This window comes from Gambusia affinis, linkage group LG14 (assembly GCF_019740435.1).
Source record: "Gambusia affinis linkage group LG14, SWU_Gaff_1.0, whole genome shotgun sequence".
NCBI classification, from domain to species: Eukaryota; Metazoa; Chordata; class Actinopteri; order Cyprinodontiformes; family Poeciliidae; genus Gambusia; species Gambusia affinis.
The window spans coordinates 843,489-911,047 of NC_057881.1; the positions used below are offsets into that span (position 1 = coordinate 843,489).

A 67,559-nucleotide genomic window follows, 5' to 3' on the forward strand; every position below is an offset into this window, starting at 1 on the left:
AGGATGTTGGTGGATCTTATCCAGCCTGCATCACAGCACATCAGGAAGCGCCTCACAGTTTCTGCCCAGCATGGAAATATCAGCGGCGTTTGCATGAGCGCCGGTTTCCTAGGAGACCTGAGGGACGTCCGAGTCACGACTGGCAGAAATAAAGACTGGTTTCAGTCTAGGAGCTTTAAATGACTGCTGATTACATCATCATCATCATCATCATCATCATCATCATCATCATCATCATCATCATCATCATCATCATCATCATCATCATCATCATCATCATCATCATCATCAGGCCAGGTTATTATAGGAGGAAGAAAACAAGTCAACATAATAACACGAGTCACATTTACATCATTTAGTTTATAGACTCACATCAGTTTTAAAGTCTTTTAATTTTTATATTACTTAAAGCAATATTTATATGGATTTGGTTGGTTTTATTTATTAATCTGGTTAAAAAAACTGAACTTAACATTTAAATCTCCTGCAGCTGTTTTATGTTATTTGTTATATTTTACTGTTTTATTTGTTTTTAGTGCTTTATAATTAAAATGATTCATTCAGAAAGTGAGCTCCAACCATGCTGGGCTTTTACCCATGCAGCCCGGCCGGGTTCAGCCCAAAGAGGAAACATGGACCCCCCTCCCATGGGCCCACCACCGGTGAGAGGGGCCAACGGGGTCGGGTGCATTGTGTGATGGGTGGCGGCCGAGGGAGGGGGCCTGGCGGTCCGATCCTCGGTTGCAGAAGCTCTTGGGACGTTGAATGTCACCTCTCTGGTGGGGAAGGAGGTGGAGCTAGTGTGTGAGGCTGAGAGGTTCTGGTTAGAAATAGTTGGTAGCCTCCCTCCGCCTACGGGTGGGGGGACGGGTCCTGACTGTCGTTTGTGCTTACGGGCAGAACAACAGTTCAGATTACCCACCCTTTTTGGAGTCCCTAGAGGGGGTACTGGAGAGTGCTCCACCTGGGGACTCCCTTGTTCTGCTGGGGACTTCAACGCTCACGTGGGCAATGACAGTGAGGCCTGGAGGGGCGTGGTTGGGAGGAACGGCCCCCCCGATCTGAACTCGAGTGGGGTTCTGTTGTTGGACTTCTGTGCTGGTCATGGATTGTCCATAACGAACACCATGTTCAAGCATAAGGGTGTCCATATGTGCACTTGGTACCAGGACACCCTAGGCTGCAGTTCGATGATCGACTTTGTCATCGTTTCATCGGATCTGCAGCCGTATGTCTTGGACACTCGGGTGAAGAGAGGTTCTGTCCACTGACCACTACCTGGTGGTGAGTTGGCTCCGCTGGTGGGGGAGGATGCCGGTCAGACCTGGCAGCCCAAACGTGTTGTGAGGGTCTGCTGGGAACGTCTGGCGGAATCCCCTGTGAGACGGAGCTTTAACTCCCATCTCCAGCAGAACTTTGAACACGTCCCGGGGGAGGAACACAGGACTCCCGGAGAACCCCCCACAGGGCTCATGGAGTCTGAGTGGACCGTGTTCCTGCCTCCATTGTCGAGGCGGCTCATCTGAGCTGTGGCCAAAAGGTTGTCGGTGCCTGTCGTGGCGGCAACCCTCGAACCCGTTGGTGGACACCTTCAGTGAGGGAAGCTGTCAGGCTGAAGAAGGAGTCCTATCGGGACAAACAGCAGAAAAAACTGGATGGATGGATAATTACAGATCCTGCCATGAACTCTGTTGAACATTTTAATTCCCATTAGCAATGTTTCTACATTTTTATTAAAAATTATGGGGTTGCTACGATGTTAGTGCTGAAATGGATTCTGTAAAAGTGGATGGTATCTGTTGTGTTTTGGTTTTAAATGTTTCTGTTTAAAATTATTCACAGCATGGAACTAAAGCTCAGATCAGTTCTGAGGATAAACAGCCCATAAAAGACAAGAAAGTGCCATAAAACCAAATGTCAGGCCTGCGATGAGGAAACGCTGAGGTGCATCAGGAGGAAGTGAAAGAGTTCAGCTGAGATTAAAGAGGATTAAATATAAAACAAACGGGAACGTCCAGCATCCAAACACCAAATGAAGCAATAAAATAAACAGATTAAATAGAAATGGCTGCTGCTTCCTCTCTGTTTAGTGTTACCATGGCAACTAAACCAGTGAACCCAGGCGCTGCAGGGCGGACTGGACTCCGTGCGTCCTGCAGCGTTATCTGCGCCGCAGCAGGAAACATGCAGCAGCTGATAAACGCCACAAAGAGCAGCTTGTCTCCCGGAGCAGAACAACCAACTGGCTCTTCTCCTCTCAACCTTTCTGTTTCTGTGACCTCTGACCTTTAGGCGAGGCCCGCGCAGCCTGACCTGGAGCTCCGGCCTGAAACAAACCCTGCAGGTTTAAAATGGTTCCCCAAATAAAGTTCCAGTTTCGCCTCAAATTGGAAAAGAAAAGCCGCTTCAGAAAAACTGAACTCCAATAAACACACAAAGTTACAAAGTTACTCCAGTAAAACCACCAGGATGCCTGTGATATCAGCTCACAGCTGCTGGTTTCTGTGGTTTCCTCCCAGTTTCAGCTGATTTATCGTCTCCTCTGAGACCGATTCCAGCTGGTTCAAACTTTCTCTCAATCTGGGAGAGAAAGTTTGGTGGAGGAAAGACAGTTTACTGTCTGGTCAAATCTTTTCTTTTGACTTTAAAACAAGAAAATGTATTAAAATATATAAAAGTTGTTTTTCTCCTTGTTGGCTTTTTGAAATGACAGACATAAATGTTTTATATGCAATAGAAAAACACCAGTGATAAAAAACATTTCATCAATTTTTTTATTCTCTCTTTCAGGGAAAAAACATATTCCTCAAGAAAACAAAAATTAATATTTCAATCCAGAATGTCTTTTTCTTTAACTTGTTGATATTTAAAGTAAAGAGAAAGAGAAAAAATGTTCAGAGTGGAAACAGAAGAACTGAGAGGAAAAACTGAACACAGCAGAGGAAACATTTCTGATCCATAAATTAAAATATTACATTTCTGATCCATAAATTAAAATATTACATTTCTGATCCATAAATTAAAATATTACATTTCTGATCCATAAATTAAAATATTACATTTCTGATCCATAAACTGAAACATCAGGAAAATAAAACCACAACATTCAGTTAATTTTCCTGCAGTTCCAGATAAACAGGCATCCTAGTTTAACAGTTTAGAAATTCAAACTTTTATTTATTTCAAACATGTAAAAACTAAAAACATGAATAATAATCTAGCCTAATCTGAGTCGCATAATCTGAATTTTTTAATGTTCAATATAGATTTTATGTAAATTTTGGGAAAAGTGATCTGACTCACATTTCCCTTTGAGTCTGATATTTTTATTTCTAATAACTGCACAGAATTCTCTAAAACTAGTGGAGCAGTTGGTAGAACTGCTGCCTTGCAGCAAGAAGGTCCTGGGTTCGATTCCCGGCCCGAGGTCTTTCTGTCTGCATGTTCTCCCTGTGCATGCTGGGATCTCTCCGGTTCTCCGGGTTCCTCCCACAGTCCAGAAACTGTCAGGTTAATTGGTCTCTCTAAATTCTCCCTTGGTGTGTGTCTGTGTTTCCCTGGGAGACTGACCTCTGTCCAGGTGACCCCTGTCCAGGTGACCCCTGTCCAGGTGACCTCTGTCCAGGTGACCTCTGTCCAGGTGACCTCTGTCCAGGTGACCCCGCCTCTCGCCCAGAACATAGTTGGAGAGGCAGCAGCTCCTCCAGACTCCAGGAGGATCAAGGTGTTAGAAAATGGATGGATGGATTATATATTATACCAATAATAGTTATATTACTATTATTATTATTACTATTATTGCTTATCTCATTTTTCATACATTGTTTTTAGGTCATTAAGGACTTTATTGTGTGAATATTAATCCCTGATAATGAGGCTGCATGCATTTCCCCTTTGCAGGAGAGAAAAGGCCATTTCTATTTTATTTTATTTTCTGTTATTTTTTTCATTTCATTTTATTTTATTCATTTTATTTTATTTTATTTTTTAATTTCATTTTATTTTATTTTTTAATTTCATTTTATTTTATTTTATGAGTTTGACAGCAGACGTGTCGGCCTCTTCCTCATCCTGTCGTTTCCAGGAACAACATTTATTATTATTTTGATCTTTTGCAGAACGTTTCTGAACGTTTTTCCTGTGGATCTGGATTTAAGGGGTTCAGAGGTTTCAGCCTTCAGTCTGAACCGGTTCTGTTTCATGAACAGAACCAGCGCTCTGGGTTGTTCCTCCTGCAGGAAGCTGAATCTGTGAGAGCAGAAGTGTTATCAGCCGTTATCGCCGCGCCGCGCCGCTCAGGTATAAAACGGCAGAGCGGGAGGACGGGACAGACAGACAGACGGACGACCCGGCAGGATGGAGAGATCCCAGGTGCTGGTTCTGGTCGTTATGCTCCTGAGCTGCACTCAGGTAAGGAAGCAGAACGGTCATTTGGTTCAGCAGCTTAAGCATGACGACATTCAAATGCAGATTTCCATGCAGCGCCGGCTGCAGCTGCTCCGGGTTTTATGGTTTCAGGTTCTGTCGGGTCGGCCGTGACCGGGTCCGTTAGCCTGGCCAGAGCCCGGTTCTGCTGAGTGTAGCCTGGACGTTAACTGGACCGTCACCGGTAGACCAGAACGGGAATCAGAAAAAACCAGATCCAGTTTGAGTTTATGAAGCTACACTGTAAAAAATTAACAGCAACAATTTTTTTCCTCCCCCCCACCAGGGGGTCTTTTGTGTCCCTTATATAACAGCAGCCTGACAGGAAAGAGGGAAGGAGAGGGGGGAAGACATGCGGCAAATGTCTTCGGGTCCGGGAATCGAACCCGCGACGGCCGCGTCGAGGACTGAGGGCCTCCAAACGTGGGGCGCGCTAACCTCTACGCCACCGGAGCACGCCCCATAAAGCAACAATTTTAATGATTCAGTTTTTATAAGAGAAACAACAAAAGTTCATTTTTCAGAATCAGATTTTAACCATTTGATCCTTTCAGTTTTAAATGTCAATAAATAATTAGTTAAAAAACCTTTAAACTAAATATTTAGTTACAAGCAGTACAGTCAATGGCCGGGTTGGGTCCAGTCAGATTAAAACAGATCCCAGATCCAATCAGGCGGAACCAGTGATCAGAACCAGTAGAACCAGTAGAACCAGTGAACGACCTGGTGGCCTCTGGGAAGGTTCTGCTTCAGCCGGGAAATAAACCCGATCAGATTAGAGATGAAGCTGCAGCTGGTTCTGGTTCTGGTAAGATAACCGTCCAGCAGATTAACATGACCTGGAGCCATGACGGCGTTTCACAGAGGCATCATGGGAAAACGACGGTTTGCTTCAGTTTTACTGGAATAACTGGAACATGAAAGATGAACAGAGACAGTTCAGGGCCTGCAGGGTCAGAGGTCATGTTCAGGCTCAGGTTCTGGTTGATTCTGGATGAGTTTGATCGGATGGGAAACATCAAATCTGAGTGAGGAAGGACTTTTTAATGAATTGATGCTACAGAATATTGAAATCTTCAGGAAGTGAAGAAGCTGCCAGGAAGGTTCTGATAAAAGTTAAAATATCGGCACTAGAAACTACACCAAAGATGACTTGGTTTTTGCAGTGTATAAAATCACACACATCATGAGACAGGTTTAATAGATCACAGAGCCTGCACTGTAAAACAGACGAGTTGGAATAAATCAGAAGGAGCCCTGTGGGGATTTATGTGTTACTTGTTACATTTTGACTGCTGACGAATTGACGAGCTGTAGAGACGCTCCTGCAGGGCAGCAGGAGAAGATCTGGAGGAAAAACACGAAGCAGACGCTGAGATTGAAGCGAACAGGATGACGACTGCAGGAAACGCAAATCAGCCGCATGCAAAGTCCCTTAATGTGTTCATGGAACAGATGATGCTGCTCTTTTGCATACGCAGATACACACACACACACACACACTCACACACACACCCACACGCACACCCACACACACACAACCTGAAGGCTCAGACCGGAAGCTCTGGTTGTTTGTCGGTTCTGATCCGAATCAAGTCGAATTTATTTGTTTAGAACATTTCAGCACAGAACCCGATTATGAGACAGGAGAGAAACATTTGACCAATTCAGTTAATTCCATTATTTAGTCACCAAATTAAAATATTTAGTCAACAGACTAAATATTTATCTATAACTAAATATTGTTTTGGCAGTTTTGCAGTTTTCTGGAAGTTTGTTCCAGATTATTTTAGTTGTCAGGTTCCAGGTTCAGGTTGGTTCTCACTCTGCCTCTCCTCCCCCTGCAGGCTGACAACTCCTCCACCTCCTCCATCCCCTCCACTTCCTCCATCTCCTCCATCCCCTCCACTCCCTCCATCTCCTCCACCTCCTCCACTTCCTCCACCTCCTCCACTTCCTCCATCTCCTCCATCCCCTCCACTCCCTCCACTTCCTCCACTCCCTCCACTTCCTCCACCCCCTCCACTTCCTCCACTTCCTCCACTTCCTCCATCTCCTCCATCCCCTCCACTCCCTCCACTTCCTCCATCCCCTCCAACTCCTCCACCTCCTCCACTTCCTCCACCTCCTCCACTTCCTCCATCTCCTCCATCCCCTCCACTCCCTCCACTTCCTCCACCTCCTCCACTTCCTCCACCCCCTCCAACTCCTCCACCTCCTCCACAGTCGGCACGTCGCCCACCGTGAACTCAACCATCACAGAGAGCACTACGACCCTCGGAGGCGGCAGCACTGGCACTGCCCCCAGCAGCAGCGCCCCCACTAACAGCGGCGGCAGTGTGACGCCCCAGCAGACCCCTGCCCCCCCTGCCCCCCCCACGGCGGGGTCGGGCTGCGTGTCTGCAGGCCGCAGGCTGCAGCTGCTGCTGGCTGCAGCCTGTGTGCTGCTGCAGCGCTCCGCTCAGCCCTGAACCTGGACTCTCTGGGTTCAGGACGACGTGCTGCAGGCGCTGAGCCTCAGAAATGATCAGAACTTTTTTTATGAGTAATAAAATGTTAACCGGTTCTGCTCGTGTTTTTCCTGACTGAAAGTCCAACCGGCCGCTCCGCTCCGCTCTGCCCCGCTCCGCTCCGCTGCAGCTGATGGAAAACTAAACCCGGCTCCTGATTTACATCCTGATTTTAAAAGGAAAACAGCTTTTATTTAAAGAACAACACATGCAAATCCAGCTGGTGTTCTTTGTGCAGAGGACAATGAAACATCCACCAGACATCAGGAATATCCACATTCACACCAAGGGAACGCAGCATTACTAAAGGTCCCCTCAGAAAATCTGTATCTGTAATCTTTGTCTTTAATCCAGAAACATTTCAGATGTTCACTTTAAAACTGAACCTGGTTCAGATTAATCAGGATTCATGTTGTGGGTGTAAAATATTTCCAGTCTGACATCATTCAGCCGCTCAGCCGAATGATCAAACATTCAAATCAGATCTTTCCAGGATTTCACAGCTTCGATTGAGTTTTCCTGATGTGAGTTTAAATCCGTTTTGGTGACCAGTTCCTCCTTTCAGACTGAACTCAGCGACGCTTCGCTCCACAACCTGAGCAAAGATTAAAAACCATCAAACTGTTTCTGTTTATTCATCGAATGTTGAATTTAAAATGTTGCTTATTTTGGTGATAAATTATTTCTAATTAAAATGTTATTGATTAATAAAAAACCCTGAAAGTAGCTGATAAACAAAAGATGAAAAATGTCCTAATTTTTTGTTATATTTTCCTAACTTGTAAAATAAATATTATTATAAATATTTCTCTCACTGTTTGCATTTTCTTGCAGTTGGAATTTCCTTATTTGTAAAATCAATACCAAACTTTGCTCAACTTTACTCCTTTCCATTGTTAACAAGTTTTTGAATAAAAGTTCTCATAAAAAATGTCTTCTTGTGATATTCTGCCTTTAGAATCGTATTTAAAACTAAACTATCTCTTCAGCCCGGCAGTAAAACTGCATGTTGGTTTCTGGGTCTGTCGTTGCACATTTTTATTTTCCAATAAAATATTTTCCTCTAGAGGCGGCGGCTCCAGGTGAGCCCCGGTGTGATGGATTTCATTCGACCCTGCGGGACGTTTTGCATTCGGTGGGGAGGAGACTGACACCTCCCTGAATGGAAACAGGTATCAGGTGAACGCCGCGCCATAAAACGCTGCCGTCGGGAAAATTTCCCCCATTTGTGGCGCGTCGGGCAGGAAGACGGAGCGTTAGCATCGACGGTCAGCATGAAGCTGTGGGAGCTGCTGCCTCTGGCCCTGCTGGGCGCCGGGTTCTTCTGGACGAGATCAGTGCAGGTAAAGCACCGACAGCTTCCACCTGCAGCACAAACACATTCACTGCTGCAGCATCTCACACCGAACCTGCAGGCTGCAGAACGGCGCTTTTTAAAAATGGCTGTTTGGTTTTCCACTCACTAAACAATTCAGTTATGATAGAAAACACAACTAAAAGATTGTTTCTAAAATGTTGCAGCTTTCAACTGTTTTTTAATCTGAGAAAGGAAACTTGGAAATAATTAAATCCTAAATAATGAGCAGAAAATATATTTTTAACCACCTGAGCTTCAGATCAACAAGGTTTCCATCCTGTAGCCAATCAGAGCCATCGATTGTTGCAGCTGGAAGATCTGGGAACATCAGGGAACATGAGAGGAACATCTGGGAACATCAGGGAACATGAGAGGAACATCTGGGAACATCAGGGAACATGAGAGGAACATCTCCACATTTAAGCCTGCGCTTGGGTCAAATGTCTTCACAAGGACACGCCAAGTGCATCTCCTCTGAATTCAGGTCAAAATGGTGTCCTAACTCCGTCTCTGTCCTCCATCAGGAAGCAACTTCTTCAGATGCAACGGTGACAGGAAACGCCACCTCAGCCTGGAGCACCGCCACCTCTGCTGTCACCAGCAAAGATCCCAACGACAACAACAGCAACAACGGCAAAGACAAGCCCACCATCAGCACCACCAACTCCACCAACACCAGCGGCAGCACCAACAGCACCAGCAGCACCAGCAGCACCAACAGCACCAGCAGCACCAACAGCACCAGCAGCACCAACAGCACCAGCAGCACCAGCAGCACCACAACCAAACCACAGAAGGGAAACTCAGCAGGTGGAGGCAGCAGCTTCTCCTCCACTGAGCTGCTGCTTTGCTCCATCATGGTCCAGCTCACCTGGAGCTGCTAGGCTAAATGTTTAGGATGGGCTGGACGATAAAGCTGAAAAATGTATCACTATAGAAGCATTTCATATTAGTCAATATCAATAATTATGTATTTTTTTTAAATATCTAAAATATTGCCAAACTGGTGGCGTGATCTTTCCTGTTTTATCCGGTTTTCACTTAACGCCATTGGTTTTTATTTTTCAGCAGTTATGAAAAACTGTTACAAAACCTGAAACTGCTGCTGCACAAGTTACTCAATAGGTTGTTGCTAGGCAACCGAGGTGAAAGGGATTTGAAAACGCTTCTTATGCGTCGTTGCTAGGTAACCAAAGAATGAGTGAATCAGTTGAAGTAACCTAGCCGTGAGAGGCTGAGCAGCTAAGCCCTTTCCTCTGCCTACATCTCCCAGAATGCCGTGCGGACTTCAGTGAAATTATTGAATATTCTATCAGATGTTACATATGTTGATATTGATGATGTGTCTATCGCGGTATATGAGGTTATTGATTATTGCCCAGCCCTCAGCAGCAGCAGCAGCAGCAGCAGCAGGTGGAGTTCCTCCAGTCACCTCCATCACCTGCTGTTGTTTTATTCTGTAGTTTCTTTTGATTAAAACCATATTTAACTAGTGAAGCTTCGACTCGTTAAACGAGTCACATGGTAGCAGTCAGTGTTGAGTTGTAAGCCTGTTATCTATAAACTGTAATGTGTGAAATCTATATTTATGACATGGATACAATATTTTAAGGTAAAGGTAGAATAAATAAAGGTAAAAAAGAAGAAATCTTTGCCCGATGTTGATTCTGTACCTAACTGTACTGTTATGTGGCAAAGACTAATGAGAAACACTAAGTTCCTACAGCACCTGAACACAACATCAGTCAGAACATGAACTATTTCTGTCCTCCACATCATCATCACATCATTCCTGGTTCTGAACATTAATTAAATGTTTTAATTTAATTGGATTTCAGCTATACGGGAAAAACCTACCTGTTGTTTCAATCAGAGCGACAGCGACCCCTGGTGGCAATACAGCCACAAATAACAATCCTTTGGGTTCATCAGTCTTTCATTAAAGCATGAATAAATAAATAAGTGGAAGTTCATAAACCATCATATTCATTCATTAATAAGTCACAGTTTCAAAATAAAAATTTTCTTCTACACTGAATATTTAGCTAGATTAATATCAACATTTGGTTTCAAGCTAAATATTAAGCTTGCTTCAAACGCTTGAATAAAACTACATATTCTCTTCAAATAAACGCTTAACTTCCTAACTAAATAGTTGGCTTGCTAATTTAATATTTATCTTCAAATTAAATATGTAGCCTGGTCAGTATATATTTAGTTTAGAGTTAAATATTTAGTCTCAAGCTACATATTTAGCTTCAAATGTTTAATAAAAATGAAATATGTAGCATCAAACTATTTATTTAGCTTGCTATATAAATATATAGGTAGCCACATATTTAGCTAGTTTGCTAAATTAGCTATTTAGCTGTATTATAGATGGACTAATGGTAACTTCAGGTAACAGGTGAGGTTAAAGTTACCTGCTGTGCTCTGAACCCGAACGCTGGAAGTGACTGCAGCCTGATTCGGTCCAAACCTGTCCGAACTGGAACCAGTTAACCCCATCAGTCACATTTCCAACAAGCAGGAACCATGAAAGGGCTGCGTACCGTTTAGGTTACGTTCCCGTCAGTCCTGTTTAGTCCGCTTTAACTCCAGTCCGTCTGCCTACAAGGTTCTGTACAACAGTTTCAAACTGTGACATTTATCATTTATAAATTAATGAATAACTTTGTGAAAATATGACTTTGAAACATGAACCTATTTTTTTCTTCTTTGACAAGCTAAATGATTTGATTAATTTTTGACTAACTTTACAAACGGCGCCCAAACTGCCAGAGTGAAAACAGAGAATATATATATTTCTGTTATATTTCTTTATAGTTTTTGTAACTTAAACACAATTAAAGATCAAAATGCTATTTTTTTATTTGAGCTACAGATCATATTAGCAGTAAATGTAAATCTCTCCATATTTCTCATGTCGCATCATTTTATCAGTAAATGTCACATTTATTCTGTGGTTTGGTTATTTTATCTAAAGTGCTACAATTTCTATTATTTATTTATAATATTTATTGAATCTTTGAATCTGTTGGTAGATAAAGTTATTTCTAACCACCAGTTTTCTGTCAGTGACTTTACTTGACCTTTGACCTGCAACAGGAACAGTTCTGTTTTCTGTGAAACAGGAATTTTTCCTCTGCGGTAAAGTTAAATATTGAAGAAGTGAGTTTGTGAAAATCTGAGCAAACATTTAGCTGGCGTGTCTGCAGGAAGCAGCAGGACCTGCTGAGACCCACCGTGAGTCAGCTGCTCAGGTCAACACAGACCCCGCCCCATCAGGTAGGGGTGGGGCCACACCTGAGCGGCCGTCAGCGGTGACAAGATGCGTCACGTTCCTTCAATAACTTTAAATGATCCGGACTGTTCATAGATCTGTTGGAACGCTGTCGCCCCCTGCTGGCAGAGCTACAACACTGACAGGAGGTTGAGTTTCCTTCTGTAGCCCCAGTTATCAGTCAAATTCACTCCTGTTAGCATAATATTTCAATTAAGAAGAGAAATCACAGCAACTGCTGGCCATGAGCAAGCATGTGGCGACAGTGGGAAGGACCAGACCTCCAGGGAAACCAGGACACAGAACCTCATTCAGAGTTTCATGAGGAATAATAAGCGTGTTTATGTAACTCAGGAGTGACTTCCTGGAGGCTCTAAACCGACGTTGAACAGAACATCAATCTCTGAGATTATTCTGGTGGTTCTGGGAGTACCAGATGATACCAGAACCACCAAGCTGGGATTCAGAACCAACGCATCAATCATGGGTTCTCTGACCTTCATTCAAAACGGATCAACTGATAAAAATAATCAGTGATAATCACGGTTCTGGTAGTTTCTGGTTCTGGTAGTATCTGGAGATTTTTGGTCCTGAAGCTGAACCTCAGCACCGGCCCATATTCTACAGAACCGGACATTTGTTCTGTGTGTGTTTGCTAATATTAACAGAGTGTATGTTATGAGCCGTGAAGCCCTCCAGCTGTGGACCACATTTAAAACCCGGTTACATTTTAGACCCAGCAGCTGATTCACTTTTTGAGGAAGTTCATTAGTCTTCAGTTTTCCAGGCGGTCAATGATCCACCTGAAGGAATGAATCACCTCTTTCACCTTCAGGCGCCATCATGCAAACATCATGCCGGATTAACATTAGGATAAACATTTAACTCTTTCTCAATATCACAAGGGGGGCGAATATTTTCAGAAACTATAAACTGATAAAAATGTGCCGTTGACTGAGTTTTATGGAGAAACTCAAGATGAACGTGTTTCTGTTGAACAGTTTCATTGGTCAATAATCTCCTGAAGTCAAATTTTCCCGTCAGCATGCAGAGGTGGAGGTTCTGTTTCAAACAGCTTCCTGGTTCCACATTCAGGTCAGCTGCTCTCCTCCCTCTGAGGTCCCGTCGTATAAAAGCAGAGGTTCCTCTCTTCGTCTCAGTTCAGGTCCCACCGAAGCTTGCAGGTGAACGTCACCATGAAGATGTCGACTCTGGTCTTCTTCTGTCTGCTATTGCAGGTATCTGTTCAATGGAAACGCTTTGGCTTCTTAGCCAGGGAGTTTCCACTTGGTTTGGATGCATTTTCTTTTACTCAATGAATGAATTCATCATTTAAAATCCCTATTCTTTGTAATCAGGTAATCTTTGTTTGTCAATGTGAAATATTTCATCATAATAACAGAACCAGTGTGTAAGGGGGTAAATACCTTTCCACTGCTCTCTCCATGGCAAAATGGTTTTATTCTAAGTGGGAGTGGATGAGGACAAGAGTCTGGAGGAATCAGCTCAGAGCAGGAATCTGACACAATATTCCCAGTCAGTAGAAAGGCTGTTATTCAGAACAGTAGTACCAAGGTCCCAGTCCACACAGAACCCCCGTCCCGAGCCCAGGCGGACCCCCTTCTGCCCAACGGAGGATGTATTTCAAGGCCAGTTCTCCAGATGACCCCCAACTTCACCCAACGTCCTTAACTCATCTTTTCCTTTCAACCCTGTGGGAAACCTGTTCCAGGGTCTCTGATTAGCACATTTCTGAATGGAGCGAAGACCTGGCTCTCGACAGAGACTCTCACCAACGACACTTTCTAATAGATTTTTGTAACAACGGATCACATTATTTTCCATGACCCTTTACTAAACTGTCCATATCTGTGCTGCTGACAAGTTAAAAATAATCCTTTACAGTTTCTAAATTTACAGCATCAATTTGCATCATTGATGCTGCTTTAAATCTGAGGTTACTCCTAATTTGAGGTGTAATTTGTTTGGGGATTAAGTAACTGACTCTTATAGGAATAAATTAGCATCCTTTTAGATGTATCCTTCTTATTGGCCAGTACTTTTTCTACAAAGTCTGTGAAAAAAACAAGCATTTGTTTAATATGCATAGGTTTTTCTTGAGCCTTTGAGTCCAGCAAAAATAAATGTACCTTCTCATATCCTTCTATACCATAACTCTGACTAAAATTTTAGATTTTACTTCATTATATACCTTTACCACAGAATTTAAAGTTCCTCCTCCAGGCCTTGCATATAATTTGTTGTGAGTTTTAAAGCTAAAACATATTAAAGCAGAATTGTACCTGTATTTTTCTGAGTAGAAAAACAGATGTGTGAAGTGAGAGAATACTCATTTTTAATGCAGCAGCAGTGATACAATTCTATGATCATATTTCTAATGTTCCTGCCTGTTTTAATTTATTAAAAACAAAATAAAATCTGTCACAGTTGACAAGAAATCAGCCCAGTGGTTAAAACAGAAATGATTTAAATGTAATGGGAACTTGAAGCAGTTTGCTGTAATGATTTTAATAGATCTTTTGCAACAAATGCTGTGGGTCCAGAGCCTGACTTTGAGCATGTTCAGACGTTGTTTTTGTTCGTTGTGAGAACAAAAATCTGTGAAAGACATTTCCTCTTCTGCTTTGCGGGGGGATTGCTAAGCTGTTTTGTTTTTGTCTTTAGATGTCTTCTGGTAAAGGCACTGAGAGGAAACTCAGTGAGGGCAGCTGATGGAAAAGGGACAAATTCTTTGAGTTTCTGGTTTAATAAACTGGGTAAAGTCACAGATCCATCGATGATGGCAGTTTCTCATTGACATGATCTGAGCTAGCATATCTTAACAAAAATGTACATTTCCTCCAGAATTTGACATTCCCTGCACACAAAATGCAAAGAATTAAATGCTTGTTTAGTGCAACAGAAAATATATTCTTGAACATGCTTTGATTATTGTCTGTAAAACAGTCGACAACCAGAAACAAAAGGTCATTCTATTCTCACAAATGAAAAAAGCAGATTCTGTGATTTCCTTCTTGCTTTAGTCTGTTTACTCTTAACATTATGTCTCTTTATTAGCAGCGGATCAACGACACTTTGGAGAGTAGAAATAAATAGTTCAGTCTTTATAATAAGAAACCAGCACCGTCTAAAATGTCAAAGGAAATGGTATCTATTGCAAACCACTTGCCACCTTTTATTTTCTTCCAAAAGTGTATTAACACTGCATAACTAGATTAACTGACAATATTCAGCAATCTCTTCATTCGTCAGCAATAACTAGTTCCGGTGTTTCCTATAATGTTTTACGTAAGTGCAAACCTGCTCTCCCAAATGCAATTATTGCACTTTTTTTCCTCCCCCAGAATATAGAATGGAGTATTATAAAGCAACTGTTGAATACAATTTTGACAAATATTATAAATACTGTATATTTGAAATGTTTCTGTTCAATCTGATTAATGGTACTAAATAACTCTTTATTCTCGATTTAGTCTTTATATTTTAAGGAGATGTATTTATATGTAGTTTTTCCACTAATTTACATTGTTGCTCTCTGCTGTAATCGTATGATGAAGCAACGCCTCCGGCATGATCAGCAGATGGATTTATTAACTTATGCAAATGTTCTCAAAGAGGGACACAGTTACTTCTGCTCACCCTTGGTGCCTCTCATGAGGAAGATTTACTGTTCTTTGTAACTATATTCTTACTCTGTTGAGCTAAATTTGTTTCTAATTCTTGTGACTTAGTGTAACAGTGTTTAGGTTTAAGTTGTAGAATTCCACTTGTTTTATATTTATTAGTGCAATGGGGAAATAGCGCCCTCTCTCTCTCGGTGTGGCTGGTTACACTGTAATCAGTGCCAGTCTGTGAAAGCTACACGAGAGTGTGCTGAGTGAAGCTGACCCGTTGCACTGATTCGAACCCCTGATATGTTCTTGTTCAGGAAATAAACTGACTGTTCACCCAGAAACTCCTCGTCTTCATTAAAAATCTACACAATGCAGAGTCGAGGGGTTACTTGGGCCGGCCCGGTACAGTGGAGTGAAGCAGAACCCGGTTACATTAGCAGAGCTGTAGATGTACTAGAGTCCAGGGGGTTTGCACTGAAGCTGTTTCTGCTAACAAAACATGTAGCTCAATTATGTATAACAGCAGAAAATAATTATACTAGCTTTCAAACGGGAAGAAAAAGAAAGGCTGTTATTGGCTGGTCTTCAGCTGTTTATCATTTCACCGGACGGCTTTAAAAATGTTCCAGAACTCAGCCAGGTGAGTTTCAGTCTGACCTGAAACCAAACATTGAAGGTTTTTACCTGAAAACCTGACAGCAAGGTGCTCTGTCAGAGAACTGCTTCAGGTCCAGACAGGCTGACGGACAGTTGGTTTGTCTATGACTCCTCTTCTATAATTATTATTTTATTAATATTTATTATCTTCAAAGCAAGCAATCAAAATGTTTCTTACTTCCTCATTGAAGTATTGCTACGGTTCAGTTGAGTCTGTATCTCTGTTTTGAATAATTAACACCTAAACTAGTTTCATCAGAAGAAAGCGAATAAAGCGAAACAGAAGCTTTAAACTTCTCAGGTTCTTATCAGACACTGTAGTCGGTTTGTCAAAGGAGGACAAATCGGATCTTCTTTAGAATCTTGGCCAAGTGGAGCTCCATCTGATAACTTGGACTTTGCTTGAAAAGGAGATGTTGGAATCTGCTGCAATGTCTCCAGAAAAAGTTTCCAACATGTCTGAATTTTAGTTTTGACGACAGCTCAGTCCATCAATGGTGTCAGCTGGACTCATTGGTGACCACTACAAGGAAGTCACCCGACCTTCAAACTCTCCAGAACCTTCAGCAGCACCAACTGATGGGTCTAACTAACTGACATATTTGGGGCTTCATGTTTACCTTTTTTTCTAAATTACTAACATCTGGGTATTCTGCTAGTTCAACATCTGTGTGACATTCACTGACTTCTAACACTGATCAAATCAATTCTCTATGCAGGTGTACCCAACATCTGGAGCAGCAGCTACACAACCAACTTTATCAATAACTTCACCAACAACCCCAACAACCTCTTCACCAACAACCCCAACAACCTCATCCTCCTCTTCACCAACAACCTCATCCTCCTCTTCACCAACAACCCCAACAACCTCATCCTCCTCTTCACCAACAACCCCAACAACCTCATCCACCTCTTCACCAACAACCCCAAGAACCTCATCCTCCTCTTCACCAACAACCCCATCCTCCTCTTCACCAACAACCCCAACAACCTCATCCTCCTCTTCACCAACAACCCCAAGAACCTCATCCTCCTCTTCACCAACAACCTCATCCTCCTCTTCACCAACAACCCCAACAACCTCATCCTCCTCTTCACCAACAACCCCAACAACCCCATCCACCTCTTCACCAACAACCCCAACAACCCCATCCACCTCTTCACCAACAACCCCAACAACCTCATCCTCCTCTTCACCAACAACCTCATCCTCCTCTTCACCAACAACCCCAACAACCTCATCCTCCTCTTCACCAACAACCCCAACAACCTCATCCTCCTCTTCACCAACAACCCCAAGAACCTCATCCACCTCTTCACCAACAACCCCATCCACCTCTTCACCAACAACCTCATCCACCTCTTCACCAACAACCCCATCCACCTCTTCACCAACAACCTCATCCTCCTCTTCACCAACAACCCCAACAACCTCATCCTCCTCTTCACCAACAACCCCAACAACCTCATCCTCCTCTTCACCAACAACCCCAACAACCCCATCCACCTCTTCACCAACAACCCCATCCATGTCTTCGCCATCATCCAGCTCAGCCACCATACCTCCCACCATCAGGTCACCAAGCGGATGTTGTGTCTTCAGAGCTCCCCTGCTGCTTTCTGCAGCTCCTCTCCTGCTCTACTTGTTCTTCCTGTGAATCTCAAACCTCATCAAACCAAATTTTATGAAAAGTCAAAAGAGGAACCACAGAAATGATTTGTTCTTTATCTTCTATAGGGACTTTTGGTTGAAATAAAGATTTAAAGATTTGATTTTTATCATTCTGAATTGATGAGAGTATTTCTGTCAGCTTGTGTTTAAGTGTACATGCTCACATATTAATGCTTGTTCTTATGGTTCTGTTCAGTTTTGAGTAAATAAAAGAAGTAGACGTTGCCAGTCCTGCTCTTTGTTTGCATGTTAAAGTTTTAATGAGTTCTGTCTTCATGTTACACATTAAAACAAAGAACAAAACTATTCCAGCAGCACAAAGTTAATAAGTTACAAATGAAAGTCAGAAACGTCATTAAAATGGAAAGAAGATGTGAAATAGAAATAAACAGGTTCCTAGAGAGACGGTTCAGTTTAATCTTCAGACCGACAGATGGCCTGCAGAGCCAGCAGCTGCTCCCCTTTAAAATGTTCCTGAGGGACAATCAGAGAACAATCAGGTCAGTAAAGGTTGCAGGTGATGCAGTGCAGGTGATGCAGCAACATGAGTCCAACCTGCAGAGTGGAGTAGAGAGACGATCCGCTGAGCCTGAGGAACGCCGCGCGGATCGGCAGCAGGTTCTCCTCGCTGTGGGACACCATGATGCCCTGAACCAGCGACGTCTGCAGAGGCAAAACGTCAGGGATCCATCTGGACAGCAACCTGACTGACTGCAGCAACCTGACTGACTGCAGCAACCTGACTGACTGCAGCAACCTGAGTGACTGTATCAACTTGAGTGACTGTAGCAACCTGACTGACTGCAGCAACCTGAGTGACTGTAGCAACTTGAGTGACTGTAGCAACCTGAGTGACTGCAGCAACCTGAGTGACTGCAGCAACCTGACTGACTGCAGCAACCTGACTGACTGCAGCAACCTGACTGACTGCAGCAACCTGAGTGACTGCAGCAACCTGACTGACTGCAGCAACCTGACTGACTGCAGCAACCTGACGGACTGCAGCAACCTGAGTGACTGCAGCAACCTGACTGACTGCAGCAACCTGACTGACTGCAGCAACCTGAGTGAATGTACCTGAGTGACTGTAGCAACCTGACTGACTGCAGCAACCTGACTGACTGCAGCAACCTGAGTGACTGCAGCAACCTGACTGACTGCAGCAACCTGACTGACTGCAGCAACCTGACTGACTGCAGCAACCTGAGTGAATGTACCTGAGTGACTGTAGCAACCTGACTGACTGCAGCAACCTGACTGACTGCAGCAACCTGAGTGAATGTACCTGAGTGACTGTAGCAACCTGACTGACTGCAGCAACCTGACTGACTGCAGCAACCTGAGTGACTGTAGCAACCTGACTGACTGCAGCAACCTGACTGACTGCAGCAACCTGAGTGAATGTACCTGAGTGACTGTAGCAACCTGACTGACTGTAGCAACCTGACTGACTGCAGCAACCTGAGTGAATGTACCTGAGTGACTGCAGCAACCTGACTGACTGCAGCAACCTGACTGACTGCAGCAACCTGACTGACTGCAGCAACCTGAGTGACTGTAGCAACCTGACTGACTGCAGCAACCTGACTGACTGCAGCAACCTGAGTGAATGTACCTGAGTGACTGCAGCAACCTGACTGACTGTAGCAACCTGACTGACTGTAGCAACCTGACTGACTGCAGCAACCTGACTGACTGCAGCAACCTGACTGACTGCAGCAACCTGAGTGAATGTACCTGAGTGACTGCAGCAACCTGACTGACTGTAGCAACCTGACTGACTGTAGCAACCTGACTGACTGCAGCAACCTGACTGACTGTAGCAACCTGACTGACTGCAGCAACCTGACTGACTGCAGCAAGCTGACTGACTGTAGCAACCTGACTGAGTGTAGCAACCTGACTGACTGCAGCAACCTGAGTGAATGTAGCAACCTGACTGACTGTAGCAACCTGACTGACTGCAGCAACCTGAGTGACTGTAGCAACCTGACTGACTGTAGCAACCTGACTGACTGTAGCAACCTGAGTGACTGCAGCAACCTGAGTGAATGTAGCAACCTGAGTGACTGTAGCAACCTGACTGACTGCAGCAACCTGAGTGACTGTAGCAACCTGAGTGACTGCAGCAACCTGAGTGACTGCAGCAACCTAAGTGACTGTAGCAACCTGACTGACTGCAGCAACCTGACTGACTGCAGCAACCTGACTGACTGCAGCAACCAGACTGACTGCAGCAACCTGAGTGAATGTAGCAACCTGAGTGACTGCAGCAACCTGAGTGACTGCAGCAACCTGAGTGACTGCAGCAACCTGACTGACTGTAGCAACCTGACTGACTGTAGCAACCTGACTGACTGTAGCAACCTGACTGACTGCAGCAACCTGACTGACTGTAGCAACCTGACTGACTGTAGCAACCTGACTGACTGCAGCAACCAGACTGACTGCAGCAACCTGAGTGAATGTAGCAACCTGAGTGACTGCAGCAACCTGAGTGACTGTAGCAACCTGACTGACTGCAGCAACCTGAGTGAATGTAGCAACCTGACTGACTGTAGCAACCTGACTGACTGCAGCAACCTGAGTGACTGTAGCAACCTGACTGACTGTAGCAACCTGACTGACTGTAGCAACCTGAGTGACTGCAGCAACCTGAGTGAATGTAGCAACCTGAGTGACTGTAGCAACCTGACTGACTGCAGCAACCTGAGTGAATGTAGCAACCTGAGTGACTGCAGCAACCTGAGTGACTGCAGCAACCTAAGTGACTGTAGCAACCTGACTGACTGCAGCAACCTGACTGACTGCAGCAACCTGACTGACTGCAGCAACCAGACTGACTGCAGCAACCTGAGTGAATGTAGCAACCTGAGTGACTGCAGCAACCTGAGTGACTGCAGCAACCTGAGTGACTGCAGCAACCTGACTGACTGTAGCAACCTGACTGACTGCAGCAACCTGACTGACTGCAGCAACCTGACTGACTGCAGCAACCTGAGTGACTGTAGCAACCTGAGTGACTGCAGCAACCTGAGTGACTGCAGCAACATGACTGACTGCAGCAACCAGACTGACTGCAGCAACATGATTGCAGCAACCAATCGCTCAGCTTCTGTCTCATTTTAGTTTTATAAAAGATGTGACGAATATGTTAATCAAAACCTGCAGCTGTCAGAGGTTGTACTTACTAAAATAAGAACAAATTACATTTTTAAACAACTGAATCCAGGAACATGAATTAAGGGGTTAATATTTTACCTGCAGTCCGCTGAGATCAGTCTGATTTATAATCATTACAGCAGTAAGTCGCCTCACACACGTCAAGTTTTAATTTACAGAATTGTTGAATCTTCATGGAGCATTTTGGTCCAGCAGAAGCAGCCGCAGTCACTCTGAAATATTCATGTTTCTAAAAATATTACTGCCAGCTGCTGACCTGAAACCATCCGCCTGATTTCTAGAGGTTTAAATGAATCACCAGAATTAGGCCGGGTCATGTTACTGTACCTGACCGGGTCGTGACCCGACCCAGTGCCCACAGGATCAGATAGATTCATCTACACATTTATCCAAGATGTTTTCTTTACATTTCTGTCGTTGTCAGCACTAAAACAAACACAAAAGAATCACAGGCGTTGCATAAACTGGTAATTTGTGGCGCCCGCTAGTGGTCACACACAGTCACCATTTGAGGAGTTTTAAACGTTTTTCAATGCGCTGTCTGTGAATGTTATATGGAAGCAATTTCCATGAAAAAAAAAAAGCCCAACACAAAGTCATAATTACGAAATTTAAAGTCATAATTTTAAGATTCAAAATAACAACTTGAACTTTGAAAGTCAAATTTTGAGACTGAAAGACATAAAAAGCACTTCTTCATTGATTTTATATAACTTAGCTTATAATAACCTGCACTGGAGAGCAGAGGTGCGTAGTAATTGGTTACATTTACTCCGCTACACGTAATTGATGAACTTTTTACAGTAATACACAGTAATTTTTTACTTCTGCTTGAGTAATATTGTTATTATTAGTATCACTAAGATTTCTGAACACTTTTTCTACCTTCTGTTAGCAAATTTTACTGATGGAAAAAACACTGAACCACAAACACCACAAACAGGCACACAGTTTATGTTGAAGTGAGACATCTTGTTTATTTTGTTGTTCTAATTTTATTTTCAGTTTTGCCATGTGCTGACATGAATATATAGAATTTTCACTGGGATATTTTTGACCCTGTTCAAACACAGAAACACGACCTCCTGCAAGTGTTTGTGTCATAAAATTATTATTATTATTACATTTTTCTTCTGCCTGAATAGGGTTAGGGTTAGTATTTTGTAAAAATGTTAGGGTTTAGTATTTAAAATTCCAAAATTTTTACATTATTTTATATTTTTATCTGTCTAACATATTTTTGAAAGATTTATTCAGGTGTTATGGTCAGTTTTTCAGCACTACCTACTTGTGTGAAAATATGTAGAAGTAGTGTTACTCTTTCCTGAGTAAAATCTTTGGTTCCTGGCCGTGGAAGACATTACTTGGGTCTGCGCAGGCGCAAAGAAACGAGTTAGCACGAATAGAAAGAACATCAGTTTTCAGTGGCTCGAACCGGTACCAAAGCGATTCAGATCGGAAAACGGGTCGTTCTGGTCGTCTATGTGTTCGGATGGTCTTTTGTAATACTTTAACCTGGTCGCTGTGCCGTTATGTCGGAACAGTGAACAGCCGAGGCGCTGCTAGCTCACTCCGACCCCCAGCTGAGGACGTCTCCTCTAATGAGCACATCTTCTGGAACATTCATCAGCTCCAGAGGAAGGCAGATATTGGTAGGTTATGTCACTAAATAACAACTAATGGTAGTGTTTAAATAGGGGATTTTGAAAGGAAAAAAATGCAAGTGACCACGGTAACGACCTTGCGTTTTTCGCGGGGTTAAGTGTTAGCTATACATGCTAATGAAGTTTTCCTGATTTTGGCCAAGTTGAAGTGGAAAGGAGAGGAGTCAAAGATTTTAGTCCAGTCAGAGTATCACTACTTTAACATATTTTTTAGCCCATTAAGAGTATGAAGGTATCATCTAAGACGGGTTTGGGCCCTCCTGGTCCTGGAGGGCCCATAATGAGGTCATTGTCAGGACTCTGGAGAACCTGACTGCCCTTGGGAGGTGATTCAGCTGTTGGATTCAGGTGTGTTGGACCAGAGAGACTCTAAGAATGCAGGACAGCGGCCCTCCAGGACCAGGAGGGCCCTCCCGTGATCTAAGATATTACTCAAGTAAAAGTAAAGAAGTATTTTGTAAAAAGGCTGCTAAAGTACTTTTTACTAAATACCTTTACTGTTTATAACGCCTGATTTAATATTTTACATTAATGTGATTGAACAGAAAGAAAGGTTTTGTGCAAAGTGTGATATTTTAAAGACTAAAATGAGACAAATTAATACACATAAATAGCATAATTACAAAATAACATGAAGACAAAAGAAACATTTATTTTTTCCAGTACAACTGATACACTAGGTAATGTGTTAACATTTAACCTGTCCTTAAAGGGTTTGCTACTTAAATGCTAAACTTTCACATGCTCAAAAAATAGAAAATATTACAAAATCAAAGCTGGTGTTCAAACGAGAGGTCTCACTTCAACATAAACTGTGGGTGTGTCTGTTTCACTTTTGGTTAAGGTGTGCCCTTTGCCCTCATCACTGGGCCGTGTGTGGGTGTTGACCAGTCAACATCTCACCTTCATGGTGAGCAGTCTCTGGGCGAGGTAGACCTCGGGGTCCTGGATGCACTGAACTGTTCCAGCACAAACACAGAACCATGAGGAGTTGATCAATCAGCCCAACAATCAGCAAACCTCTAACCCGGGACTCACCTAAAACTCTCAGGCCGAGCCGGAAGTCTCCTGAGAAGCGTTTCTCCACCAGCTGATCCACCGTCTGCCCCGTCTCCAGCTCCAGCTCCATCAACACTGCCAGACGTTCACAGTGAGCATCTCAGCTCCACCTGCAGGCTGCAGCCAGTCACACACTCACCTTTATCCAGGTGATCCGAGTCTCTGGACGTCAAGATGCTGATCCAGGGTCCGGCTTCTGCTTTCTTCTCACTGAGAGACGCAGCGAGAGCCTGGGAACGTAGCAGAGCAGAGCTGGAGCTCAGGCAGATGGAGTGGAAATGATCCGGACTGCATGAGGAGCAGAAAATACCTGAACGTCTCTCTGGACAGAGCTTGCAGTAACGGCTTTCTGTTGGAACAAAATGGAGGACAAAACAACACGCTTCACCTTCCTACTGGGACTAAACCAGTTTTATGCACATTATTCAGATTAATTCCATCCAAAGATGGGCTGTAAATGTCTTTGCCCAAAAATCCAGAAAACAATTTGCTCTAAATTAACCAAATTTATATTTTTTCCTGCAACAGAATCTTGGAGGGAATATAAAGAGTTTCCTGCATCTCATCTTCTTTTCTTTGTCATCAGAGTTAAATAATATTCAGTAGGAATGTAAACTATTAAAAGACTTATGATTAATTGTCGATTAATGGTTTGTTATATTAAAATTAGAAAGACTAACTAATGACATGTGCTTAAACCAGGGGTGTCCAAAGTGTGGGCTGGGGCCATTAGTGGCCCTTGGAATAGTTCTGGTTCTTCACAGTTCAGGCAGATCAAGTTTTCACTGATCCCAGGTCAGGTGCATAACAAAGTATTCATCCAGGTTCTTGATTTTAATTAAAACATTTTTTTAATAGTTTAAAAAGATAAAAGAAGATCCAGTGACTTCACTGAAATGGAGACCATTTAATAAACTGGTCCAATTAAAGCAAGAGGGGCCCAAAAAAAATCCAGGAGATGAACAATGTAGTTTATGGTTTGCTGTTTTCTTAAATCTGGCAAGCCTTTTTTTGTTTGTTTTAAATCTTAATTATTTCATTAACATTTTTGATTATTTAGGTTATTGTTATTTATAATCAGGTAAACAATCAAAAAATCAAACTGTTTTTGCCATTGAAATGATGTTTTTCCCAGAGTCTGCTTATGTCCTGACATTTTGGCCCCCATGGTGAAAAGTTAAAGCACAAAGTTAAACCTTAAAGCTGCCGTCCAGCAGAGGGCGCCGCCGCTCATCTTTAAGCAGAAACAAAGATGGCGGCGTCATCCCTGACCAGGATAGAGAAACGATCAGAGATGGTTTATGCAGTCAGTATTTAATACAACTGACACAAAATAATGTTAAAATTTAATTATTTTTAAAATTCAGCAAATTCTGAAAACTTTCGTCCTTTTTGGAAACACTGGATTTGAAGAAAATGGCGACTTTACATTAACTACTAAATGATGAAAGACTTAAATAAATTTACATTCAGCAGAGCCACAACCAGCCGGCCGAAGTCTCCACTGGTTTCTGCTTTCAGCTCCTTCTCCAGATCCTTCTTATACACTGGAACCAGAGAACCAGCATCAGAACCGAACCGGGCCCGATTCCAGCAGGAAGGCCCAGAGACTCACTCTGCCTGTAGACCGCAGCCACTTCCTGCAGCGTCTTCCTGGAGCGGGAACACAGAATCTCCAGCAGAGTTTCCTCATCGGTGCCCAGACCCTGCAGACACACGGACCGGATGAGAACCCAGACGGTGCGGGTGAACTCCCGACCGGACCCGGAGGCTCACCGCCATGGCCGCCCTCAGCCGCTGGGCCTCCAGCTGCTCCGGCGGCATCATCAGCTGCAGCAGCAGCTCCTCCAGCTGTCCGGACAGAACCTTCTTCAGAGCGCCGCTCAGATCCTGCAGCAGCACAGAAACACCTGAAGGCCCTCAGCAGCTCCCTGGGTCTCCAGAACCAGAACCAGGTTCTGGCTCACCAAAGGGTCAGAAGGTCATCCTCCAGAGAGGAAGGTTACTCCCAGGATAATTTAAAACATTAAAATGAATGAGAAAAAAATATTAAAACGTAAATCAGTAATAAAAATAAATTACAGAAAGAAAAAAAAATGTAAATATTAAAAAAATATTATTTCCATGTAAATAGAAACAGTAAAATAATAAGAAAAAATTAATGTTAGTAAAGACAATATAGTTAAATTAAAAAAGTAAAAAAATAAAATGCCAAAATAAAAACATTAAAAAGATCATTTTATTTTGTATAAGATAAGCTTAAATGAAAAATCTGCAGGACTTGTAATTTTTTTATTGGATTAAACTGATCAGAATGAAAGATTAAAACTTGTTTTCGGTTTCGTCCCGTAGGACTCGGCGAGTGTCTGAGTGAGACCCAGCCTGTCGTCCGGTCTGCAGAGCTTCTGTCCTCAGCTTTAACGCTGCAGGGAGGAGCTCAGTCCTCAGGACGGACGGGATGGGAGAGGAGGCCACAGAACGGGAAGGTTGGCGGTTAAATACCCGGCTGGCTGTCGGCGCTGAGCTCCTTCTGCAAACACAGGTGTGTTCACTCATGTTTGATCAGCAAACACAAAGTTCAGGGATCAAAGTGCAGCAGCGACCCGGAGAGACATGTTGAGTAACAGGGAGGCTCCGTCATTCATTCATTCATTCATTCATTCATTCACAACTCTCTTCCTCGGCGTTGCACCGTATGTCTTTTAACACTTTTCACTAGAGATGATTAATATTTTCACTTTTCAAGCAGTTTTGCCCTAAAACTTGAATCCTCGCTTTGTTCCACTAATCCAGTGTTTCTCAATTCCGGTCCTCAGGCCCCCACCCTGCATGTTTTAGGTGTTTCCCTTCTGCCACACACCTGGATTGAATCTGTTGGTGATTAACAGGCTTCTACAGCACTTGATGGTCATGCAATCATTTGAATCAGCTGTTCTGGAGCAGAGGTACATCTAAAACATGCAGAGCAGGAGGCCTGAGGACTGGAATAGAGAAGCGCTGCACTAATCTGAGCGTTCAGTGAAATATATCAATGTAAACAAACCACTTAAGTTGTTGAGCTTTTATATCTCACACTCTGACACTCCTGTTCTTCATGTATGGAACACAGAGAAGGCCAAAAATGTCATGTTCCTAACACAAGAGCAACTGCATTCACAACTTGGAGCAAAGACAAACTCTGCCGTTTCTTCCAATCAGCATCCATTCCTTGGATGAAAAAGAACCAGTCACAAGCGGCGAGTCAAAATCCTCCAGGAAGTGACGGAAAAACAACAAAACATAATAAACTTAAACCTGTCATGGTAAGGCATTCTGCTGGACCATAAATTATCCCAGAAGTTATTGAGATAAATGATAATATTGAGACCATTTTCCAGTAACATAATGGAGATGGAATAATAATGCAAGAACACATTCTCAAAGATCAATAAACTATCAATTATAATGGACATTTAAACTGGAACTAGAAGACCTTTAAAGGATTCAAAATTAATAAACAAAACAGCAGAAATAAGAAATAAAATTAATTATTAGTTTCTGTAAACAAAAAAAACACTCCACTTCAAAAAAATGGTGATTTCATACCAAAGAAACTGACAGAAAACTTTTATCGTCCAGTTTTTGGTAGGAAGAAAAAAAAGAGAAATCGATAAATCAAGCAAATGGAAATTATTGAGCTTGTTTTAATTTATCTTGTGATTAATTGATTTATTAAGTTAAGTAGGACAAATGCTACTTTGTGCATTTCAGGGAACATTCCTGTATTTCTTTTGCTGCTATGTGATGTGATGCTTGGTTTACTTTCTTCCCCTGAACGTTTGGGAACCTTCCCGCTCCACTTCCTGTCTTCGTACCTGCTTGGTTTTGTCCTGGAAGCTCTGGGCGACGGCTTGTCTCTGGGCGTTGTTGCGGTTGGTCAGGATCCTCACCAGAGCTGTCATGTCTGAACAAAGTCCACAAACATCAGCCTCCCGGGTCGGAGCGGGCCAGGGGAACTCCGCTCCGACCCGACCCGCTCCGCCCAGTACCTTTCCTCTCCAGCGCCGCCTGGATGTCCGCCGCGTCTCGGTCCGGGTGGAAGTTGGGGAAGGGTCGGATGGTGCCGAGCGTCCCCCACCACATGTCCTGAGGAGACACACAGGGACAGTTTAACGTTGTGTCCACGTCGGGTCAGAGATGGGTTCTGGTGTTACTCACTGAGCAGAAGTTTTCATCCATGGTTGAGCTTGAACAGAACCAGAACCAGCAGCAGTACCTTTAATTCTCTGAAGCCTCTGCTCCTGTCCTCAGTGTGTCCTCTCACCTGAAACTGGACGTCTTTCTGCCGTCCGGGATCCGAGACACACCTGCTGCAGGACCTCCTGACCAATCACAGCTCAGCTTTCTGTGAGCGTCAGCAGCTCATTGGTCCGTGTGAGGACTCCCGGCTGGAAAACGATCCGCTCCGGGATGAACAGGAATCCTGACGGACCGGTTCTGAGCAGGAAGTGATGCTGCCGTTGGCTGCAGATGCCCCTGGATAACGAAGGACCCGATTTGGATCCTTCCGCCTGCATGCTGCTCATGTCTCAGTAGGTCAAACATTCACAGCCTCCATGTTTCCCCATTTGGATCTAAAACCTGCAGCAGAGGAACGCGATCCGGTGTTTTCACTGCAAACATCAGAGCTGCTGCAGCTTTTTGCTTTCAAACGGTTTGCAGCTTAAGTCAGAGGAAACTCTACATTGTAGACCACTTTCTACAACTTGTTTAATCAGGCTCCTTCTGCAGAGCGTATGTAAAGTCCCCAAGACTTACAGGTTTATCTCCTATGTTACCTTCCAGATCTTGGTTATTTTAAAAATCTTGCAGATTGCTTTTCTGAAACTTCCAGGTTTCTCCTCTTGAACTTCCAGATTACTTTCTTTGAACTAACACAAAACTTCCAGCAGGTGAAACCAGATTTTTTGGCCATATGTGAGCCATATTCCAATTTTCACGGCAGTCTGGACAGCCCAATTCCTTCCTACGGAGGTATTTTTGGTGCAAAAGTATTTGTACCTTGTAACTCTGAAGTTGAAATCCTATAGGAGTTTTGTAATTGTAGATTTTTGTCAGTCTTTCACAAATGTAAATCAATAGTTACATCTCTTCGATTAGTGCAAGTACACAAATTGTATACATTGAGTCACACTTTAAAAAATGTTACACTTCTAGTTTTGCACCAAATGTTCAAAAGCAAATGGTGCAAAACAAATCTGCACGCCTGTGTGGGAAAAAAAATAACGTGAATATTTCTTTATCACTCACAGAAATAAAGTAAAATATTTAGTTTGGATGTAAATATTTAACTTGCTAGCTAAATACTTAGCTTGCAACTAAATAATCAGTTTGAAATGTTTTCTAGTTAAATATTTATCTCAACTATATTTTTAGCTTGTTAACTATTTAGTTTAGCTAAATATTTTATTTGTGGATTAATAACAGTGAAACAATGAACCCCCTTTTAATTTTTTTAACAGGCTAAATAACTTAGCTTTACAAATATCTCCCCTGAGTTTAAAGACTGGTGTTGACAGGTTCAGATGTGCAGGAGGATTTCTATTAGTCACTATTGTTAATCCATTATTTATTTATTTATTTTTTCCCCCACCAGGGGGTCTTTTTGTGGTTCTAGTGTCCCTTATACAACAGCAGGCTGACAGGAAAGGGGGAAGGAGAGGGGGCAAGACATGCGGCAAATGTCGTCTGGTCCGGGAATCGAACCCGTGATGGCCGCGTCGAGGACTGAAGGCCTCCAAACGTGGGGCGCGCTAACCTCTACGCCACCGGAGCACGCCCCAAATCCATTATTTTTACAAGAAAGTCTTTTGAGTTTCATTTCCTCTTAAAGTGAGTAGTTTGCAATTTATTTTGCGATTCAAGAAAAAAATGGGGGCTTGTCCGGGATATTTTAACCTAAATGCAGACTACGTTAACCCACAACCCATCATGCTATTTCAATTAAATTTTCTGGGAAGTCAGTCAGACAGATGATCTCTCCTTCAGAACCAACTGACAAAATAACAATCGCTTTATTGTTTATTTAACATTTTAAAACCCTTCCCTGGTGTACAACATCTTCCAACTGAATGCATTTCATTTCAAATATTAACAGAGCTGAAGCAGGTTAATGTAACAGTAGGAGGCTAATAAAATGGGAAGAACCCGGCCGCAGCGTCGTCCACACACATGTACATATAAACATACTGAGAGCAAACATTCCTGTTCTGCTGGTTGGTGTGTAGCGATCCAGGCAGAACATTTACAGGAGCTCAGTGGAACCACAACCAGAAGGTCGGGAGTATCTTTGGTAACAAAACCTCCTGCTGCCTGTAAACCATTTCAGATCCGGTCCGCCGCTCTCTGTGCTTTCAGGAGACCGTGCAGCTCCAGAAAGGCGCCACAGGTTTCCGGCTACAGCAGCTGGATCTCCCACTGCTGACTCGGCCTCTCGTCGTTCTCTGGCATCACCACCACATGCTCCTTATCGTACGCTCTGCCGCCTGCAGAGAACAGACAGCAGAGCTGAAGACGAGGAGGGACAAACGCTCCGAGGTGGAAAGACAAACCTGCTGGAGGTTTACCGCCTGGCAGCGTGAAAACATTTCATCACATCAGATGAATAACGTCGGTTCACTTCCAGCCAGACCTGCAGAACCTTTTCAGGCTGCAGTACAGGTTTCCAGTTTTCACTAAAGGTCTCGGATCCTCAGACATTCAAACCAGAAAACGTCTGATGAAGGATGCCAAAATACTGAGGATTTATAATAATCATAATATTATTCTGGAAACTAATCAGTTTATTCACTGGATTTAACAAGTTTCATGCTCAGTTCACAAACACTCGTACTGCACACGAGTGGAAAAAGGGCAGGAAGAGGAAGACAGTCTGCCACTTTCTCAATAATTTCTACTTTTTTATGGCCTTACATAGTAAATTAACGTACAATAAAAGTTGCAAACCATATCATTCTCGTAATTAATGATTAATTAATTCAATTCAAGTTTTGGCCCATGAGTAGTTTATGTTGAATTACATTGAAGACTGATATAAAATAAAACTATTCCAAACTTAAACTGAAACATCAAAAGAGACAGACTTCTGTTTGAAAGTGCAATAAATAAACTCAAAATAAAATTAATTATTGGTCAAACCGGTCAATAAATTTCATTGGATCCGTAGATCCAGAGAAGGTTGGGAACCCAAAGATTTCTCTCAAGTAAGAGTAGCGATACTTCAACGTGTTTTTACTCTGCCGTCCAAGAAGTTACTGCAAGAAAGAGTCAAAAGGTATTTGGTAAAAGGTCTACTCGAGTGACTGATCACATTATCAGTAATTAATATTTAAACATTTCATCATCAGATGGACCAAAATGACAATAATTCACATAAGTAAAAAATAATTAAATCAAGCAAAAAAAATGTTTGCCTGATTTTTCAATAAAAAGTGATGAAACTTGAACCATAACTGCCGGCGTCTGTCTGGTGGATTTTTGGTTAAAACATGTTTGTTTTTCATTTAGTGGGTGGAAAATCCAGAAATTTTACTCAAGTAAGAGCAGAAATACTTTATAATGAAATTATCCAAGTGAAGGTAAAGTACAGCGTAGTAAAAATACTCCTAAAAGAAACTTATTCGAAATGTGAGTAAATGTAACGAGTTCTGTACCCGCTCTGCGTAGCGCCGACTCTTCCTGCCTCACCTTTAACGTCCAGCACCATTCCAGGGAACGTCAGGCTGCCGATCGGACCCTGCATCTTCGCCGACCAATTCTGGATCGGCTGCCGGCTCTCGTTCCACAGAACCACCTTGGCTGCCGGTTCCACGCTGCCCATCACTTGCAGACACATGGAGGGAGAGAGCTGCAGCAGAGGCACAGAGTTCAGACTTCAGGAACGTGACAGATATAATCTACGATGTTTGTGAGCCTGCATGACGCTCACCTTGTTTTTAATCCGTCCCTCCTGGTAGAACCAGATGTCGCTCAGCGGCTCCACCTCCGCCGCCGCCACCACCCGACCCGACTTCAGCTCCTCCACCCCGCCCTGCACAGACAGGAAGTGACCGCTCTCCTTGTTCTTCACCCGGAAAAAGTGACGCTTCTGCAGGAGGAACACGCACAGGTATGAGACGACTATGGCAAGCCGATTCAACATAAAATCTGTTTAGTCTGACTTTCTGTAATTACAGGCCAGATATGTAAAAATGACAAGTACATTTCAACTATCCTTCATAGTAATTGAAAATGTCTGACTGACATTATTTGATTTCAAGACTTCTGCAAATTAATTTACACCAACTGAATTTTGTAGACATTGTGTCTGAAAAGACATTCAGGATATCTAGAACTGGAATCAAGAATGGCTAGAATAAAAAACAAGATATGTTAGATCTACTATATTACTAATCATAATTTAATTATTGTTATCTGAAGTATGTGTTTCAGTTAGTCATTTTTTGTAGATGTCTGGACTCGAATTGGTAAATCTGGTGTCATTTACACCAGTCAGATTGTATTTAGATTTAATTTGATTTACTAATACGTCTAATGATAAACCAGTATCAGATATCTGGATGTTCATGTGGTGAAGTTCATTTTATGTTAAATCAGATTGCCATAAGACGCGAGTTGAGGTCATTTTTGGGTTTAATGATGGTAAACTAATGAAAAATTCAGTTTATCAGTGAAAAGCAGAGATATTTCTCCAGTTTGATTAAAGCGGTTTTTAGAAATGAAAAGAGCAGCAAAGTGAGTTGAGGTGGGCTGACCTGTCTGATGGGGTACATGGACCCGATCCGGTCCAGGGAGCTGAACTTCGGCCAGTTGGTGATTTCTATCGGCTCCAGGAGGAACTGGCGCCCCCTGTAGTTGCTATGCTCACACAAAACCCAACTACACAACAAGAAGAGACCCGGTTAGATCTGCATGACCCACACACACTGCGACACACACACACTGCGACACACACACAGCGACACACACACTGCGACACACACACTGCGACACACACACAGCGACACACACACAGCGACACACACACAGCGACACACACTCCGAGACACACACACGGGCACACACACAGCGACACACACACTGCGACACACACACACTGCGACACACACACTGCGACACACACACTGCGACACACACACAGCGACACACACACTGCGACACACACACACTGCGACACACACACACTGCGACACACACACAGCGACACACACACACTGCGACACACACACAGCGACACACACACTGCGACACACACACTGCGACACACACACAGCGACACACACACTGTGACACACACACACACTGCAACACACACACTGCGACACACTGACCAGCCGCTGTTGACCCGGACCGACAGGATGTGGTCGTTGAAGCCGTCCTGGACCAGACTGGTGACCTCCGACTCGGTGGTGATCTCCCGGCCCTCCAGACCTTCGAGTCCAAACAGAGACACGGACGGCACCGACAGCGTCTGCACACACAGGAGGACGTTACCGGGACGACCGGTAGAGCGCTGGGCTCTAACCGGGAGACGCTCCTCACCATCGGCACCAGCTTGATGGAGAGCACCGAGCAGCTGGAGGGGCAGCCCATACTGGTCAGACTGGGATAGTCCTCCTCAGATAGGACATACATGTTCCCAGAGAACTGCTTGTTCTCACAGAGGACCCAGCTGGAAGACAGAGAGCCAGAAAATTACTGTATACTGAATATGACATGAAAGAAAATTATTACAAAGTAAATTTGTAACTTAATTGGGCAGCTGTCTCTTTAAAAGCTCTTCCTGAAGCTCCGCCTCCAGGAAGTCTCCTCTATTAACCCTTCAGCAACATTTTACCAGCGTTACTCTGAGCAGCAGCTCCTACAATGAGCTCAGCAGGTGTTTGCTAAGTGCTGCTGGCTAGTCTGAAGGAGCTGGGTAAATTTGTTTTTGATGAGGGAACAATTGAAAGGTCATGATACTGGCCCTTTAAGAGGGAAACACAGAGTCTACAGATACCCACTCTTTAGATTGATTAGTCTTAAAATGTAATTTTAGCTTTTCTAGTTCATTCTGTGAGATGAACCAGCAGCCTGAACTCGATACTCCGGTTAACTGTTGTCTTTCTCACCTTCCTCTCACCACTCGACACGACCCGGTGAGGAATTTCTCTGACAGCGCCCCCTGGCTGTGGTGAAAGACGAGGCATTCGCCCTGGAAGTCTGGTTCAGAGTAGAGAATGATCTGGAGGAGAGGAGAATCGATTAAATCCTGTAAAGTCCAAAATGAGAAGAGGCAGAAAGTTCCTGCAAGAAGGAGCAGATTTGCCCAAACACTAAAATATAAAATGAATCAGGATTTTAAGGATTGTTTGTGTTGAAAATGTGTAGCTTAGTTCATTAATTTTTCCATAGAGGAAAGTTCCATCTTTTCATATTTGAACTGACAAAGTTGGTCGCATAGAGCAGTCAAACTCTACAGCCAGTTTCCAGGAAACAGCTTTTATTTTGGCAGTCCACTTCCAGTTAATTTACATTTCAGCTCAATATTTAGCTCTAAGCTAATTAAAGATGTAATTTAGGACTACATATTTAGCTTGAAAATTAAATATGTAGTTTGAACCCAGATAATCAACTTACTAACTAAATATTTAGTTTATAATCCCCAACTAAATATTTATGTTGGAGCTAAATTAGTTTGTAGATTTAATATTGAGCTTTTATTAGCTTGCTAACTAAATACTCAGATTGGAGCTAAATATTTAGTTTATTTACTTTCCAATATGTGTTTTAACACCAGTCCATTTGTGAAACGGAGATAAAACTGCCAGGAACACGGGACTCATCCCGGTTCTGATCCGAAGATGGACGTCGTCCACCACTCACCTCGTCTCTGGGGCCGGAGGATTCAGCTGGAGCCTGAAACACAACCACATATGAGTGAAACCAGCGGCGCTGTGAGCGACCCGGTTCGCTGGACTGGTTCTCACCGGTAAGATGGGCTGGACCGAGCAGACCCGGGTGTCCTGGGAGCCCCAGTCAGCACAGTTGTTGTAGAAGCCTTTCTCCAGGATGTATTGGTTCCCTGAGAAGTCCACATGGGAGTAGGCGATCCACCTGGGGGGTCAGAGAGTCAGGAGAGTCAGGTGACGGCCCAGTTCGGCGCCTGGAGCTGCAGAAGAAGAACCTACGCTCCGCTGAGGACGTGGATGGAGCGGGTGGAGGTTTTATAGTCGAAGAGCTCTACGTCAGGGATGGCCTCCGTCACCTCGAAGGTCTTCTCCTCCGTCACGCCCTGCTCCTCCTCAGGCTGCTCGAACATCACCATCACTGGGTCCGTCAGGTCCTGGAAGCAGGAAGTGGATTCTGAGCAGCTCCTCCTACACAGACGTTAAGATGGCCGACCGTATGGAACCCAGGGATGCAAGCAATCATGATTAGTTGTTTTTTATACTATAAACCTTTAATGAACTACTAATCAGTTCCAATCAAATAAAAATGTCCGCTTATACTCTTTTTCTCAGTGTTGTAATTTGGCCTCCATCCAGCAGGAGGAGCTGCTGGCCATTCTAAAGCCAAGGTAGTTAACAGAAACAAAGATGGCAGCCACACCAGAAGGGAAAGGAGAAGAGGAGTCGGTGTGGAATGGAAAATAATTTTTATCCAATTCTGTTTTGAAATATAAACTCTGAACATCCTGAAGTTTCACTGCAATATCGCTCATCCAGCGGCGCAGCGTCAGCAACTCCACCAGCAACTACATCAGCAACTCCACCAGCAACTACATCAGAAACTCCACCAGCAACTACTCATTTGCTATAAAGGCAGACAGAAAAGAGGAGGGGATAACAGAAAAAATGAAGCCTGATGAAAAATACCAAGGCTGATTTTTAGGGCTGTTGTAAGTTAATGACCTTCATGGAGAAAAGTTTTATTTTAAGATCGACCACGGGCAATTTCTACTCAGCGACTCAAGAGGTTCCTGTGTTATATTTTAAATACAACTAGGTTTAATCATGTGAAAAAAAAAATCACAATTTTCTGTTTATTCAGTCGCTGTTTACAGTTCACACAAAATGATGTTAAATTTAAAGGAAACGGTCACTTATCAGTTAGTCATTCGTTGACCGGTAAGATCGATCAACTTTAGATGAACTCATTAGTCGATAACTTGCATCCGTAATGTAGACATGGGAAACGTGGACCTACCGCCCGGATGATCCTAACGGAGCGCAGCTCGGAGTCGCAGCCCCCCCACACCCTCCAGTCCTGGTACTCGCCCTCCTCCAGCAGGTACTGGTGACCGCGGAAACCTTCGTTCTCGTATCCCACCCAGCTGGAGCGGCAGAGGCGGACGGAGGTCAGACTGGTCTGGGGTCAGATCTTACCACGTTCCATCAGCGCTTCACTCACATTCCTCCCAGGACCTTCAGGGAGCCCAGGCTGGCCATGAAGAGGTTCTGCTGGCGGTCCGTCCGGCTCATGAAGTCCCTCATGTTGGAGGAAATGGTCCTGGACTTCCCAGAGAAGTACGGCTTCTCGTAGATCACCATCTGAGGACAGAGGGGGGCCGACGGGGACAGTCAGGGCGCCGGCTAGCTGGAAGCTGCAGGATCTAACCAGACGCTGCTGCAGGTTCTCACCTTGGGTTGGCTCATGTTCTCCACCCGAGGTTCTCCCTGTCACAGAACCCAGCTCAGGTTATCACCGTCAGCAGCACAAAGCCGGGCTTCAGCAGGAGTACTCACCACTTTGAGGGGATGCACTGAGCCCACATAGGGCTGCTCCACGCCCCAGGCCGCAGGGGTAGAGTAGCCCCCCACCTCCAGGATGCGAGGGTCGCCCTGGAAGAAGGGCTGAGCGAAGACCAGCCAGCTGAGGAGCGGAACAACATCTGGGTCAGAACCAGTCACAAGACAGAAACCCACCTGTCCTCTCAGGGCGCCTCACTCACAGCCCGGCGTTCACGATGATGGAATTGGCTTTGATGGGAAACCCGAAGATCCTGGCGTCCTCCGCCGTGTCCCGGAAAACCACCTTCTTCCCCTCCGCGTTCTCCTCTGGGAAGAGACAGATCTCTGGAACGCTGTAGTCCTGAGGAGACACACGGAGAAGATCCCACAGAGGTCACTGAACGTCCCACAGAGGTCACTGAACGTCCCACAGAGGTTAGAGAAGATGAACGAAGTCTGTCAGAGAAGATGGAGAGTGTCTTCTCCATCTTCCTTTCAGAGGAAGGAAAATGTCTGAGAAGGTTCTACAACAGGGGTCTCAAACTCCAGTCCTCGAGGGTCGCAGTCCTGCAGTTTTTAGATGTGCCACAGGTAAAAAACACTGGAATGAAATGTCTTAATTACCTCCACCTTGTGTAGATCAGTTCTCCAGAACCTTAATTATTCTATTCAGGTGCAGCAGAGGCACATCTAAAAGTTGCAGGACAGGAGTTTGAGACCCCTGTTCTTGTAGAACCGGGTTGACAAAGACTACTTTACAATTTTATTTCCCATTCTGACATTAAAACTTGTAATTCTGAGATTAAATAATTTTTTTATTCCTAGTGGAATAAAAATAATCCTCTTCCATATCGATCGGCTCAATAGGTCAGACGGTCACAGTTCCTTTAAATCTGCAGGCTGCAGTTTCTCAATGGGGCCACTAGATGGTGCTGCAACATGTCACAGGCTGGATCAGGTCTGGTGTTCTGCTCCCAGTCTAACTGGAGTTATCAGAGCAGAAGCTCACAGACCTGCTCTTCCTCCTCTTCCTCTGTTTAAACTGAAGGATGAAGATAATCTGCAGCTCAGACTGACGGCAGGAGGACAAATGGAAATAAAACCTTCTGCTGCTCACCTCACAGGTCTGAAAGGAAGACGTCCCATCTACCTGTTCAGCTTTAGCCTGATGACCAGCAGATGGCGATCAAAGTCACCCTGTCTTCCCAGCCCACAGCATCACCCCTCCGTGTCTGTGTGTTGAAAGGAGAAGTGACGCCGTCTCACCCTGACCGCTCTGCGAATCGATCCGATGATGAACTTCTGGGTCGGTTTCTCCTCGATGTGCTCCTCCGTTTCTCCGTTCTTCTTCTCTTCTTCCTGTCTGTTCTGCAGCGCCTCCTCAGGTGGGCTAAAGGGACCGGTAAGCTCCACGTCTCCCTCGTCCAGGGCGATCTTCTCCCCTTTAAAGTTGGGCTTTTCATAGAGAACCCACCTGCAGGAGAGCAGCCAGCTGTTAGAACGTGCTGCGTGTCTGAGGTCAAAGGTTAACGTGTCAGTTGTCACTCCAGGATCAACGAGGGATCAGCTGTGAACCGGCGGAGTAAAAATGAAGCGTGACAGGTTGGGTCGGATCGAACAATTCCCTGGCTGAGTGACATGGAGACGCTCCACACCCACAGTTCAGGAGAAACGAGGCGTGGCGAGTCCTCCATGTTTACACGCCACAAAGTTTGTGAATCAGGAGCCAAACGAGGCGCCGGAACGAGGAAGACGAGCAGCTTGATGCTGTTTAATTATAGCCAATCATCTTTATGACCGTCAACCTGATCTTCCAGATAAACTGTCTGAACCACCTGGGACGCCATACCGACCTGGATATGACAGAATATTACAGATTAATGTTATATAATGTTATAATGTTATATTAATGTTATAGATTCAGAAACAAGAGACGTTCAGTTTCATCCCCCAGAAGTCTGAACCCATGCAGAGCAGTTTCATCCAAGACTAAATCAATCAATAAATAGTTCTGTTAACAAATAATTGAAGTCTAATAAATGTCCCTACATCTGGACCCTGTCTTCCCAGGACCAGTTTGAACCCCTTTGGACCAGTTTGAACCCCTTTGGACCAGTTTGAACCCCTTTGGACCAGTTTGAACCCCTTTGGACCAGTTTGAACCCCTTTGGACCGGTTTGAACCAGTTTGAACCCCTTTGGACCAGTTTGAACCCCTTTGGACCAGTTTGAACCCCTTTGGACCAGTTTGAACCCCTTTGGACCAGTTTGAACCCCTTTGGACCGGTTTGAACCCCTTTGGACCAGTTTGAACCCCTTTGGACCGATTTGAACCCCTTTGGACCAGTTTGGACCCCTTTGGACCGGTTTGGACCCGTGTGCGGCGGCTCACCCTCCTCGGACCACCCTGATGGAGATGGTGTCCTGCAGCTCCCAGGACGTGGCGTCCATGACGTCTCCGCGGATCTCCATCCTGCGGCCGCACATTCCTGGCCGGTCAAAGATATAAATCTGTTGAGAGGAGAGGAGGTCAGAGGTCATTTGGAAGACATTGACATTCCAGAGACGGTTCTGATCTGGCATTATGAGACCCGTCAGCGCTGGGAAGTCAGAAACTTTAATATCAAACTAGAAGAACCTATAAAGTATTCATCCCCGACCCGCTGTCGATAACTGGTAATGATTCTCTAGCATCACCCTGGATGACCTTTGACCCCGTCTGCATTGGTGAATGCAGACTTGCTGGTGTTCTTTGGATCATCGTCTTGCAGCCGTGATGAAGTCGTGAACCTGCTGCTGAATGTGATCTTCTATTTAGCAGAGTCAGTTAAAGTGACTCAGTGGGAAACAGCTGTGCCGGTGTTCAGCTGCAGCAGCCTGCGTCGCAGCGGCGGCAGCATGCTCCAGCAGGCCTGGTGCTTTAATAACAGAAACAGGTTCCGGCTCTGCGAGCGCTGTGGTTTTCAGCTGAAGAAGATTTGGTTGAACCAGTTGTTCTGATGAAGACCCGCCTCCCTCCCCAACACCTCCACCCGGTGGGAAAGTCTCCCTCCTGACTGAAGCTAAAGGTCTGCAGGGAAAACAGTTGATGGTTTTTATCTGAAGGTTTTCTGGAGTCAGAATCTGCGAAGCGGCCATCTTGTCTTCACCGTTCTGATCAGGATCGACTTTGGGTCGAGTTTATTCCTCGTTTCCAGGCGTTATTTAATAATCTGGGTCGTAGATTAAGAACAAACCATCCAGAGATTCAGATAAACATCTGCAGCCTGAAGAAACTCGTCCAGAGGAGACGAGGAGCTCACTCTGTTCCTTTAACTACACCACATGGTGGTGGCAGCATTATACTGTGGGCCTGCTTCACTGCCAGTGGTTCTATACAAACACAGGCCATAATGAGGCGAGGTCTTTAACTAGACCACAGACCAGCAGCTGGATGGTTGGACCCAGTTGGATGTTCCGGACTGGTTAAAGAACCTGGACTGGTTTAGCGACTGGGAGCCTGAACTGGTTTCAGATTTTGTCTCCTGTTGGACATGAGACATATTCGTCTTGTCTTTAGTGGATCAAGTCTGAACGGGACAGCGAAGGTCTTCCTTCCACTGACTTTCTTCCTGTCAATCAGCTTTACCATTCTATCGTTCTGGAACCAGTTTAACCATTTGGACTAACTGGTAGAACTCACCTTTCCTGGTCGCGGGTTCAGCTTCCCGTGTTCCTTCTCCTTGGTGAGCTGCAGACAAACAGAAACATTTCAGGATCAATCTTCATCATCATCAGTTTGATCCGAACCGCCTGAGCCTGCAAGAAGGTTCCTAAGGCTCAGCTGGAGCAGCAGGAGTGTTTCTGGGTCCGGTTTGTTCAGGGCAGAGGTGTCACTGGGATCGGGTTTCGGACCGTGGAGGCCCGGCTCCCCTTTCAACTCTCGCTGCTCTGACTTCATGTGGATTAACCTGCAGACCTGAAGAGGCTGAGACGTTTTCATCTGTCCTCCTGTGAGGTTCCTCAGGTTTCATGCTCAACACGTTCCTGCATGACGCGGCGGCAGGAAGTGAAGTTGTAAAACTGCTTCTTGGACCGAGCCGTCCATCAGAATCAACCTGCTGATGTTGGTAGAAAAACTGGATCTCAGCTGCTGACTGACAGACGGTCAGACAAAGGAGGTCAGACAAAGGAGCAGTTCCCTTCACATTCCTCAGTCTCACGGCTCGCTCTCAGGACCCAAACTACACAACCTGCTTTTGGTTCTGGTTCTGACCGGGTCCAGAGGATCGGCGCAGCAACTTCAGAGCTGAAACCAGCACAGTGAAGTTGCACCATTCCCGCCTGCAGCCAGAGAAAGTGCTGCTTCAGCAGAAGCAGGCGGACCGAGGTGTGATGAAGACACGTGGTTCTGGAGGAATTCTCTCCGTCGCCTCGTCTTCCACCTCGCCAAGCAGAGCGGAGGATGAATGCGAAGGAAGGCGCGGCTGCGTCTCTGCAGGATCAGGCAGATAGCTGCTGCGGGTGTGGACCACTCTGACAATATTTATCTAGACATGAAGCACGAAACGCTCTGCAGGATCCCAGCAGCTGCTTTACAGTCTGATATTTCACTGCTGCAAGCTGCACATGCATAACGCTGCTCTCGCTGCAACATCCCAGTGTTTTCATATAATAAAGTGCAGATAATTGAATATTTCAGCAAAATCTTTCACATGCGGAGACAAGAACCCAACGTGGCACAGACAGGGTTTGATTTTTACTTTTTTTTTTTAGATTTTTTCTCCAAAGAGTTTTTTCTGCACTAGTGGCTCGTATTTTTATGACAACTTTTGCTCTGAAGTCACAAATTAGATGAATGTGTCTGATGTCAAATTAAAGCCTACATATTTTGAGCCACAGAAAGTGTTTTTTCTTCTGGTGGGCATTGTTCAAAATGGCCACCATGGTGATAATGGAGAGTAAATGTTTGACATGGTGAGGGCCACAGTTACACTAAAGGTTTGCTTAATGCCAAATTACCAATAACCCACACTGGTTCCCAGTCCCTCAACCAGGGGTGTGATTATTTTTCTAATCACATAGAAAAATAGCAGAAGCTAATGCTAAATCACTAAATGCATAAAAAACGTTAGCGGACGCCAACACTAACCATTAAGACACGAGTCTTCATGTCCTTCCAGTTGACGACTGTGGAGAGACTCACCACCAGAAAAGACTTTAGTTTCTGATTTTGCTCTGTATTATTACTTTAAAGTTATAATACTTTAAAGTAATAATACAGTATGGACAGGATGACCAAAGCAGGAAAACATGATGTGACATAAAGTTAATCCAAATTATGAAAATGAAAACATTTTGTGGCAATAATTGGTTCAAAGGCTCAAAAAGGTCAGCCATCTTGAAAAATGGCTGTCATCCTGAAGTTCAAGTGGCTGATGGGAAAATCTGAAAAACATACAACCTGATTTTTTATGCTTGTTTGGGGACTTGACAGAGTTTTACAGTAATATGCTGCTTTATGAACAGATCAGCCATCAACCGTGGAGCAGAACCTCCAGACCAGCTCCAGTCCGACCCGAGGGCAGGTTCTGCTCAGGTTCCTGTTGCAGTGAAACTACACATCTTCAGTCAGGTTGGGTAATCATTACTGTCTGTTAAATGATTTTTGGATCAGAAGGTTCCTTCCTGGCCCCAGACGGACGCAGCAGGACGTGTGCAGACGTGTGCGCCACACGCAGACACACCTTCAGCTGCCTAATTACGTCTGAGTTGCTCGGAGCGAAGAAGATGTTTGGATCAAACTGCAGCGGTTTCTGGAACCTGTTTTTAGATTTCTGTTTAACACAGAAGCTCCATAATTGTGTCATAAACACAGATGGGAACAAGCTGTTTACACCCAACAACGGACTTGATCACATCCCACTGAGTGGTGATGTGAAGAGCGGAGGGACGTTTTAATCTGCAGAATGAAAGGATTGCAGTTTGGAAATTCACTGAAATCTGAAGCAGAGGCTTCACCTGCTTCTAACGTTCCTGTGCAGAACAATAATTCACCTTCACTCATGTTGCAGTACTCACATAGGCATCTGGGAAGGCTCGATACTTGGACATCAGGTTGCTGTCTGGTTCATCTTTCTGGTTCTGGAGCCGGGACCCCGCCTGAACGCTGCTGAACTGTGGCCCTCCAGACAAACTGCTGAACTGTGGCCCTCCAGACAGACTGCTGAACTGTGGCCCTCCAGACAGACTGCTGAACTGTGGCCCTCCAGACAGACTGCTGAACTGTGGCCCTCCAGACAGACTGCTGAACTGTGGCCCTCCAGACAAACTGCTGAACTGTGGCCCTCCAGACAAACTGCTGAACTGTGGCCCTCCAGACAGACTGCTGAACTGTGGCCCTCCAGACAAACTGCTGAACTGTGGCCCTCCAGACAGACTGCTGAACTGTGGCCCTCCAGACAAACTGCTGAACTGTGGCCCTCCAGACAGACTGCTGAACTGTGGCCCTCCAGACAAACTGCTGAACTGTGGCCCTCCAGACAGACTGCTGAACAGGGATGCCTGTGATAGCCCCTCATAGCTGAGGCTCCTCCGTAGGACCCCAGGCCCCTGGCTGAACGGGTGGGGCTCTGAGATGGTGGGGGCCCGGTGAGGGTCGATGGAGCCAGTGGGGCTGAGCAAACGGGTGGGGCTGTTGGAGGTGGGGGAGCCTAGGATCAAGGAGGGCGATCGGCTGATCCTGGAGGGGCCGGCGTCTCCATTCAGGGATGAAGAGGAGTTGACGAGGAAGGAGAGGCGCTCCAGTCGGGACCCCGCTGCGTCCCCAACAGGCCCCGCCTCACCAGTCTCGCTCAGTCTCATTCCCAGGGTTCCTGTGTCCGGCAGGGAGCGGAACGGCGGTCGGTGGGCCGTGCCGTTTTCCAACTTCAGGTCCAAGTTTGAGGAGCGGTAAGAGCTGAACAGGACACTGTTGTCTAGGCGAGAGCCGGTGGTGGGAGACGAAGGAGTGCCGTTCCCGTTGTGCAGCGAGGAAGTCAGCTCCTAGGGAAGGAAGAGGACACGGTCTGAGATCGGATCAGAACATTTACCTCCGGACTCCGACCGCCTGTTGATCTAAAGTTTCCTGAATTTTAGAGCAGGAATCCAGATCAGTTTCAATCATTTTATCAAAGATTAAGTCAGAGGTCTTCTGGTTCCACAGTCAAGGTGCTGCTATGGAGAAAGTGCGATCGCCCCAACATTTGCGTTTAGTACGTGGAACACTAAGTAGGAAATGATTATCAGTTCTCAGAGACCGAATGCGGATAAAAATCTCTTTGACTCTGAAAAATGAGAAGGAGCAAAGCCTTCAAGGGCTTTAAAAGCAAGTAAGAGCTTAAAATCTATTCTAAAACAAACTGGAAGCCAATGAAAAGACAAGACAGGTGTAAAGTGGTCCGGTCTGAAAGTGTTGATTGAAAGGTTCAAAGATATCTGGGGTACACCAACATCACAAAATTATTAACAACTTTCTCCAAGTCGCAATGATTTAAGAAAGGCTCAACCTTCCTTAGAAGACAGAAGTCTAGATTGGACAACAGATGCAATTTGATTGTCAAAGGTTTTTTATGTGGTCATTATAGTAGCAGCTTTATGGACAAGCAGGATCCACTCTGTTCTTTGGTCATTAGGAACAGAAAGTTCTGGTTCAACCACTGTTTGATTGCAGGGATGCAAATAAGGAGAGAAAGCAGAGGCTTACTGCACCCTGGCCTTATTGCTGGGTAAATTTGTAGGTCAGTTGAATAGCAATGAAATTTACCATTGTGGCTGTTTCTAATAGATTCCAACTGCAACATATGCAAAGACAAAGTAAAGGGCCCAATATGGAGCCCTGATGTACCCCACACAAAAGACGGGTTGTAAAGTCAAAACTCGGATATTTCCCACAGAACCAAATGAAAGCATCAGAAATGAGCCTCAGCTGGATAAACTGAGCAGATAGAGTTTGAGGGAGAGTACAGGGTACCTGGATCTTCATCAGTTCCATCGGGGAGCGGGCGTCTCTGGACACGTTCCTCTTCAGGCCCAGGTCCAATGGCAGGGTGTACAGCTGGTTCTGGGGCTCCTCTGTCCTCTGGGGGGTGCTACGGACAAAGGGACTACCCACGTCCTCTCTGATGGGGGGTAGGGTGGAGATGACGGGGTTCCCTGTGTCCTCTCTGATGGGGGACAGGGTGGAGATGACGGGGTTCCCTGTGTCCTCTCTGATGGGGGACAGGGTGGAGATGACGGGGTTCCCTGTGTCCTCTCTGATGGGGGACAGGGTGGAGACCAGTGGAGGAGGAGCTGCTCGCACGCCGGTGCTCCGGGGCCTCTGAGAGGGCCCCATGCTCCTCAGGGTGTCCACCAGGCTGTCCATGTCGTTGACGGGGGAGTCGACGTCAGGGGACGTTGGAGGGTCAGGAGAGGCTGGGGGGTCAGGGGTCAGGTCCACCAGGGTGGCCTTGAAGACTCCGGTGAAGAAGGAGGAGTCTTTGTCTTCGGTGCTGCAGGAGGAATCAGAGAGCGGCTCCAGCTCCCACCTCGACTTCCTCCACTCCGTCTCTCCTTTCAGCAGCTCGTCCTCTTCACCTGCAGGAGCAGCTGACTCCTCCCCCTCCTCCAGCAGGCTCCGCCTCCACTCCCCGCCTCCAGCGGGGCTCAAGTACACTGAGCTGTCTGAGGAGCTGAAGCGTGAGGACGGTTCATTGTCTTCAGGGAGGGGGGACCTGCTGGATTTAAACTGAGTCACACCCTGAAAACGGTTCTTCCACTTGTACTCTGGTTCCGGATCGTCTGGCTCGGGTGTGCTGCTGGTTTCCATGGTAACCAGGGACACTTTGTGGAAGCGGGGTTTGGGTTCCTCCTCTCTGGGAGGAGACGGGTTCTTCAGGGTCAGCTTGGTGCTCAGGCTGCTGTAGCCTGAACTCATCCTGTCATCTGGTTCTGGTTCTGGAGGCTGGCAACTGGAGGGACACAGAGAGAAAGGAAGTGATGACACAGTGGTCACATGATCAGTCTCAGGGACTGGTCTAGAGTTCCCCATTCAGAACCATTCTGCATCCTGAACCGGTCCGAGGAACAGAACCAACAGGAGCGGCAGCTGGGAGGACTGGTTAGATAAGCAAAACTCAGTCAGCTGTTGAGCAAACATCCCCTCCCACATGGACCGCAGGAAGAACCCGAACAGAACCAGACCAGAACCTGAGCTTAGACTGGACCTGTGGGAGGGTCGGTCTCCTGTCAGGTTTCATTTCTCTAGTAGAACCAACCTTGTTTAGTTTGAGTTGGGTCCAAATGTTCTGACGCAGAAGTTCTGGAAAACAAATGATTATAAATAAATGACTGAGCTGCAGGAACTGGCGGTTCTGACCCAAATGAGAGCTTTTAAAATGACAGAAAACATATTAAATTAGAATATTATAAAGTAAAAATAAATCAGATTTCTTTTTGGGGGGGTCTAGAACCAAACAAGAGTTGGTCTCCAATGGTTCTGGTTCTTTCCCAACAGAACCACCTCTCTGAACAGGTGAAACCCCAGAGCTCCTCAGTAAGAGGTTAAAGGTCATGACCTCTTCAGAAAGCTGAACGAGGAGGAGTGGACCTTTATTCCTCCACAGAAGGAGGTTCTACTTCCTGTTGGTTCTGATCACATCATGTCATCATTAACCTGAAACGAAACCTTTTACGTTTGTTGTACACTTTCTGTCTGTGTTCTCCAGTCAATGATTAATCAATTACCAAATTGATTATAAAATTGGGGCTGCACAGTGGCACACTGTTGCAGCCAGAAGGTCCTGGGTTCGATTCCCAGCCCAGAGTCTTTCTGCATGCAGTCTGCATGTTCTCCCTGTGCATGCTGGGTTCTCCAGCACACAGCAACAGCATGACAGTAATTGGTGTGTGTGTGTGTTGTTTGTCCTGTCTGTCTCCGTGTTGCCCTGCGACAGACTGGTGACCCGTCCAGGTGACCCGTCCAGGTGACCCCGCCTCTCACCTGTAATGTTTGTCGGAGAGGCAGCAGCTCCCATGACCCCACTAGGGATGAGGGTGAGTTGTTTCAGGGGTGGACTGTGGATGGATTCTGGAACGATTGATCCGATTAATCGTCTTCTGAATCAGAAGAAGTTTCTTGATCCTGCTGGGTTTGGAGGACTGGAGACGTTTCACCATGAAGCCAACCCAAACTGAGCGACCTCAGAACTTTGTGACGCTTCCAGTGAAGCAGGTTTGGAGGATGAGAGGATGAAGGATCTGGTCTGGGGCTCCTGCAGTGAGGAGGAATGTGGACCAGGTGTGGCTCTGAATACCTCCTCATCATCCAGGCAGCTAAAGCATGAAGCTGTTGTTTCAGGTGCAAGGAGCCATGATGGGGTGGAGGGTCAGGACCAGAGTCAGAAAACAAGCAGGCAGGACCAGAACATCGGTTCTGGTCCCAACAGAAACCAGACACAAGGAGTTTCTGAACCAGGGGTCTCAAGGCTGCAACAGCACCAAATGCTGCCATCTAGTGGCTGCCAAACAAACTGCTCCTCTGAAGTCAAAATGCTGAATAATTTTACATGCAGATTACATTTTAGTTTTTTTAGTCATAAATACAACTTAAAATAAAAAATGGCTGTTTTCTTAATTTTTATGACAGAACCTCTTCATGGCCCAATGACGGCTTTTATTTCAGTCATCCATTCTGAGTCGTTTCAGGGGCGGACTGTGAGAATCTTTGCTTAATTTCGAGAATAAAGTAATATTAGCAGAATAAAAACAATTTTAACTGAAAAGAAAAAATTTTGAGAAAAAAAAGCTTTGATTTATAAAGATCTGACGTGAGCAGCTCAGTTTGAGGAGTTGTTTCAGTAGCACTTTATACGACTGACGTGAACACGGAGGAGTCTTCATCAACGTCTGACTGCCATCAGTCAGTTATGACACTTAATGCAAAGTTGCTCTAAAAGCTGCCATTAAAAATGCCAACTTTGCATTAAAGTATCATGATTTACAAAATAATTTTAACAGACATTCATAAAGACTCCTTCATGTCAGTCTAATGCTCACAGTGTCTAATAAAGTCTTCATTATTTCTTATTATTTCTTAGAAACACTCAGTTTGCACAATTGTTTCAAAGTCTGACTGCTGATAATTTGATGCTGTTAAAATATGAATTATTTCTATTATCCATAAACTTATACCAAAGTATAAATAAACAAGATGCTCAAAATTCCTCATTTCAATTTTCTATTTTTTTGTGTTCAAGTTCTCATAAAATATGACTTTATCCTGGCAATATAACGACTTTAATCTTCTAATATTATGTCTTTATTGTCATAATAATAAAGTAAAATCGTAGCCTGGCCCTAATATTAGTTATAAAGTTAACCTGAATTCAAAGTCCAAATAAATAAAAGCTGGCATCTCTTGGAACAAGTTAAACTTTCCCAAACATTCAATCTTCAAAAATGTGATTAAATAGATTTAAATGGATTTTTCACTCCTACTTTGTGCTTTCTGATTCTTTTCAGGCTTTATGTTAAATACAGAACATCTGACCAGCAGTCATCTTGATGGTATTGTTTTGGCGCCACACTGTTCCCATTTCGGTTCTTCCCAGGAACATCCCGTCCCCTTCCTGACCTCTTCCTCCCCCAACCATCAACGGATCACCTGAAGGAAGAGTCGCTCTGTTGAACAAAATGTCTCCCAGAACACAGAGGCTTCATGAAACATCAGAGCGGATAAACCGGACCGCTGGAGCTTCAGCCTCAGGGCATTTCATGACTTTCACTCATTTATCAGAACTTTATCGGACCGTTAATGATCCCATTTCAGTTTAAGGCCGAACAGAGACGTTTGAGTGGGTCGTGAACGCGGATCGGGTCGTGAACGCGGATCGGCTCTCAGCGGCTGTGGGAACCAGCGGGTCTTCCTGACAGCTGCCGCCCCGAGCCGCATTCCTGCAGCGGCGCGTCACTCGGCGCAGCTGCACTGCAAACTAAATGCAAATGAGCTGCAGGTAGGAGCAGAACAGCTGCAGCTATGAAGGCTTTACGATGTTCCGAAAGACGGAACCGACCCGGTACCAGCACGGAGTTCAAACCGTAAAGATGCGAAGGATGTTCGGGTTCCTCCATCTGCGGAGAAACCACCAAGGAGTCCAGACCCTCCAGAACCGGCTGGTAGGAGAAGTATCATGATCTGGGCCAGGATACCGGGACACTTCAGATTCTAAAGCAACGCCTGCTGCCTTCAGGGCCACATCCCCTCCAGGAAAATCCATAACTTTTTCATGGAAATGATGGAAAAACACATTTTACCTTCATGATCAGAAGAGCTTCAGGCATAAAAAGTTAAATCAGCTGCAGCAGAAACAAAACAAACTTTTTGCTTTTTTAATGATTTTCCTGATTTCAGTTTTAAGAGAAGAATCCTCCTGCAGCCTGAATCTCGGATCAGAACCGGATTTTCTGAACGAACCGTCAGTAAAACGAAAACCCAACGCAGACTCTTCGGACTGAGCCCAGACCAGAACATCATGTTCGGGTTTTAGCAGTTTTGTTTTCCCGCTGGTTAACAGAACCGGCCTGAGTGTGAACCGGACCGGGATGTTTAAATCCTGGCAGTCTCGGCTCTGCTGAATGGATCAGACTCACCTGCCGTCCAGATGAGCCGCGGCGCGGGCGGGATGCGGTCCAGGCGGTCTACGTCCGTCCAGAGCCGACGTCAGGTCTGACACCTGTCGCTGCGTGGCGGCGGCTCCGTTAACGCGGCTCGTTCTGATCCCCGCCCCCTCGGGACGGCCGGCGGCGTCAGGCGTCCCCCCCGCTGCAGGACGCGTGAAGGCGCGTTCCTCTTCCTCCTCCTCTTCCTCTCCTGGCGGCCGGACTCGCAGCTCCTCTCGGATTTCCTCGGTTCTCCTGGGGTCAGAAACCAGAACCGGTCCCGGCAGGTTCGGGGCTTTCTGAGCGGAATCTTCGGTTTCTGCGGCCTGGTTTCCCTCCGCCGGCGCACCGGCGGCGGGCGGGGCCGAGCCGCATTCCTGCAGCCTGTTTACCTGCGGAACCGGTGGCTCCGGCTCCTCCCACACTCTCACCTGTGCCGAGGCTGTTTCTGCTTTCTCCTCTGACCTCTGACCTCTGGGGGTCTCAAAATCCCCCCCGCCGTCCCGCAGGTCCGCCTCCTCTCCGCTCTCCGGGGTTTCCTCCGGGGCGCTGAAGTAAAGCTCTCCGCCGTCGTCCGAACCGACGCTTAGGTAGGCCGGACTCAGAGCCCGGTCCGGTTCGGGAGGTTCGGAGAAGTCCTGAACGTTCATTCCGCGATCCGGAGGCAAGCAGTCTGCTGCGATCGGCCGTCCGACCGGAACCAGTCTGGGTTCAGAGCCGGAAACCCGAGAGTCAGTCCCCGGAGACTCTGCGGTAACCGGAGAAGCGGTCCGAACCCGAATCACACGGCTCGGTTTGGTTTCAGTAGAACCGGAAAAACCTGCGCCGGGGCCCGGTGACAGTAGAGGGAGGGTCTGGACCCCAGGCGGTTCTGGTTCTGGGACCCGGTCTGGAGACCGAACCAGGAAGAACCGAGGAGGAAACAGAGAATTATAGAGAGTTCCGAACACCGAATCCCGACCCGAACCAGGGCGGGCAGGCGGTACCACCGCGTCCGGTTCAGGGTCAGAACCTGCAGCTGAGACAGCAGGTACCATCAGGTCCAGTACAGAACTTTCAGCTGGTACCGGTGGGTTCGGTTCTGGATCAGAACATTTAGCTGGTTCTGGGTCAAAACCTTCAGCGGGTGCTGCCGGGTCCAGTTCAGAAAGTTCAACTGTTACTTTTAGGTCCAGCTTGGTACCTTCACCTGGTACCGTCGGGTTCGGTTCGGAGCTGCCCGGTTCCGGTTCTGGGATCATAGAGAGTGTTAACGCTTCTTCAGGTTCCGGTTCGCCCAGAGTTGAACCCGAGTCCCGCCTGGAGGAACCGGTCCGCTGCTCCAGAACCACAGTCCGGGGTCCTGAGGTACCGTGAGGTTCTGGATCCGGACTCGGACCATCAGAACCATCCCCGTTTCTCGATGCAGTGGATGAGGTGAGGTTCTGGTCCGCACCTGGTTCTGCCTGTTTGGACCGGAGGTCGGGAACAGTCGGGACGTGTGTTCGGGCCGTCGGAACCGGAAACTCCGGGTTGGAGGTGATCAGAGTTCTGGAGGTTCTGTTGGAGAGAATCTCCTCCGGTTCTGGTCGGGTTCTGGTTAACGACCCTGCAGTGAAGGAGAGCGGTTCGGCCCGGTTGGAGGACGGGGCAGGGGGAGACGGGATGTCGAAGGTTCCGCTGGTATCGAGTTCGGGTTGAGACAAACTGAACCGGGTTTTCGGGTCGGCCCGGTCCAGATCCAGGCGAGAGACGGGGTTCTGAGGGAGAGGAGAGACAGGTTCGGATTAAAACATCTGGAGGGAAACAGAACCACAGAGTCCATCCCAGCAGAACCAGCCGTTCTGGACCAGAACCAGAACTTTCTGATTTTTTAAAATTCTAAAATCGTTTCAGAAAGTTCAGAACCAGAGAAGCTCCAGGTTCTGTTCGGATGGACCTGAACCATCAGACCGGGTCAAGGTGTTACCTCCTCCTCCAGCTGGTTGCTATGGAGACCAAAGGCGCTCCTGGAGAATTCCTCTTCATCCCTCCTCCTCCTCTTCCTCAGGCCGAAAGAGAACGAAGCAAAACGACGCGGAGACGTGAGATCCAAGTCCGAGTAACTGAGGAGAACCTGGAGGAGGAGAGGAAGGAGGGATGAGAGGATAGAGGAGAGGAAGGAGGGATGAGAGGATGGAGGAGAGGAAGGAGGGGGAGAGGAAGGAGGGATGAGAGGATGGAGGGATGAGAAGATGGAGGAGGAGAGGATGGAGGAGGAGAGGATGGAGGGATGAGAGGAAGGAGGGATGAGAAGATGGAGGGATGAGAAGATGGAGGAGAGGAAGGAGGGATGAGAGGATGGAGGGATGAGAAGATGGAGGGATGAGAGGATGGAGGAGGAGAGGATGGAGGGATGAGAGGATGGAGGGATGAGAAGATGAAGGAGGGATGAGAGGATGGAGGGATGAGAAGATGGAGGAGGAGAGGAAGGAGGGATGAGAGGATGGAGGGATGAGAAGATGGAGGGATGAGAGGATGGAGGAGAGGAAGGAGGGATGAGAGGATGGAGGGATGAGAAGATGGAGGAGGAGAAGATGGAGGGATGAGAGGATGGAGGAGAGGAAGGAGGGATGGAGGAGGAGAGGATGGAGGGATGAGAGGATGGAGGAGGAGAGGAAGGAGGGATGAGAGGATGGAGGATGAGAGGAAGGAGGGATGAGAGGATGGAGGGATGAGAGGATGGAGGAGGAGAGGATGGAGGAGGAGAGGATGGAGGAGAGGATGGAGGAGGAGAAGATGGAGGGATGAGAGGATGGAGGGATGAGAAGATGGAGGGATGAGAGGATGGAGGGATGAGAGGATGGAGGGATGAGAGGATGGAGGAGGAGAGGATGGAGAGGTAAATGGTTGGATGGCTGGATCCAGATGCAGAAATAACTCCAGAGGCACCAGAACCTCCTTGCAGTTCTGACCCGGCCCGGTTCTCAGAACCTGCAGTTTCACCACCAGATTGTAGTTTTCTCTCTCTGCTCGGTTTGAGTTTGGACCCGACTGCTGAGTTCTGAGCAGAACCGGACTGACAGAACCACACACCACCAGCAGAACCGAACCTGTTTTGGTTCTGTTTGCAGAACATTTCGACCCAGAAAAGAAGTTCTGCTGCAACGGCAGGACGCCGCAGAGTAAAGCAGTGGCGCCCTCTGCTGGTCAAACTGAAAACCCACAGAAACCAGCAGAACCAGGAGAAGTTCTTGGTTCGGCCCGGATGGAGAACATCCTGGATCAAGATGGTTCTGATTCCGGGTCACCTGAAGGAGCCCTGAGCCACTCAGCGCCGGAAACACCCACTGCACCCAAACACATCGCTGAAACACATCTGGACCTCAGAAAACCGGTTCTAGTTTCTGTCACCTGTGTTAGCAGGAGGTAGTGAGCTTCACTGACCTTTGACCTGGACTCGGTGGCGCAGACAGAGGAAGTCTTCTTCAGGGAGGCCAGACTGTCGTCGTCCTCTGGAGTCCTGAAGAAGAAACACGTCAGATTATTACTGCAATAATCTGATTACAGACATAAAAATAACGTTTTATATTTTTAATTTTTCCTTTTAGCCACTTGAATTTCAGGGTGACAACCGTTTTTCAAGATGGCCACCATTTTTTATCCTTTTCAATAAATTATTGCTATAAAATATTTCCTGTTTTCATGTCTAGGATGAACTTTATGCCACATCGTGTTTTCTACTTTGGTCGTTCTGTTCATACAACTTTACAGTGATGATATGCAGTAAAATCAGAAACTGAGCAGCTTGTTAGCATTAGCTTCTTCTCATTGTTTTGTTTAGCAGTTCAGTGGTACCTTCTGCTAATTTTTTAAAAATGTATCAAGCAGTTTTGTATTAGCTTTTGCACTTAGTGGCTTAACGTTAGTTTTGCTTTTAGCAGTGTAGCATAGGTTCTGCTAATTTTTTAATTTATTGGGCAGTTCAATCTGAGCTACTAATTTTAGCATTAGCTTATTTTAATCTTTTAAATGTGTTCCACAGTTTAGTGTCAGTTTCTTCAAATTTTTTGTTTAGCAGCTTAGTTTTTGCTACTTTTATGTATTACGCAGTTTGTGTTAGCTGCTGCATTTAGCTTTTATGTTAATTTTTAAAAATGTATTTAGTGGTTTAACATCAGCTTCCTGTGATTTTTGTGTGTTTAATGGTTTAACTTTAGCTTATGCTAATGTGTTATGTGTTTAGTGGAGCTGAGATTTGTATTTAGTGACTTGCTGCTAAGAGAATCTAACGTTTTGTTAGCCATTTTGAAAAATGTCCACCAAAAAAAAGGAAATACATGATCAAGAATATGCTTATGATTTCTATATTTTAGAATATTTAGTTTGTTTTTGTTTGTTTTAAAGGTTTTAGTGGCCTTTATTTGAAAGTAGTTCAACAGGAAACAGGATAATGAGAAAGAAGGAAAACATGCGGCAAATGTCACCAGGCTGGGAATCGAACCTGCGACCACCGTCACGAGGACTAGGGCCTCAATACGTGGGTTGTGCTTTCCCTCTGCGCCACCACAGCAACCCCAGAATATGTAGTTTGTGATCTAACAAACACATTAACTTAATTAGTGAATTTATTTAAAAAAAATAAAAAATTTTCCATGACAGCAAAGGCAGCCATTTAGAAAAATGAAAAAATAAATACATATAATTTTTGTGTGTGATTTGACATAAAAATTATTTGTCTGTGATAAATATTGGAAAATTAAGTGCAAAACTAAATTTCCCTCGATGACTCCTGAAAAATGGCCTCCATCTTGAATTGTTTTTAGGTTTAGAGAACATCAGATTTTCTGCATTAAATCATCATGTCATCGTCAAACAGGAATCTTCTTCCAGGCCCAGTTCCTTCTCTATCGTCCGGGATTTCTCTCTGTCGGTAGGGTTGACCTTTGACCTTCTTTTGACACCAAACAGGAAATCTGATGAAAGGCCAGCAGTTTATAGCTCAGTCCCCACGCGTTCCCACTGGTCCCCACGCGTTCCCACTGGTCCCCACGCGTTCCCACTGGTCCCCACGCGTTCCCACTGGTCCCCACGCGTTCCCACTGGTCCCCACGCGTTCCCACTGGTCCCCACGCGTTCCCAGATAGCAGGACGAGTTGCAGATCTGTTGCAGCTGCCAAGTGTTTGCATGTCAACAAGCAGGAAACACTCAGACTTTCCATGTTTGAACTTTCAACAGCTGACTGTCACAGAAAGAACGTGAGCGAGTGAAGGCCGTCCAACAGGAAGTGGCTGTGGAGAGAAAGTGTTTCCTCTGCAGGCGCAGTGAAATGTGACACCGTGCTGTAACAGAACCCGTTTGGACCGCCGTAAATAGAAGCCGACAGACTGCCTGGTGAAGGAGAGTCCAGGCGTCGTTTCGTAAAAAAGTTCGGATTCTTTACGTTGACTCAAACATGACGCCATGTTGGTTGTTTTCAAAATCTGCTCTAAAGATTCATATTCAGCTTTTTATTTTATTACTACATTGATTTTTGTCATTTAATGTTAAAGGTAAATATTCTAAATTTTTAGGAACAGAATATAAACAGAAGGTCTGACAGCAGCAACAGATGAAAAAGTTCACATTAAATCTAAATATAAAGAAATAATAATAATATAGTGTAGAAGACAAAGGGAAAATACTGCAGCAGTTATTAGAAAGAGTGATACTGGATGCAACAATATTAAAATTGATATCTGAAACTCGTTTCTCTCAGATATTTTGACGCTTCGTCTCCATCGGAGGAACATCAGACAAAGACGACGTGATTATTTCTATTAAATATTATTTCCAGAGATTTTTATCTCAGTTTATTATTCTCTGTAACCATAGAGATGAACTTTGAAAACCTTAAACAGAATATGATTTATTTTAGGATAAAGGGTTCAATAAACCAGGATCCACCTGGTTAAAGGATCCGATGTCTGAAAGCTGCCAGAACCAGAACCAACCAGACCAACTGGGCCAGAACAACACGGACAGAAAAACCTCAGGAGACTCAAACTGCTGCAGCTGCTGCAGCTCTGATCTGATAACAGTTTGTGTCTCTTCTCAGCCTGGTCATAAAGTTAATGACCAACCAGATCAGCCTCAGGTCGAAACTTCAGAGTCACAGTTGCTTCGTTTTGGGTCCAGTTGGTTCGTTTTGGGTCCAGTTGGTTTGTTTTGGGTCCAGCTGGTTCGTTTTGGGTCCAGTTGGGTTGCTTCGTTTTGGGTCCAGCTGGTTCGTTTTGGGTCCAGTTTGTTCGTTTTGGGTCCAGCTGGTTCGTTTTGGGTCCAGTTGGTTCGGTTTGGGTCCAGTTGGTTCTGACTCAATCAGGAGCTGCAGAAATCTTCCAGAATGTTCCTTTAAAAGCACAAACTGTCGGCCTTCATCGTGGCTGGGTGAGGATGATGAGGATGATGAGGATGAAGAGGATGATGAGGATGAAGAGGATGATGAGGATGAAGAGGATGATGAGGATGAAGAGGATGAAGAGGATGATGAGGATGATGAGGATGAAGAGGATGATGAGGATGATGAGGATGATGAGGATGATGAGGATGTCGTTCTGTTTGTGCGACTCATTCCAGAGGAAGTGACTCACAGCAGAAGACAGAAACTAACGAAGCGATCCGGAGACAAAGACTCTCTTTGTCGGCTCGTTAGCAGCTGCTTGTGAAAGCATCAGGCATGCAGAGAGGCAGGTTCCTCCGTCAGGGTGGGTCCACACAGAACCGCCCGCAGCATCACCCCGCAGGTAAAAGGCCCAGAGCCGGGATTACAGCTAATCCTGCAGCTTAACCTCAGAGTATCAACAGATTAAATCTCTGCAGATCCACAATTCATCAGAGAAAAATTCATAAACAAAATAAAGATTCAGATCAGTTGAATTGTGGAACCTCAACCTTTGTCTAGTTTTAGTGCAAATATCTGATTAGACTTCAAACAAAAGCAACTTAAAGAACTTTTTAGTAAAACAGAAGCTGATTTACAGTCAATAATTATTGAATATTGATAAAAACACCAGTTCTGCTGCAGATCTTTGGGAAAAACATTTTGTTTTCCATGTTTTTTATTGTTTCTTTTATCATGATAAAAGTTTTGATTTATTGTTATGATAAATTCCAGATGATTTTTTTAAACTTTCCATATATTGATGATCTAGTTTCAGTATTTTCTCCAGTGTTTGTTCAAGGAAAGCATTATTACATATTTCATGTTTATTGATGATTAAATTTAATGTTTGTTTCTGGTTTCTCAGTTAAACTGTGATTTGTTTTTATGACATTTTATTTTTGTTTTAATGACATGAAGCACTTTGAACTGACTTGCTGCTGAAATCTGCTAAACAAATAAACTTTATATCAATAAATCATGTTCCAAATTATTATGCTGGTGATTTTTTCTCAGATTTTTCTAAATGTTCAAAGCAAATGATGGTCAGTATAATTATCAAGTTATGAACTATTACAGTATAAATCTAATTTTACTGAACAAAGATCCCCATGAAAACAGGACTTAAATTAAAAACTCAAAATGTTCCACATTATTCTGCACAGCAGATTTTATAACATTTTATGGATTATAAAAAAACTACAAATGGTCATTCTGTGAATGTGCAGCATCACATGGACTAAAATCAAATCTATTTCAATCAGAAACATCTTAACAGAACCGGTTCCATGTTAACAGAACCGGTTCCATGTTAACAGACCCGGTTCCATGTTAACAGAACAATTCTTCATCCTTTAACTTTGAGTTTGTGGAAAGTTTCTGTTGAATTTCCCAATAAGAGCCTCAATCCTCTGGAGGCTCCAGCAGCTTCTAATAACTGTTTGCTGCTTTTTAAGGACATTTTAACATTTGATTCTGGATCCCATCAATGTGTCCAACAGAAACTTTCCTCATTCTGCCTTCATCTGTAGAAACCATCTTGGTTTTGAATCAGCCATAAATCTCTTCACAGAACGAAAACGCTTCAGTTTTCATTAATATCTCATGTTTTCATACCTTATCATACGGCACTGCACTATCTGATGATTTTCATCAGCAGAGATTGTTTCTCTTTCCCATATTGGTTGAAACCTGTGGCCTGATTAATAATGTGGAACATCCTTCTTAAGTAGATTTCCTTTAATTGATCTCATCAGACAAACTGCTCTGAAATTAATGACAGTGATTCAAAGATACAAAACCATCTATACATTTAATAACACAACAAAAAAATGTATCTTTCCGACACTTAAATCCAATTTGCATAATAATTTGAAACACTGTAAAGCTGAAAATATGACTGAATGCACACTAAACTCTGTGTCTCTGTTTGTGTCTCTAAAGTTTTCTGCAGAGAAGTTCTGCCCGGTTCCAGTTCCTCATATTTAATGTCTACATATCAGAACCAGCCCACTATTGCCCACACAAAGGTGGGGGTCACCATGACAACCGGTGTGTCCCGTTTCCTGAAGCTTTCCAAACATTTCCTGAGCTTAAAGAAACAGACGCAAATCAATTAAATAGGCTCAGGGCGGCGAGCTCAGGGCGGCGAGCTCAGGGCGGCAGGCTCAGGGCGGCGAGCTCAGGGCGGCAGGCTCAGGGCGGCAGGCTCAGGGCGGCGAGCTCAGGGCGGCTAGCGTACGCCCACCTGCAGCTCCAGAACCGACATCAAGATGAGGAGGAAGCTCAGTAAGTTCAGGGAGGCACAGTAGAGGCAGAGTAGTGATGTGGGATGACAGATAATCTAAAATCTGAACTTCATTTAAGAAACACAAGGTGCAGCTGAGACCTCCATGATGGAGGGAAGACCACAGGTCAAAGGTCATCTCCATTGAGTAACTTTCATTCAGAACCGTTTGGAGTCCAAACTGCTCAGAACCTTTGACCCCACACAGAGGTTGTGGAAGCACCAACATGCTGCCTTTCTGGTCTGGTGTCTGAAACCACAGAGTCACAGGCTGAGTCAAGGTGGCTACGTTAATCATTTTAGAACCATTTTAGAACCTTCCAGACCTCCAGGAACCAGCCAGAACCAGCTGAGGCAACCCGGCCGAATCCGCTCAGACTCTAAAAACAACCCGAATCTCTGTACTGATTGGTTCTGGTTCTGGTTCTGCTGGACAAGCGGCCTCCCACCTTACTGAGGTCAAATCTGACCCAAACAGAGCCGGAACCAGAAGCACCACCACGTTAAGTTTGACCGGAAGTGATAAGGTGGCTGACAGGAGCAGCTGCTGCGCGCCGTGACGTCACCAGCATGTTTACAGGCGCTGGACCCATCCGAACCAACAGAACCTACCGGACCTCCTGCTGCCTCTCTGCCTCCATCTTCGTTTTCATCTTCAGCTTCGGGAACTTGAACTTCTTCCTGTCGTGCTGTTTCTGCGCAGACTCGTCCGGAACCGGTTCGGTTCTGGAGAACAGAGTTCTCAAAGACTTCCTGGAGGACTTCTTCTTCTTCTTCTCCTCCATGTCGGCTGCTTCAGGCTGCTGCTGCAGATGACAGCTGCTGCTGCTGCTGCTGCTCTTTGAGCAGAACCGACGCTCAGGTGCGGGCCACGCCCCTCACCCGGAACCCCCCCCCCCCATCCCTCTCTCTCACACACACACACACACACACACACACACACCTGGCAGAGACAGCTGCTGTTGAAAAGCCCGGATCTAGACCCGGGATCAGGATCCTCTGGTTCTGCACCACCAACAGAATCTTCAGAATTTATTTTCGTATTCATTCATTTTAAAAGTTGCATAAACCCACCAATCAGAGCTGCCGCAGGCATGACGTCACTCTAGCTCTCCAGCTGCTGCTTTATCGTGAAGATAAATATTAAAATAATTTTATTGTCTGTAAATGATAAACAAACGAGTCTAACAGAAAAACGTTTTAGTTTGTGCTAACTGAATATGGGTCAGTATGGCAGGCCGATTTAACATAGAATCAGCTTCACCACATTCATATATCTGAATCTGGTTCATGAATGTAAATTAATTAAGGTATTTCTAATTATATTTTTGCTCGATATAAATGACGTCAGATTTAGCACTAGGTTTAATCCAAGACATCTACAGTAGCTTTTTCTGACTAGTCATAATTCTGATAAAATAACCTAAATATATTTTTTAGATATATAAGATCTGACTTGTGCAAAGATTCAGCAAAACTCGTTATAATTAATTGAAAATAAAAAGTCTCTTCCTGGTTTCACTGGTTTCCTTCCAGTTGGTTCCAGTCACTTTAAGCAGAAATTATTTATTCTGGTACGATCTCCTTAAATCATTCCTACTTTTAAAACACTAAATTATCAGGAAGCATCTTCTTGTCTCAAATTAGTTAATTAATGAATTCCTGCAGTTGTGGTTCAGGTCGGGTGGATCCACAGCGCCCTCTGTCGGCTGCTCTGTCCCCTCGCTGCATCAGGCTGCAGTAACCCTTTTCCTCCTCAAGATGGCGCCTCCTTCCCGCTCAGTTCAGGATGACCAGTCAGCCGCAGAGTAAACCCCGTCCTTACGACGCATGCGCGCAGCACATAAACGGTAAAAATACCCGGTCAGTTCAGATTCGGTTTCTTTTCAGTGAATCTCAGCAGAACCAAGATCCATACCGACCAGAACTGGTTCAGAGCAGAACCTTAAAGCTTTATGGTTAAATTCATCATGATGTTTATTTATAATATTTATAAGTTCTGCTGTTGCACCAGATATGGTCCAGTCAGCTTCACAAGAAACCACCAGAACCAGAGCTGTGCATGTCTGACCCGGTCCAGAACTCCCAACCTCATGGGGCCCCTTTGCCCCGTTTCCGAACTGTACAAGTTCGTTTCTCATCTGTTTTGGACCCGGTTCAGGCCTCTTTTTTTTTTCTTTTTAACTTCGTTTGGACCGATTCCAGAGCTGTTTATCCCCCATTTTTGACCCGGTTCGAACCTCTTTATAAACAGGTTTGGAACCTGGTCTGGCTTCTTTTTAAAACATGCTTTAGATCCCGTTCTTCAGTGGTTCTGACCCAGTCTGCGCTCGGTTCCGGACCGGTTCTGACTAACTTCAAAAACTCATCAGTTGTTTGTTTTTTTTTCTTGCAGGTCGCGTTCAGGTGACGGAAACTTTATGCTGTTTCCTGTAACCGGGTCAGGCGTTTGGACCGTCAGAACCAGCGAGGCAGTTTTATCATCGCTCATTAAACTGAGCTGCAGGTTCGTGTTTACAGTCGAACCTTTGGACCCGTCCGGAACCGCCCACCAGGAGCAGAAATCAGCTGCAGCTGAACATCTGATGGATCAGTTGATGCTGTGAGTAACAGCCAAGTTAAACTGAAAGAGAACACGCACACACGCACGCACACGCACACACACGCACGCGCGCATTATCACCCTCACATCTTTCTGCTGAAGTCAAACAGAAAGCAGCCTGAAGCTCTCAGGTTAAACTGATAGTTGGTGATTTTCCAACTGTGGCCTATTCCAAGTAACGAGGACAAAGACTCTGAAGGAGGCGGGGCTAATCTTCACCTGTGGACAGGTACATTCAGGAGGAACCTTCAATCTGACACATCAAACATTTTCTCTTTAACCTTAAAATCGTCTTTTATTTTCATAAATCTGAAGATTATCTGGATCTTTTCTGACCAAATTAACGTTTATAAAAATATCTAAAAACATCCTGTGATATTAACCTGTTTAGAAATCTGGGCCAACTGTTACAAAACTACATTCCAGACATAAACAATATAATAAAAGCAATGAGAATAATAATGTATTTAGGAAAAACTGTTTGAAAAATCTAAATGATTAAAATTCATTAATGTAATGAAACAGACAGCTTTAAAATTTTACAAAAGCAAAATTTTAGAAAATTAAACTGACATACTGAGTGTAATTTATACATTTAATCTGTTTAAAATCTGAAATTTCAGAAAAATCTGTTTCAGTTTGAGAGTCAAACTGGAATAAAGTGAATAAAACTTCAAATGATCACATAATCATCATTACTGCTGAGTTTAACGTGATATTATTATTATTATTATTATTATTATTATTATTATTATTATTATTATTATTATTATTATTATTATTATTATTATTATTATTATTCTGAGCTGGACTCCAGAAAGAGCTTAAAGGGGCAGTCGCCCAGGGCGGCATCTTTTGGGGGTCAAACACAGATTTTAATTTATTTATAAATAAATGTTTTGCTTACATTGTATTTTAATAAATATTAATGATAATTAATTTCACACTAATGTCAACTGAAAATATGACAGTCGAGATTTTGTAAATATTTAGTATTTTTCTTTGGTTTAAGACCTAAAAACATAAATAAATTAAATGATGTTTTGTTAAGAATTACTGTACATTTTCTGTGGTTGATTTAATTTAAACTGATTTTGTGCTGATTAAATGTGTTTATATTTAATATAAATGTATTATACATGTAATACTGTACAATAAAATCTAAAGTTTGATCAGTTTATACTTCCAGCCTTGAATATAAAACTAAAGTTTTGACTTTATGATTCATGCTGAATTTTTTCAAAAAGTTAATCAAATAATTTTCTGGAGAAATTCAAGGATTTAATTTGACATTTTATTCCTACAGCTCAACTCAAAACAACAACTGAATAAAATAAATGAATAAAAATATAATAAATGTATACACTTTTATATAAATGGTCTAAATAAATATATTATAATATAATATAATAATATTACGTTAAGATGAATTTGTTTTTAACAGGCAGACTTAATGATCCAGATCTTTTTTTTTTCAAACTTTCTCCAATATTTGACACTGCAACATTTTTTATATATAAATAAAAAAAGTATTTTTATAGATGATTAATAAAGGCTGGACAGACTGGAATAAACTCCCCCAGATTATTCAGCTAATTTCTGATTTCTGTTCCTCTTTCCCTCTTATCATCGTTTCCTCTCTCTCTCTCTCTCTCTCTCTCTCTCGTCCCGTCCCAGAGGTCCAGCTGTTCGATTCCTGGATCGGCGCTGACACACGGATGTTCCTGGAAGCTGAACTCTCTCAGCTCTGATTCTCCAGGGGTCAGAGGTCAGAGATTGGTCAAGTCCATTTTAAACCCGTCTTGGCCATGAGACTTGATTCTCCTTAAAGGGCCGGTATCGTGTAAAATCTACCTTTCTGCTCTTTCCGTCATGTCAGATGTCTTTCCTGGAGTGTTGCTTTCATTCTTTAATGTTTGAGAAACCGTTTAGTCTCCATGGCAACCATTCAGCTGTCCAAAACGTCTGGATGGACCTAGCCCCGCCTTCGAGGTGCAGCTGCTGCTCAGAGCGACGCTGTTAAAGCCGTTGACGGATTAACAGAGTAGCCATGTTGGGACGACTTCCTGGAGGCGGAGCTTCAGAAAGAGCAATACTTCTTAAAGAGACAGAGGCCCAATTTCAAGATGTTCAATCGGGAAGTCAAATTTGATACATATAGCATTTTTATAACTGAAGGTAAAAATGTTACTGGATTGTGCTTTAAAATGGCCGCCATGTGTCTGGAAAACAGAGTACTGCCCCTTTAAACTTTATTGGTATTAATTTTATCTGTTAAACTGCGTCGTTTTATCTTGTTTTTAATTTTTAATTCATTATTGTGTGTTTAGCTTTTTCACCTTATTTTATGCTTTTTAAAATCTTATTTCTTAGGACGTTCAGCTCTTTGTTTCCGTGGTGACGGAGCTTTTTGATCTCAGGTTTATTAGTGTAAAACATTTCAAACCAGTTCAAAGAGCTTCACATCCTAAAAACATCAAAGTCATGAATTATGAAACAGAAATAAACATTACAGTTTGTCAAATACCATCATCAAAATCATCATGTGACCTTCGGGTCTTCAGTTGGTTCTGGTTCTGTTCAGTTTCCCGTCCGGACCGCTCGGAGTTTCCAGAAGCTTTAATAACTCTGGAACATTTATGGAAATAAATCAATAATTCCTGCTGGAGTGGCAATAATTGGACTTGTTTACATTTCTCCCAGAGGAAAATCAGTTCCCAACATGAAACTGGGTGGAGCGGCCCCCAGGGGCCAATGGGGGCCAACGGGGAAGGAAACTTCCTGGAGCGGCATGAAGCAGCAGGAGCTGCTGGGGGCAGCGAGCGTACTGGGAGCTGTGGGCCGACTGGTTGGTCGGGAGAAAACCCCAACCAGGAAGCAGCAAACGGGCCTGAAGGCTCCGTCTAATTCAGGGGATTTCTGCACCTGTTTGTTGTTCCAGTGGGGAACGGACCGGTTCTGATGGGAACCAGTTACAACCAACTGGGACGCCTCCTTTATGTTTCCATTATTCAAACTCTGAGCTGATTCTGCCTGGAGACAAAACGTTTCATTAAACCTGAAACTCTTTCCTGGTTCTCATGTATGGAAGCCCTGAAGGGCCACGAGAAAACAGTTTTTATTTTATTTAGTGTTTTTGATGAGGGGATTTTCTAAACATCATTATGTTTTATTTTTTCCTGACATTAAAAGTTATGTGCTTAAGTAAATATTTTTCCATTTTGTCAGATAAGAGACATTTTTTTACTTGTTTTTCATTGTTTACACTAAACTAAAACTAAATAAACAAAAAGGGAAACAAAAGGTTTGTCTTTCATACTCTGTTGGTTGTTTGCTGTAGAAATTAAGCAAATATTTTTTTACAGCCAGAAAAACTTAATCAATCAGATTTTGCACATTACATTTTTAATGCTCTTCTTTGGGAAAAAAAACTTTTTTATTTGACTTTTTTCAAATCAAATCAAATCAAAATCAAACTTTATTAGTATAGCATGTTTCAGCATCAAGGCATTTCAAAGAGCTTTACATCAAATCAAACACAAAAACACAATGAAACATGGAATCAACAATAAAACACAACATTAAATCAGATTCCATCAATAAATTTATAATTGATTATTGTTTTAAATAAAATCCTAATCAGGTGGGTTTTTAGTTGAGATTTAAAGGAAGTCAGTGATTTATAAATCACTGAATGGTCAGTTATTTTCTGGTTTACCTTCTGGAAACATGAACTAATATTACATAAGTAGGGCTGGTCAAATCGATAATCAACCATATTCAGTCTAAATGAAACTGACTCAACATGTCTGCTGATGGAAACCATAAAAACCACCAGCAGCTGCTGAACTCAAACCAGGAATAAAGTTAGGAAATTTATTGACCTCATTATGACTTTTCTCCAGAAGCTTTCAGGGATTCTCTGACAACTAGTCAGCAAAATCTGCAGCATAATAAAAATACAAGCAATAAAAACAATATCATAAATGCATAAAAATTCCCACGGAGCAGCAGACTGAAGTTTCTTTCTCTTTTCCCATTTTATTCATCTGTGGATGGAGACGTTTAAGGCTGAACTATTATCCAAAATCCACCTGTTTAATAAATAAATAAATACATTTTGTTCTGGAGAGAATAAAAGTTTAATTTAGTCTCTCCTGCTGCTGCGTTCATTTGACACAAAGCACCAATTATAAACAATAATTCCTGTTTCTGTTAATGCTAAAGTGCTACATAAATCTACCTATATACCTAAATCCAGGCAGCACAGCTGAGTCGAAGGCTAAGGCTGAGCACTGGTAGCACTGGTAGCACTGGTAGCACTGGTAGCTCTGGTAGCACTGGTAGCACTGGTAGCACTGGTAGCACTGGTAAACGAATGGAGAACGCAGACAGACTCGAACGACACAAACGGCAAACTCACAGAAACACAGGCGACATTAAATACACAGGAGGTGATCAGGGAACGAGAGACTCCAGGGAACAATGAAGGGAAGAAAACAAGATGGAGAGACAGAAAATAAACACAGAGAAACTCAAATCCTGACAGAACGAATGTGTTCAGTTAAATTCAAATTATATGGAGCTGCAAACCTCGAGCATCACTTTAACTTTGACATAATTTTTACCTGTCCTATGTGTTTGTCTTGTTCTCTGATGTTGGCTGATGTAAGCTAATATTAGCTGATGTTAGCTCATGTTAGTTAATATTAGCTGATGTTAGCTGATGTTAGTTAATATTAGCTGATGTTAGCTGATGTTAGTTAATATAAGCTAATATTAGCTGATGTTAGTTAATGTTAGCTGATGTTAGCTAATATTAGCTGATGTTAGTTAATATAAGCTAATATTAGCTGATGTTAGCTGATCTTAGTTAATATAAGCTAATATTAGCTGATGTTAGCTGATGTTAGTTAATGTTAGCTGATGTTAGCTGATGTTAGTTGATATAAGCTAATATTAGCTGATGTTAGCTGATGTTAGTTAATGTTAGCTGATGTTAGCTAATATTAGCTGATGTTAGCTGATGTTAGTTAATATAAACTAATGTTAGCTGATCTTAGTTAATATAAGCTAATATTAGCTGATGTTAGCTGATGTTAGTTAATATAAGCTAATATTAGCTGATGTTGGCTGATGTTAGTTAATATAAGCTAATATTAGCTGATGTTAGTTAATATAAGCTAATATTAGCTGATGTTAGCTGATGTTAGATAATATAAGCTAATATTAGCTGATGTTAGCTGATGTTAGATAATATAAGCTGATGCTAGCTGATGTTAGCTGATGTTAGTTTGGCTCCATCAGGAGTTGGAAGGTTCTAATCATTATTTGCGTCTGAGAGAAAAGAGATTCAGACTCTTTCTGATCCGTCTGCTCTGAATCAGCTCCACTTCTGTAAATCTGATAAAGAATCTGATCATCAGTCATCAGCTGACCTTCAGTCTGCTCTGCCCACACGTTAGCTGTAAGGTAAACTGCAGGTAGATCACATGCTGTGCTGCTCCAGCAGCGTCACTGCCAGGAGCTTCCTGTCACATTAAAGCTCTGCACTGTTTTTATTCTGGTCAGCGCTGCGTAGGTGTTTTCTGTGGGGTTCTCCCCCGCAGTGCAGCACAAGAGGAAATATCACAGAAAGAGCTGTCAGAGCTCAGCTCGAAGAAAAAGAAAGTGGTTACGACTGAAAGATTGGCAAAAGGCAGAAAGGCTGAGAGAATTACTGTAAGAACTGAACCATGATTACTGTAACTTTGCTTCAGGTTTTTGTTGACTGAGAGTTTCACTGAAAGGGGATCAAAGTGAAAAAGTTAGTCATTTTTCAGAGTTTCATGTTTGTTCAGGTGCAGAAATGACAAATCCGTCCAGAGGAAACAGAGAAGCTTTTAAAGACCAACAAAGAGCAGAACCTTACGAGACGTGATGAAGGTTTGAGCGCCGCGTCGGGTCTGATGGTCACAACAAATATCATCTCAGGATAGATCCAGTTCAAATAGAAAACTCATAGAAAACAGTTATTCAGTCAGATTCAGTGTTTATGGTTGAAACCATTGAGAGGTTTTATGGTTTTACTCAGATGATGATGAGATTTTCCTTTGATTAAAGCTCAGAAAATGATTCATGTCAGAATAAAAACAGCACAGAAATGAAGTTTTATTTTAGCTAAACATCAGAAAAAATGACCAGTTTTCTGAATTCTTTCTTTTTTTAACCAAACATAATTTTTTGACTGTTTTCACTTTAAATAAAAGTAAAGTAAAATAAAATTTATGTTAAATTTTAAACCATATATATTAATAAATTAAATGATTATATAAATGTTAATGCTTTAAAGTGTATTATCAAAATGTATTGCTTTTTAAAAATATATATATAAATACTAAGGGTTTTCCCGGAACCTTTGTATTCACTTGTTTCTGGTGCGCCCGTTAATCTGACGCACAAGCAGCATCCGCTAACAGCAGCAATGGACGACAAAGCTGCTCCGCATCGTCCACTGGGGATTCGTTTCCCCTTCAAACCTGAATGTTTGGCTCTGACTTAACGGGCGGCGCCTCCTGCTGGTCAAATGGTTCTGTGAGGAACCCTAACCCGGTTCTTCTGGTCCAGACTTCCTGGATCCATTCGGATCCTTTAGCCGCTGCAGAGCTGAACATTCAGAGAGGAAACCGATTCTGTCGTCTCTAATCGTGGCTGGAAGCAGATCCAAAGCCGAGTTTCATTCAGAACATTCCGGTTTCATTCTTGTTTTAAACTTGAAAATGTGAACTGGTTCAGTGAATGAATAGAAGAAGCTGCTTGGTAGCGTTTCTGTCCATAAAGTTGCATCTGAGTCATGGCAACAGCTGGCTCAGCAATCAGCTCATGAAATGACATCATAACAAATAAAATCTGGTGGAAGGTCAGGCTGCAGAAAACAAATCGCTCCTCATACATTTATTACTTCATAAAGGTTTTATTTTTCTCGTCTAGATGTTTTAAACCCTGAAAAACATGATAACTGTCAAATAAAAATAAATTTTACAGTAAGTTTGACCTGCTCTGCTGTGCAGAATTGATTTATTTAAGGTCACACCACAGCATCTTAATCAGATTTAAGTCTGGACTTTGACTAGACCACTCTAAAACCTCAGTTCCAGCTACTTCCTGTTGTGCTTGAACAGAATTCATGGTTTTATCGATGACCTCTGACCTTTACTGAGGCAGAGGGGCCTGCAGACGCTGTTCCTGGTTCTTCCTGGATGCCAGAAAAACATTTTCCAATCCAACTCATTATGTTTATATGCAATAAATTCTTAACTTGTCTTTTATTAGATAATTACTTCACGTCTCGTCACACGTGGCTGATGTTGTTCGACTCTCTGCGCTGTGACCAAACGTCAGGAACGTGTGAAGAGACAAAATAATTTGTTTGATGTTAGTATTAGCTTAGCATGTGTTTGC

The 67,559-nt window shown here is 44.2% G+C and overlaps 4 protein-coding genes and 1 long non-coding RNA gene across 9 annotated transcripts; 3 read left to right on the top strand and 2 right to left on the bottom strand.

Annotated features, from left to right (window-relative positions):
- Window positions 1-4,335: 4,335 nt before the first annotated feature.
- On the top strand, window positions 4,336-9,940 carry LOC122844243 (putative protein TPRXL). Its single transcript, XM_044139511.1, has 3 exons — window positions 4,336-4,410; window positions 6,273-8,278; window positions 8,817-9,940. The coding sequence occupies exons 1-2, from the start codon at window positions 4,357-4,359 to the stop codon at window positions 6,894-6,896; spliced, it is 678 nt and encodes a 225-aa protein (XP_043995446.1). The 5' UTR covers window positions 4,336-4,356; the 3' UTR covers window positions 6,897-8,278; window positions 8,817-9,940.
- Window positions 9,941-12,620: 2,680 nt separating this feature from the next.
- LOC122844025 (myb-like protein I) lies at window positions 12,621-17,767 on the top strand. Its single transcript, XM_044139228.1, has 2 exons — window positions 12,621-12,813; window positions 16,587-17,767. Exons 1-2 carry the CDS (start codon window positions 12,621-12,623, stop codon window positions 17,585-17,587), a joined length of 1,194 nt encoding a protein of 397 aa, XP_043995163.1. The 3' UTR covers window positions 17,588-17,767.
- Window positions 17,768-17,779: 12 nt separating this feature from the next.
- Window positions 17,780-28,028, bottom strand: anxa14 (annexin A14). 4 transcript variants are annotated; one of them, XR_006372832.1, is made up of 13 exons: window positions 27,646-28,024; window positions 27,477-27,573; window positions 27,303-27,391; window positions 25,225-25,338; window positions 25,064-25,154; window positions 24,916-24,995; window positions 23,759-23,797; window positions 23,588-23,678; window positions 23,428-23,523; window positions 23,293-23,348; window positions 21,053-21,151; window positions 18,098-18,205; window positions 17,992-18,016 (listed from the first exon to the last, which is right to left on the bottom strand). XR_006372832.1 is itself a non-coding variant. In XM_044139505.1 (12 exons), the coding sequence occupies exons 1-12, from the start codon at window positions 27,664-27,666 to the stop codon at window positions 17,957-17,959; spliced, it is 942 nt and encodes a 313-aa protein (XP_043995440.1). In that variant the 5' UTR covers window positions 27,667-27,794; the 3' UTR covers window positions 17,780-17,956. The 4 variants fall into 4 exon arrangements, 2 of the variants coding, with proteins under 2 accessions (XP_043995440.1, XP_043995439.1); XM_044139505.1 differs by lacking the exon at window positions 21,053-21,151 and having other exon boundaries at window positions 17,780-18,016; window positions 27,646-27,794; XR_006372831.1 differs by having other exon boundaries at window positions 23,293-23,523; window positions 27,646-28,028.
- LOC122844248 lies at window positions 21,158-24,085 on the top strand. The gene is made up of 2 exons (XR_006372836.1): window positions 21,158-22,377; window positions 23,234-24,085. It is a non-coding gene; the product is annotated as an uncharacterized LOC122844248 (long non-coding RNA).
- Window positions 28,029-29,482: 1,454 nt separating the features above from the next.
- On the bottom strand, window positions 29,483-58,366 carry crybg2 (crystallin beta-gamma domain containing 2). 2 transcript variants are annotated; one of them, XM_044139479.1, is made up of 25 exons: window positions 58,130-58,366; window positions 52,259-52,334; window positions 50,802-50,948; window positions 48,845-50,592; window positions 44,187-45,165; window positions 42,712-43,219; window positions 42,257-42,657; window positions 39,879-39,926; window positions 38,589-38,707; window positions 37,464-37,671; window positions 36,419-36,558; window positions 36,213-36,339; window positions 36,108-36,143; window positions 35,878-36,017; window positions 35,674-35,800; window positions 34,656-34,810; window positions 34,455-34,581; window positions 34,351-34,383; window positions 33,597-33,709; window positions 33,028-33,157; window positions 32,817-32,956; window positions 32,241-32,364; window positions 31,415-31,573; window positions 31,174-31,333; window positions 29,483-29,972 (listed from the first exon to the last, which is right to left on the bottom strand). In XM_044139479.1, exons 1-25 carry the CDS (start codon window positions 58,300-58,302, stop codon window positions 29,884-29,886), a joined length of 6,207 nt encoding a protein of 2,068 aa, XP_043995414.1. In that variant the 5' UTR covers window positions 58,303-58,366; the 3' UTR covers window positions 29,483-29,883. The 2 variants fall into 2 exon arrangements, with proteins under 2 accessions (XP_043995414.1, XP_043995413.1); XM_044139478.1 differs by having other exon boundaries at window positions 42,257-43,219.
- Between the last annotated feature and the right edge of the window lie 9,193 nt (window positions 58,367-67,559).

Coding starts and splice junctions, on each gene's coding strand:
- anxa14 (XM_044139504.1), bottom strand. CDS start 27,666: ATGGATGAAAACTTCTGCTCA. Junction 27,574..27,645: donor TGGATGAAAACTTCTGCTCA/GTGAGTAACACC, acceptor GTGTCTCCTCAG/GACATGTGGTGGGGGACGCT. Junction 27,392..27,476: donor GGCGGCGCTGGAGAGGAAAG/GTACTGGGCGGA, acceptor GACTTTGTTCAG/ACATGACAGCTCTGGTGAGG.
- LOC122844025 (XM_044139228.1), top strand. CDS start 12,621: ATGCAGAGGTGGAGGTTCTGTTTCAAACAGCTTCCTGGTTCCACATTC. Junction 12,814..16,586: donor TCTTCTGTCTGCTATTGCAG/GTATCTGTTCAA, acceptor TTCTCTATGCAG/GTGTACCCAACATCTGGAGC.
- crybg2 (XM_044139478.1), bottom strand. CDS start 58,302: ATGGAGGAGAAGAAGAAGAAGAAGTCCTCCAGGAAGTCTTTGAGAACT. Junction 36,144..36,212: donor CAGTGCATCCCCTCAAAGTG/GTGAGTACTCCT, acceptor GTTCTGTGACAG/GGAGAACCTCGGGTGGAGAA. Junction 31,334..31,414: donor AGGGACGGATTAAAAACAAG/GTGAGCGTCATG, acceptor CCTCTGCTGCAG/CTCTCTCCCTCCATGTGTCT.
- LOC122844243 (XM_044139511.1), top strand. CDS start 4,357: ATGGAGAGATCCCAGGTGCTGGTTCTGGTCGTTATGCTCCTGAGCTGC. Junction 4,411..6,272: donor TGCTCCTGAGCTGCACTCAG/GTAAGGAAGCAG, acceptor CTCCCCCTGCAG/GCTGACAACTCCTCCACCTC.